The 72089-nt window shown below is 44.1% G+C and overlaps 2 protein-coding genes and 1 non-coding gene across 4 annotated transcripts in view; 2 read left to right on the forward strand and 1 right to left on the reverse strand.

The window, feature by feature from the left end:
• Positions 1-27651: 27651 nt before the first annotated feature.
• EIF4G2 (eukaryotic translation initiation factor 4 gamma 2) lies at positions 27652-43114 on the forward strand. Its single transcript, XM_084850144.1, has 20 exons — positions 27652-27857; positions 29180-29287; positions 31553-31618; positions 32102-32227; positions 33457-33559; positions 35236-35367; positions 35458-35524; positions 35616-35767; positions 36434-36544; positions 37243-37326; positions 37415-37513; positions 37693-37834; positions 38337-38497; positions 39838-39951; positions 40435-40560; positions 41372-41476; positions 41567-41782; positions 41900-42158; positions 42338-42542; positions 42766-43114. Exons 1-20 carry the CDS (start codon positions 27652-27654, stop codon positions 43013-43015), a joined length of 2832 nt encoding a protein of 943 aa, XP_084706270.1. The 3' UTR covers positions 43016-43114.
• Positions 39991-40193, forward strand: LOC146357697 (small nucleolar RNA SNORD97). The gene has a single exon (XR_014787080.1). It is a non-coding gene; the product is annotated as a small nucleolar RNA SNORD97 (small nucleolar RNA).
• Positions 43115-57822: 14708 nt separating the features above from the next.
• The window catches only part of LOC146357698 (uncharacterized), a 16316-nt gene continuing 2049 nt past the window's right edge, over positions 57823-72089 (reverse strand). The window contains exons 2-3 of one of the 2 annotated variants that reach the window (XM_084828319.1): positions 62930-62997; positions 57823-58124 (exon numbers count right to left, since the gene is read on the reverse strand). In XM_084828319.1, coding sequence (XP_084684445.1) covers positions 57968-58124; positions 62930-62997 — 225 coding nt within the window. In that variant the 3' untranslated portion in view covers positions 57823-57967. Of the gene's footprint in view, positions 58125-61727; positions 62084-62929; positions 62998-72089 lie in introns of those variants that run through there. The other variant, XM_084828328.1, reaches the window with a different exon arrangement.

The following is a 72089-nucleotide window of genomic DNA, read 5'->3' on the forward strand; positions in this document are numbered from 1 at the left end:
AGGGCCAGTGGTACACCTAGTCTCTATTTTCCTGCCTTACCTTTTTTCTGCTGAGATCAGATCCAATTATTGCTGTTTGATCCTGTGTTATTCAGCATTCCCATTCCAGTCCTAAGAGCATGTAACATTGTAGGATGTCTATAGAAGTTTAAGAGCTTTATCTCATTCAGTCTCGGCAATCCACAAAGCCAAAAATCACATGATTTCCATTTTAATGAGACAACCTTTTTGCCACATTGCAGAGGCTGACTGAATAAACTAACGAACAGCAGACAAGACAGTGGTTTTTAATGGAAAATATGCTGCCACTTGTCCTACTTACATCTGTGTGAACTCTGGTAAAAATAAATAAATAAATAAATAAATAAATACTCTCAAATTGTGGTTATCACCAGTACCAGGCAGGGCAATCTTATCTCGGAGCGCTCCAAGGTCCGAGGATTCTGACATTTCCAGTGCCCTGCCAGGCTGCTGCTCCGGGGCTGGTCTAAATTTTCTGCCATGTTGCGGGGGGGGAGTGGAGGGCTGGGAAGGCTTTGGATACTGCATATTCAGTGCCTCCCCTGTTCACCCACACCACTCCCCTGATCCACCCATTTCCCCCTTTTGTGATGTCAGAGAGGGAAGGGTCATGGAAAGATCCATGGGGGCAGGGAAGGGGATCCAAAATTGGAACTTCTTCTCTGAGCAACATCTCACCTCAGAGGGGAAATCCAATCTCTCCCATGGCCCCTGGGATGCTGTCCCAGGGGCCATAGGACTGCAGCATCAGGAACATAAGAAGCTGCCTTATGCTGAGTCAGCTGCCTTATGCTGAGTCAGACCATTGGTCCATCTGGCAGCAGCTCTGCAGGGTTGCAGGCAAGGATTTTTCCAGCCGTACCTGGAGATGTCAGGTATTGAACCTGGGATCTTCTGCATGCAAAGCAGGTGCTCCACCACTGGACCACAGCCTTTCCCCATAAAGAATTAGACAAAAGTACTTGAAAGGTTGTCACAGAGAGGAAGGCCAGGATCTCTTCTCAAGCATCCCAGAGTGCAGGACAAGGAATAATGGGCTCAAGTGACAGGAGGCCAGATTCCGGCTGAACATCAGGAAAAACTTCCTGACTGTAAGAGCAATACGACAATGGAACCCATTACCTCGGGAGGTGGTGGGCTCTCCCACGCTGGAGGCATCCAGGATGAAGCTGGACAGCCACTTGTCAGGGATGCTCTGACTTGGCTTCCTGCATTGAGCAGGGGGTTGGACTCGATGGCCTTATAGGCCCCTTCCAACCCTACTATTCTATGATTCTATGAAAAAGTAAAGGTAGCCATGTTGGCCATAAGAAAAAATCCCAAATACACGTTTATTTATATTTCTTTTTTTTTTTATTTATTTCATTTCTATACCACCCAATAGCCAAAGCTATCTGGGCAGTTCACAAAAATTAAAACCACAAGGTATAGCATAAAACAATATAAAATATGAAAGCTTAAACTACAATATAAAAGTACAACCAGAATAAAACCTAGCAGCAATATTTAAAATACAATTTTAAAACAGCAAAGGTAAAAGACTGGAATGCTAAAATGCTGGGAAAATAAAAAGGTCTTAACCTGGCGCCAAAAGGAGTACAACGTAGATGCCAGGTGAACCTCCCTAGGGAGCTCATTCTACAGCCAGGGTGCCACAGCAGAAACAACCCTCTTCCTGGTAGCCACCCGCTTCACTTCCTTTGGCAGAGGCTCCCAGAGATGGACCCCTGAAGATGATCTCAGGGTCTGGGCAGGTACATATGGGAGGGGGCCATCCTTCAGATCACCTGGCCCCAAGCCGTTTAGGGTTTTGAATGTTAATACCAGCACTTTGAATCGGACCTGGGCATAGACTGGCAGCCAGTGCAGCTGGAAAAGTATTGGTATAATGTGATCTCATTGACCAGTCCCCATTAATGATCTCGCTGCCCTGTTTTGGACCAGCTGAAGTTTCCAGACCGTTTTCAAGGCAGGCTCACATATAACGCCTTACAGTAAACCAGATAACAGTTTATCAGGGCATTGATAACTGTAGCAAAGCTATCTCTGTCCAGATAAGGGCGTAGTTAGTATATCAGTCTAAGCATAATAGAGTAATGACTTTATTAGGTCACCTCAAGGGTCACAAAATAGTGTGCAAGCTTTTAAGTTCTTCAGAACTCTTGCTTTTGAGCTATATATTGAGAAACATGATCAGTATTCTCAGTAAAAACTGTGCAAGTGTCATTCCTTCCTACCACCCCCAATTATACATACAAACAGTTGTCTGGGCAGAAAATAGATAACCACTCCATGCTCAGGAGTAAAGAAACCCCTTGTTTTGTAGCATCGTATACAACTTAAACTCACCACTTAAACTGCTTGTTGATTACTCTGCACACAACTGGCCATTTTAGTTAATGCAGATTTTCACTAAGCAGAAAACAACTGGAGGATGTATGCCAGATCCTTCAGATTAGATCAATGATGCAGGAAACCTCAGAACAATGTAAACTGAAGGGTTCAAGAGTGCAGCTACCGTATGTATCCACAGCATGACATGCCTAAAATAATTCCACAGACCAAAATACACCCCTGACAATGTTTTTATTACCACTTGGTCAACCCCAACACCTCGTGAACACTTGTAATCATACCAGAGCATCATGGATTTCTTTAGACTAAGCTGAACTTGAACACTAGTGGGCAAAAATAAGCCAACATGTGCCCAGGAGCCTGTGCTGCACTTCCCTGCTGCAAAGTGGCAGAGGGGGTGCAATTTGCAGCCGGGAAGCTACTGGTAATAGGAAGGGGAAGTGCTCAGTTTGCTCAGGAGTGTTTGGAGAGGGACTTTGATAAAAGCATTTTGGAAGTCCGAGTACACAGTGTCTCCCAGATTACTCCTATCCACGTGCTTGTTGTCACTCTCAAAGAACTCTAAAAAGTTAGTGAGATAGGACTTTCCTATGCAGAAGCAATGTTGATTCTTCTTCAGCAAGACTTGTCCTTCTATATGCTTGATAATTTTTTCTTTTAAAATGTTTTCTACCAATCTGTCCAGAACAGATGTTAAGCTAACTGGCCTGTGATTTCCTGGAGCCCCAGGGATCCCTTTTAAAAAAAATTAGGCTACTCTCCAGTCCTCTGATACAGTAGCCAATTCAATGGACATGTTACATATTTTTGCTAAAAGATGAGCAATTTCACATTTCAGTTCTGTAAGAACTCTAGGATGAATACACAGCAGTTTGTTTATTATCAATTTGTCAGTAAGACCTAATCTCTTCTCACCGCCATTTGCCTCAGTTCCTCGGACTCTCTTCTGAGGAACTGAAAATGACAGTTCAGGCAAATACATCTGCACAACATCTTCTGCAGTGAAGACAGATGCAAATAATTCATTTAGCTATTCTGCAATATCCTTACCCTCCTTTAGTACTCCTTTAACTCCCATGTCATCCAATGGTCCAACCACTTCCCTAGCTGGTTTCCTGCTTCTGATCTATTAAAGAATTTTTAATTGATAGTCCTAATGTTATTGGTGACACACTCCTCAAATCCTTTCTTGGGGTGGAATCCAATGGGGTACTTATGCCTCCGCTGATTCCCTTACCCTCTGCCAATTCCTGTCCATAAGCGGGATCCACTGCTTGCAGAATTAAGATTTCGTGCTTCCGGGGCAACCAGAAATGAGCAAAAATGCTTGTTTCTGGAATGGGGCAGGTTGGCAGAGCTTGGCTGACCTGTGCTAATCAAGACATGAGCATTTCCACTCGTTTCATGGCTTCCTCTGGGAAGCACTAAATCTCTGCTGGGCAAATGGTGGGACCTGGTCACACAACGGAATCAGCAGAGTGCAAGAGAACTGGTGGAGGCATAAGCACCCTGTTGGATTCTACCCAAGTGTCCCTTATTGTCTGCTTGCATTTCTTTGGAACAGATTTGTGTTCCTTTTCGTTCTCCTAACTTGGGCAAGACTACTGTTTTCTGAACGAAGCCTCCTTTTCTCTAGTAGCTTCCTTCAGTAGCGGTACTTAGTGGTACCTTTCCTGACCTGTAGTATACATTCTAGCTGAGCTTCTATTATTCTGGATTTGAGTAACCCACAAGCATTCTGGAGAGTTTTGACCCTCTTAACTTTCCTTTTCATCTTCCTTTTTACTAATTCCTTCTTTTGAAGTCAAATGGGAGTATGTTGGACCTTCTTGGCAAGTTTACATATATCAATTAAATTTGATACTACTGTGATTATTGTTTCCAATCAGTTCAACAACTGATAACACATATACTTTGAGAGCATGTGACAGGATCCAGATTGGACACTTTTACTCACTCAAATGGAAGACACTGAGTATTCATTCTTTTGGAGAACCAATAGTATTGGCAATAAGTTTGCCTTTTTAAAATAGATACATAAACTACCCTAAAGGTGTGGGAAAGCTGGGTGAAAATCTTGGCCCCTCTCACATCCTTTCTGTTTCCTTTATGGTCCACCCACAGTTTACAGAGGCAAAAAAGTATAAGCAGTTTGCTGATTGGGGAACTGGAGGCATCTATAACTGTTGACTGAGGCCCAGTGGTGTAGCAAAGCCGGGGCTCACAGGGACACAGCACCAGCACTTTTTTCTTAGCAGGGATGCTGACGTCATCTGCCACCCCAATAAGAATTCCCTGTTCCTTGTTATAATGTCAAGTATTTGGGGGTGGCTTGGTCTCGAATGGGCAAGTAAGACCCATTAGCTTTACAAAAGACCTGCTCCTGGTGATTAAAACTGCTGGAACGGGTTTGTTGATACAGATCAGCACAGCTGCCTGCATTTTTGGACTCTCCTTGGGACCATGGCTATGGGGACTGTCATGATGAGCGCCTGCACCTCAAAATTTACCACTACCCCACTGATGAACCAGAATTGCTGAACTGCAGGGAACTCAGGAAGTTCCCTGAACTGCAGGGAAGAATTCAGAACTGCTGAATTGCAGGGAAGATACCTCAACTGCTTTCAACTTTCCCAAATAAGATCTTTAGTGAGCATGCTCTTTAGAATAGGGGAGGCCATGAGGTTGTTGACAATATTTGAAAATCTATGCACACAGCCAAATGCGGAGATAAAAGGGGTAATTTCTATCATCTACAAGCTACTGGTGTCAGAGGCATAAGGGGACTCATGGGGCCTAAAGGTGGCTTGGGAAGCAGACCTTGGAACTGAGATGTCAGAGGTGAGTTGGGATGCAATTCGCAGACTAAAAACTTTTAAAAAACATAATGGCCCAGGTCAGAGAATCAATGCTAAAGCTTGTACACAGATGGCACTATACCCGGTGAGACTATACCATATCAACAATGGGAAATCTCCTTTATGCAGGAGAGAATACAAAATACGGGTCTCACTCATTCATTTTTGGTGGGAATGCCTGCAGGTTCAGGAATTTTGGCTAAAAGAATTCAGAGAGCTCTCAGATGAGGGTGAGAAATTTGCTCTGTTGAGGGCTCCCCCCCCCCATATTTAACCGATTCGTACCTCCTGGAGCTGAACGCGGACCCAAATTCAATTTGCCATCAGAAATCCATACATTTCCAAGCTTGCAATGTGTGTGCACATTTGAAAACTCTGCGAAGAAAACTGCATACATTTGTAAAGTATGCACAAATACACTTTAGTCAATGGGTGCATGCATTGAAAAATGTGTACATTTGACGAATGCACACTAAAAAAAAGGGCATTCATTTGAAAAAAAAAATGTGTAAAATGCATACACATTTTTGTAGGGGTGGGGGGGGAGCTCATGGAGAACCAGAAAGGAATGAGCCTGGCAGTGAAAAAACGACAAGCTTGACCAGATGAAGTTTGACAGATTTGCCCATCCCTGACTCAGGTATGACATAGCAAACCCTCTCACCAAATTCATTGCTGCCACTGGTATCTAAATTTAGTGACTGCATGAGCACTTTTTTTATAAAGAGCTCATTTCATTCACTCACATGGAGTTTGCAAAATACTAGAAAATTAAATCAGATTACCCAATCAAGGCATGCCAGAATGTAATCAGAGAAGTTGACTCACAATAGCAGGTGGGTCAACAGTATTACAAAGCGAGATAATTTCATAGAAATAGGGTTTCCTTTTTTGATGGATGTGAATAAAAGGTTAGGAACCACTGATATTCCAGAGTTCTTTCTGGAGTGGCAACATTCTGTACAAGCAATGAAAATAACATCTCAGCATGCTATGTATGAACCAAGCTGAACTAACTGCGCATTCATAATCAGAAAAAATGACTAATCGTACCCTTGTATGTTTTGTTTATTGATAAATTAAAATCAATAAAAATACATTTGAAGAAGAACAAAAATTGATGCATAATCTTTACAAAAAATAAAGAATAGCTTCAGGAAGGGGTAATTAATGAGTTCAGTTGTACTAGTGATTAACACCTTATTGTGAGATGCCATTGTTTCCTTGGGATTTTTAGAGCAGATATATTAAAGGAAAGTTTTTTTCCTCTCAGATCTAATGAGAATATCAGGATTTCAGTAGAGATGCTTCCAAATGAATGGCTCCTAGCACAAATAGATCATTGTTCTTCCACTGGATGCTACAAGCAGAATTGCAATTGACTTTCCATACTATTGGGGATTTTGCACTTTTTCTGTATGTTCATCCTGCTATGTTCCATATACACCAGTGGCCGTGACATAGCTGCTGCATGTAGGGAAGGGTCAATTCACCTGAGTGGCCATTTGAAAAATAGTTCTGAGCGATCCTTTAAAACAAATGTATTTAGCGCTTAATCATTATTCATTTAAGTGTGATTATCCATTACTATTCATAAAATATCAAAAAACAAAGTGTTAAACATTTGTTTTTCATTGTAAGTGTTTAATCGAGGAACACCTTGCTAAAAATGAAATTGATTTTTTTATTATTTTTAAACATTAGCATTATAGTGTTATAGGACTGTGACACTCATTTAAACAATATTTTGCTAATTGTTTAAAAAGTAGAACCAATAAAGCATTTTAGTGCTAACTAAAAGATTATTTTTTAAAAAAACTAACAAGGTTATAAAATGGTGTCCACCTCAAAGGTTATAATGAAAGTCTACTGAGCTCTGATAGATTAATTCACCTGCCCAATACATCACTGCCCATGACAAAATCATGCCTCTTAAAAGAGGCAGAAGAGTAGCACTAAGGCCCAGTGGAGACTGGTGGCTCCAAAGTCAGTGGGGCAGTGAATCCACTCCAGGTTTCAATCAGAACTCCTCCCTTTTAATGATTCTTTTTCTTTAAACCAAACTCGGACCAGACAGGCTTGAAACAGAGGATGCCTTCAAATAGTGGACTGCCCTCTGGCAGCTTTTCAAATGGAGGACTGTCCTCTGTAAAGTAGGACACATGGCCACCCTACAATACAATCAAATGCAGAAAGAGCAAAGCAGAACTGTCAAGGCCCTAACTAAAAATGCTCACCAGAATAACACAGTTCTCAAAACTTGCTTATACTCAGGCAAAGAGGGGGCAGCCAGGCTTCTCTGAAGAAACTGTTCCTCAATCTGGGTGCCACAACAGAAAAGATCCTTCCCCATGCCATGTCCCCACTGATCAAACTTCTGTCAGCAGGATGACAACAAGAAGGGCCTCAGGGTAGAAGGTCTTCCTGAGATACCCTGAGCTCAGGCCAGTTAGGGCTTTAAACACTCAAGCCAGCACCTTGAACTGAGGCTAGAAATTAAGTGGCAGCCAGCAAAGCTGATCTAGAACTAGCACAATAGGGTCTGCTGGGCACAGCATTCTAGACCAATTCAAGGGAAGCCTCACACAGAATGCATTACAGTATTCCAACTTGAACATAAGAACATAAGAGCCCTGCTGGATCAGGCCAAGAGTCCATCTAGTCTAGCATTCTGTTCACACAGCGGCCAACTACCATGGAAGTGATTAGGGCTGCCACATGAATGACTGTGTCTGACTTCTATAGGATGCAGTTGGTGAATCAGACAGAGTTGGTAAAAAGGCTCTCCTGGCCACTGGCATCACCTGCGCATCCAAAAGGAATGCCAGTTGCATGGCACATTACAAACCTATTGCTGCAGGGGGGATGCGAGCCCATCTCAAACAAGCTGAATGGCTCCTGTAAGATCATCAGCACCTCTGTCCAGTAACAGTATTTCTGTCTTCTCTGGATTAAGTTTCAGTTCTTCACACTCATCCATTCCAAAACAGCCCCCAAACACCACTTCAGAACTTCCATTGCTCCCCCAGGAAACGAGAGATTGATGGAAATGAGAGACAGAGCTGGGTGTCATCTGCATATTGATGACAACTGACAACCCAGCCTAGATCTCCAGATGGACTCACCCAGTGGTTTCATGTCAATGTTGACAGGCACAGAAGACAAGAAGGAACATTGTGGCACCCCATATTGCAAAGGCCAAGGGTTAGAGCAGCAGTCCCCCAGCACCATCTTCTGGGCCCTGCCTCCAACAAGGTCCAGAGCCATTGCAAATCCATGTACCTCATGGCCGAACAGCCCAGAAAGACAGCATGGTCAACGGTATCAAAAGCAGCTTAGGGATCTTGGAGACTCAAGAGAGTCACATTTCCCCTCTCTCTCTCCACCGGGCACAGGACACCCACCAGGGTGGCCAAGGGAGCTTCAGTCCCATATCTGGGTCTAAATCCAGATGGAAACAGAGCCAAAGAATCATTTAATCAAAGAAAACCTAGAATCAGCCAACTGTCACATGCTAAAGGCCTTTACCTGTCAAAAAAGGCAAATTTGAAACAGGGCAATAGTTATAAATCAGAGGAGTCAATCATTGGCTTCTTGACCACTCTGATTGCTTCCTTAAGAGGAGTCAATACCTTACTTTATCTCAAAGAGGCATTTTACAGACTTCTGAGACCCAAATTCTTAACACAGCTCTGGCATGCCTTATCAGCCATGATGGACATGGCTCCAAGAGACAGTTGGGCTCACCTCTCCAAAAATCGTGTCTGCATCCTCAGGTTCAACAAACTGGACAATGACTACATGGAGCCCTAATAACTACCAGAACAGGCTCTATCCTAACTATGGAGTCAGCCAGAGTGGATGTGAGCTATTTTATCTGTGAAGTATGTTGCAAATTGGTCACAGCAGGCAACCTAAACCACCATCACACCAGCCAGTATGAACAAAGCCCTTCAGAAAAGCTCCACTGGCCAACACTGAATGAACATAATAATGATGGAGAAGTAAGTGTTGTTTGCCACCAGCAGAGCCAAAGAATAGGCCCTAAAGTGGGCTTTAACCCCTGTTAGGTCAGATTTGGCCTGCGTCTTTATTTGTGTACTAGTCATCTTCCTTCCCATTTCATTTATCCCAATTCCTCGAAAACCAAGGGTGGGGAACCCTTTCTACAAAGGAGAAGAGGACAGCTAGAAGCAATGGAGTCAATCACCTGGATCACCTTCAAATGTTAGAGGGCAGCCAGGACATTGCTGAATCAGTGGACTTTCACCTTTGGGAAGTCTGAAAAAACATGCATTTGGGGAGCTGCTTCTTATTTTTTTATCATATATTTGCATGGTGCTAGTACTGCTAGTGCTACCCACTGCTCTGATCCTGTAGTGAGACTCAACCCACCAGTTCAAGACCCGTGGCCTAAACCATTATTCATGGTAGCTGGAAAATCCCCTGGTGATATCAAGAAACCATCTCGATCCAACATTCTCCAGGGATGGGCCATCACACTTGCGGAGGCCAGATGCTCCTTTCAATCTAAAACTAGGGTGTTTCCAGATCAGGCTTTCATCACGCCATTGCCCTGCCTCATCCATGGAATTTTACAGGGGGCCCAGACATCATCATCTTCCTCTCGTAACTCTCCTGTGTTTGGTCACCCCTTTTGCATGAAAACTGGATGGGCAGCTGATGTGCTTACCAACATTCCCAATGTTGGAGGAAGGACCAGATTAGGGAATAGCACAAAATGTATTATCCCCGTATTGGGCCCATCCTACCTCCATCACCACACCTTTCCCTGCCTAAGGGCATTTCTACATGAGGCTGTAATCTGGCACCTTGGCTTCTGCTTTCAGATTCTTTGCAGGATTAAGCTTGGCTCCTTTACATGTGCTTTGTACTGCCTTTCTGTATGTTTCATTATACAGCCAGTAGATGGTGCTGTGGTATAGTGGAATTGCACAGTTAGACAGGGCTTTATAATGTGTTTTCTGAGTAATAGCAGACTTTCCTCATTAGGAAAAAAAAATGATAATGGTTGCAAAGAGCAGGAGAGGCCTGGAGGATGACGGCATTGTGTAAAGGACCTGCAAACGACCATGAGTGAGCCATCATAAGCTCACAATAAAAAGCCTTGTGCAGAAAGGCTCTAAGACTTTATCCAAAATAGCACTGTCTCCCCACTCCCAGTTCTAATCCACCACCATCAGCATGTCTCAATAAACAGCAGGTATTCCTCCCCTCCTCATTCCCAACAGAACCTACTGGAAAACAATCCACAGTTCAAGGTGCCCAAGAAAAGCAGGACAATAGATACCTAAAATGTTTCATATACATAGCATCTCAGTACCATAAATACAGTAAATACAGTTATCAGCAATAAATGAAGAATCTGTAATTTCTTTCATTATTCTATTTCTAGCAAAATACTTGAGGGACCTTTTGCAGTTAGGAAATACAATACACTTGTCAAAGAACCCCTTTAGCATAAACATAACCACCCAATAAAATCTAAGTGTATCTCCCTCCCTCCCTCTCTGTCTGGTAGGGATTGTCTCCATTCTGTCGTGTACTTGCCAACGGATCTAGCCTAGTTAAAGGTTTGCTATTTGGGTATTTGTATTTGACCTGCAGAAGAGAGCACCTATAAAGTTGTCTTAATTGCAGTCACTAGTAGGCATCTTGTTGTTTCTCTAATCAAGCTAGGGCACTGCATTACAACAGCAATTAGCTCCATCTCCCCCACACACACATTTTATTGTTGTTATTCTGTTCAAGAGGGATCAAATCAGACTACGTGCTTGTTTAAATGTTTAAAGAGAATAAACACATTATGTATCTAGGTAACCAATTCCAAGACAGACTGGGAAAACGAAGTCCTGATAAATATAGTACAGCATAATTATAAACTTTCTTAAATAGAAAAAGAAGCCAGATGCATTTTATAAAACAAGCATTTAAGGGTAAAAGATGATATTATGAGAAGAAAGGAACTGCTGCCACTTGGTGCCTCTTTCCCTCCTCTTCCTCATAAGGTATAGGTTAACACAGCACATAAGATGACTTCATCACACTGTGCCTCTCCCCACTTCCACCCCCCATCACTGGCCACTGGCAGCGGAGGCGGGGAAATGCACCATACAGTCATGACAATAGCCCTGTGCAGGCATTCTTCTTATGTGTAACCTCTACACGCCAGGGGGATGGGGATGAGTGAGCTGGCTCTGCCCCTCCCTCACTGTTCTCATAGCCCTCCACACGTGGAGGGCAACTGTCTGCAGAGGAGAGCCTCTTCAAGCCATGAAGGATCTCTCTGAGATTTTAGAACCCTGACTCCATCATTCAGATGGGTGTAAGAATCTAGCCCTGTTCGTGCATTCACTTACCCTAGTGCATGAGGGGGACTGTACCACATAGTCCTGCCTCCGATGTTCACATGTACAGCACACACATCTGCAGGGTGTGGGTCTAGACCTACTGAACATCTGAACAGAACGTATGTCTAAATGTGTTCCTATCTGATTTGTACCAAGGCACCACAATCCTACTTAATCCAGGGTACAGATCATATCATGGGTACAGCCATACCTGGGTTGAACCGTGAATTGATTAATCCATGATATCCTGATTAGCAAACTAGCTCAAAGTGGGCTAGATGAAACAACAATCAGTTGGATCCACAGTTGGCTACAGGATTGTACTCAAAAAGTGCTTATCAATGGGATCTTCTTAAACTGGGAAGAGGTAACAAGCGGGGTACCACAGGACTCAGTCCTGGGCCCAGTGCTCTTCAAAATTTTTATTAATGACTTGGATGAGGAAGTGCAGGGAATGCTGATCAGCTTTGCAGATGACACAACACTGGGCAGGATAGCTAATACCTTGGAAGACAGAAACAAAATTCAAAGTGATCTTGATAAGCTAGAGTGCTGAGTAGAAGACAACAGAATGACATTTAATAGGGATAAATGCCAAGTTCTGCACCTAGGAAAAAGAAACCAAATGCACAGTTACAAGATGGGGGATACGTGGCTCAACAACACTACAAGCAAGAAGAATCTTGGAATTGTTATAAATCACAAGCTGAATATGAGCCAACCATGTGATGTGGCTGCAAAAAAGGCAAATGCTCTTTGGGGCTGCATTCATGGAAGCATAGCTTCCAAATCCCAGGAAGTACTAGTTCCCCTCTACTCAGCACTGGTTAGGCCTCATCTGGAGTACTGTGTCCAGTTCTGGATACCGCACTTTAAGAAGGATGCAGACAAACTGGAGAGGGTTCAGAGGAGGGCAACAAAGAGGATCAGGGGACTGGAAACAAAGCCCTATGAGGAGAGACTGAAAGAACTGGGCATGTTTAGCCTTGAGAAGAGAAGACTGAGGGGAGATATGATAGTGCTCTTCAAGTACTTGAAAGGCTGTCACAGAGAGGAAGGCCAGGCTCTTCTTGATCATCCCAGAGTGCAGGACATGGAATAATGGGCTCAAGTTACAGGAAGCCAGATTCCGGCTGAACATCAGGAAAAACTTTCTGACTGTTACAGGAATACGACAATGGAACCAATTACCTAGGGAGGTGGTGGGCTCTCCCACACTGGAGGCATTCAAGATGAGGCTGGACAGCCACCTCTCAGGGATGCTCTGACTTGGATTCCTGCATTGAGCAGGGGGTTGGACTCAATGGTCTTATAGGCTCCTTCTAACCCTACTATTCTATGATTCTATGATCCTATGTTACCATATGAAATGTGGCCCCTTGCAGGATGCCTGGAGCACCGAGGAGCTGCCATAGGAGATTCGGGGGGGGGGGGGGGATGAGGCAATTCTGAGTTAGTGGGGAAAAATTGGTGGCTTGATAAAATAAGGGGCACAGGAGTACCCCTTTAGTTAAGGTAAGTTGCTGCCCCCCCCTCCAAAGTTCTGCCATTATAAGTCTCAACATTCTATTGGTTATAGAAATGACAGCCATTGAGCTAAGAACTTGAAACCTGGCACCCATGATCTATTTTATTTATTTATTTAAAACATTTCTTGCCCCCCTTTCAGGGCAGAAGATGTCCCAAGGTGGCTCACATCAATAAAATACATAAAAACAGTTAAAATATTAAAAGCGATAAAAACCTAAACATAATAAATAGCAATAAAAGCCAAGAGTAAAACCAGAAACAACAACGGCAATAACAGCAACAACAGCAGTCAACAGCTACCCAATGAAGTGTACAATTTTGCAAAATGTCAGACCAATACACTAAAAATAGCCACAAATACAGCAAGTTAAAATGTTTTGAAAATTGACACATTTACTCTTTTTATTCCAATATGTGGCATGGCGCATCATATATTTCTTTCAAATTTTGGTGAAAACTACTGATGTACATGATGTAGGCTTGTCGAGCAGGCATTCCTTTCATTGGTTTGGTGAAGTTCAGACCAGCAGTTCAAAAGTGATTAAAAGTTTTCCTGCCTACTATAGCCTATGGCACCAACTGCTGACAAAGTTATGTCAGGCATGCACAGTTTCACTCTGAAGCTAGAATGCTGCAAGTACTCCAGTGTTTTCAGAGGGATTCTATCCTGCAGAGGAAATCTACTGTATTCTATGTTCAGTGCCTATTCCTTCTGTTATGGAATGTGACTTCACAAGGTCAGGCTACACATTACAACACAGTTCGGGACCCTAAAGTGGGGAGGGGCTTAGGCAGCTTTAACCCTTTACCCCACACACACTATGGTTCTATTCTAGATCAAGCCTCCCATGCTTCCTATTTAAATTACCAAAAAGGCATCCAATTGAAATGTAAATTGCAGGCAAAGGTTTAAAGCCCCCTACCCTCCACTGTACTCTCACTGTACTCTCACTGGCTGTGAGAGCTGGACTATAAGGAAGGCTGAGCGCCGAAGAATTGATGCTTTCGAACTGTGGTGCTGGAGAAGACTCTTACGAGTCCCCTGGACTGCAAGGAGGTCAAATCAGTCCATCCTAAAGGAAATCAACCCTGAGTGCTCATTGGAAGGACAGATACTGAAGCTGAAGCTCCAATATTTTGGCCACCTAATGCGAAGAGAAAACTCCCTGGAAAAGACCCTGATGCTGGGAAAGACTGAAGGCAAAAGGAGAAGGGGACGGCAGAGGATGAGATGGCTAGATAGCATCACGGATGCAATGAATATGAACTTGAGCATGCTCTGGGAGAGAGCGCAGGACAGGAAGGCCTGGCATGCTATGGTCCATGGGGTCACGAAGAGTCGGACACGACTGAACGACTGAACAACAACAACAACTCTCCCCTCTAGGGGCCTGATAGACATTAGGTTTCATGCATTTGCTTTTGAGTACAAAAGGGAAAAAAAACCCTAGCTATATCTTTGAAGTAACATGTAGTGTGATCCTCAGAGAATTTGGGAGGGGGGATGGAATGCACAGTTGGGGAAGCAGAAGGATCAGGGCCTCACACCACAAGCTGACAGCCAAATCCAGCTATGCAGTGTGCCAATTGGCTGCATCCTATGATGTCTCCAGGAAACCTCCCCTCCCCCAATCTCCAGAGCAGTTTTGCATCTTAAGGTTGTTGAGTGTTGTTGTTTTAATGAATGGGGTGATGAATGAATACATGCTTCTAGAAACCACTGGTTGAAATAATAAACGCTGAATGAATACACAAACACAAGAGCTCACATGTTGTATTTGAAGACAAAAAAGGTGGAACAGCCCAGCTGAAGCCCCGGAGAAAGAGAAGCCTGCTGGCTGAGCTAGCATTTCAGTGGCATGCAAGCCTGAGCTGAGCTCATTCCAGAGCTGAGGGATACACTGCGCTGTGAGTTCTCTTCTTCTATTACACCTGCTTTCACTCTGAGAAGAGTTATTGCAAAGTAACACAATTAACAAGGATTGGTTCAACCAGCCACATGAGCTCTCTGTGGCTGGGAACTACCTGGTTCCCCCTTCTCCTCATTAAGGAGATTGCTCAGTGTGCAATGGTGATCAGACAGGAATTTACTTTCATCACTTTTATTAAGTGACTGGCTCCTCTTTCCCCCTTTTGCCTATTATTTTTAGGAGACCATAGCAACTCTGGCAATTCTGTTATCAACTGATGGAGCCAGATGGACAGCACAACTGGGATGGATGGATGGATGGATGGATGGATGGATGGATGGAATCACTGTGTTTTAATAAATCAGATCTGCGGTATTTTCAGTTCATTTTTCATTGGAGACATGCTGCATGTAATTATTTTAATAAAATCAATAAGCACGTCAAAGCAATTAAATAAATTATATAGTAAGACCCAGAAGGAAGAAAGACTCCTATACTTAGATCTACTATGTTGTACTATACATGAGACTATTTATATCAGGGAATATATTAAGGGGAAAAAAGATTAGATAAAAAAGCTCCTGATGTGAGGCCTCAGCCAAGGGATTTTAGGTCTGAATTTGAAGATGTGAGGTTGAATGGAATAACATCTTCATGGGGTAGGCTTAAAAATATTAGTTCCTCCCCAAAGCAACACTCCAAGACAATACAAAGGGAGGTCTTTCACCCTAGGATAGTTTGACCATCTGAATCATCCTGCAAAGTGAAGTGATTAGAAGAATTATCAATTCACTGGATGCAGAGGTGTAGCCAGTGGAGGACGGTGGCTCCAATGTCAGTGGGGCGGTGAATCTGCTCTGGGTTTCTGTCAGAATCAGAACTCTAAAGAAGCTATCCAAAGTGCTCTGCACCCTTGATAGCTCCTTTAGAGTTCTGACTAGACCGGACTGAAACCTTGATCAGATTCCCCGCCCCATTGATGTCAGAGCCACCAGCCTCCGCTGGGTATGGCAACCGGTGCAGCAAAATGGTCATTTGTAATCGCTCTCTGCCACAGGCTCTGAAGTTTACCAGAGCCTTTCCATAGGTCAGAAATTGCCCACTCTGTCTATAAGAACCCCCCTAGAATCCCCCTCTCACTAGTGGCATGGGAACTGCTCCCCACACCATTGGGGTAATGTGAGAAGTCTCAAGGTACACTGTGACCAGAATTGCAACTAGGTAATTTTAGACCCTCCCCTTCATGGATCACTGCCTTGTTGTGGCGAAGGGGCTTGCGTAACTCAGTGAAGCCATAAGCTATGCCATGCAGGGCCACCCAAGACGGACAGGTCATGGCAGAGGGTTCTGACAAAATGTGGTCCACTGGAGAAGGAAATGGCAACCCACTCCAGTATTCTTGCCAAGAAAACCCCATGGAACATATCACAAGGCTAAAAGATATGACGCCGGAAGATGAGCCCCTCAGGTCGGAAGGTGTCCAATATGCTACTGGGGAAGAGCAGAGGGTATTTCCAAGTAGCGCCAGAAAGAGTGAAGCGGCTGGCCCAAAGCTGAAAGGACACTCAGCTGTGGATGTGTCTGGTGGTGAAAAGAAAATCCGATGCTGTAAAGAACAATATTGTTTAGGAACCTGGAATGTCAGATCAATGAATCAAGGTAAGCTGGAGGTGGTCAAACATGAGATGGCAAGATTGAACATCGACAGCTTGGGAATCAGCGAACTAAAATGGACAGGCATGGGCGAATTTAATTCAGGTGACCATCATATCTACTATTGTGGGCAAGAATCCCTTAGAAGAAATGGAGTAGCACTCATCGTCAACAAAAGGGTGGGAAAAGCAGTACTGGGGTACAATCTTAAAAATGGTAGAATGATCTCAGTACGAATCCAAGGCAAACCATTCAACATCACAGTAATTCAAGTCTATGCCCCAACCACTGAGGCCGAAGAAGCTGAGGTTTATCGGTTCTATGAAGACCTACAACACCTTCTAGAACTAACACCCAAAAAAGATGTCCTCTTCATCATAGGGGATTGGAATGCTAAAGTAGGAAGTCAAGAAATCACCGGGATAACAGGCAGGCATGGCCTTGGTGTACCAAATGAAGCAGGACAAAAGCTAATAGAGTTTTGCCAAGAGAACATGCTGATCATAGCAAACACTCTTTTCCAACAGCATAAGAGGCGACTCTACACATGGACGTCACCAGATGGTCAATATCGAAATCAGATTGATTATGTCCTTTGCAGCCAAAGATGGAGAAGCTCCATACAGTCAGTAAAAACAAGACCTGGAGCTGACTGTGGCTCAGATCATGAGCTGCTTCTTGCAAAATTTCGGCTTAAATTGAAGAACGTCGGGAAAACCACTAAACCGTTCAGGTATGACCTCAGTCATATCCCTTCTGAATATACAGTGGAGGTGAGGAATAGATTTCAGGGATTAGACCTGATAGAGTGCCTGAGGAACTATGGACGGAGGTCCGTAACATTGTTCAGGAGGCAGCAACAAAATCCGTCCCAAAGAAAAAGAAATGCAAGAAAGCCAAGTGGCTGTCTGATGAGGCTTTACAAGTAGCTCACGAAAGAAGGGAAGCGAAAAGCAAGGGAGAAAGGGGAAGATATACCCAACTGAATGCAGAGTTCCAGAGAATAGCAAGGAGAGACAAGAAGGCCTTCTTAAATGAACAATGCAAAGAAATCGAGGAAAACAACAGAATGGGAAAGACTAGAGATCTCTTCAAGAAAATTGGAGATCTCAAGGGAACGTTTTGTGCAAAGACGGGCATGATCAAGGACAAAGAAGGCAGGGACCTAACAGAAGCAGATGAGATTAAGAAGAGGTGGCAAGAATACACAGAAGAACTATACAGGAAAGATCTGAATGTCCCTGATAGCCATGATAGTGCGGTCACTGAACTTGAGCCGGACATCCTAGAGAGTGAAGTCAAGTGGGCCTTAGGAAGCATTAGTAACAACAAAGCTAGCGGAGATGACAGTATTCCAGCCGAGCTATTTAAAATCCTAAAAGATGATGCTGTTAAAGTGCTGCATTCAATATGCCAACAAATCTGGAACACTCAACAGTGGCCCCAAGACTGGAAAAGGTCAGTTTACATTCCAATTCCAAAGAAGGGCAACGCCAGAGAGTGTTCAAACTACCGCACAATTGCGCTCATTTCACATGCCAGCAAGGTGATGCTCAAAATCCTACAAGCTAGGCTTCAGCAGTATGCGAACCGAGAACTACCGGAAGTACAAGCTGGGTTTCAAAGAGGCAGAGGAACTGGAGATCAAATCGCCAACATTCGCTGCATCATGGAGAAAGCAAGAGAATTCCAGAAAAACGTCTATTTCTGCTTCATTGACTACGCTAAAGCCTTTGATTGTGTGGATCACAACAAACTGTGGCAAATTCTGAAAGAGATGGGAGTACCAGACCACCTTACCCGTCTCCTGAGAAACCTGTACGAGGGTCAAGAAGCAACAGTAAGAACCAGACATGGAACAACCAATTGGTTCAAAATTGGGAAAGGAGTACGACAAGGCTGCATATTGTCGCCCTGCTTATTTAACTTATATGCAGAGTACATCATGAGAAATGCCGGGTTGGATGAATCAGAGGTCGGAATTAAGATTGCCGGGAGAATTATCAACAACCTCCGATATGCAGACGATACCACCCTAATGGCAGAAAGCGAAGAGGATCTCAAGAGCCTCTTGTTGAGGGTGAAAGAGGAGAGTGCAAAAGCTGGTTTGAAACTCAACTTTAAAAAAACTAAGATCATGTCATCTGGCCCTATCACTTCCTGGCATATAGAAGGGGAAGAAATGGAAGCAGTGACAGATTTTACTTTCTTGGGCTCCAAGATCACCGCAGACGGTGACTGTAGCCATGAAATTAAAAGACGCTTGCTCCTTGGGAGGAAAGCTATGGCCAACCTAGACAGCATAGTAAGAAGCAGAGACATCACCTTGCCGACAAAGGTCCGTCTAATCAAAGCTATGGTTTTCCCAGTAGTAATGTATGGCTGTGAGAGCTGGACTATAAGGAAGGCTGAGCGCCGAAGAATTGATGCTTTCGAACTGTGGTGCTGGAGAAGACTCTTACGAGTCCCCTGGACTGCAAGGAGGTCAAATCAGTCCATCCTAAAGGAAATCAACCCTGAGTGCTCATTGGAAGGACAGATAATGAAGCTGAAGCTCCAATATTTTGGCCACCTAATGCGAAGAGAAAACTCCCTGGAAAAGACCCTGATGCTGGGAAAGACTGAAGGCCAAAGGAGAAGGGGACAGCAGAGGATGAGATGGCTAGATAGCATCACGGATGCAATGAATATGAACTTGAGCACGATCCGGGAGAGAGCGCAGGACAGGAAGGCCTGGCGTGCTATGGTCCATGGGGTCACGAAGAGTCGGACACGACTGAACGACTGAACAACAACAACACAATTTTAGACCCTGGACTTCATGCTCTCCCCCCACCCCATTTTAGACAGCCATGTGTGTTACTTCAAATATTAAAATGCACATCCGTAACGATGTACATGCTCAGCTGGCCAGGATGCTGCAGCAAAAGGTGGGCCCTGGCATATCCATGCCAGCCCATGTGCTTCTGGTGCTCTTCAGGTGGTCATTGGGGTGGGGGCTGCATCTCGGCCCCAATGTCCAGTCCTAGCTCTACCACTTATTGTGACTCTTTCCCACCCCAGCATTGTCCCTCTGGGCAGATACTGGTTGTCTGCAGCAGATTCCACATCATGCCTGCCTAATGCAAGAAGGGGGGGGCACCTCTGTTCTGCTACATGCTATCATGTCCCCTGCTGCCACTTTCCCTGGTCCCAGTATGTTTCTGAAATTACTGTACAGACAACTTGTTTCTACAAAGTGCTTAGCTTCTGTTGACCAGCCTTACTGACATCAGCTTAAAATCATTTATACTCATTGGTGTGACCGCAGTGGTTTCACAGAGAGCCAATGCTTCTTAACATCTAAAATCAGAGGTGTGGGCTTGCCATCTGCCTGCAGGTCAAGCTCTCTATATTTATGACCCCAGATGTATGGGTGGTGGGGGGGGATGGTTGAGTGGCTGCTCAATAGCAAATAAAATGCACTCTGAACACGCCCCAAGTAATTCTGGTTCCAGAAATTAGCCTAACTGTCTGGAACCACAATTTCCAGATTTCAAGCCTAGGAACCAGGTTAGCCCTGGCTCAAATTAAACTGTTGAATCCCTGATTAAACATAAATTCTGAAAATTGTATCCTAAGTCAATATATATTGATATTTTACTCTTAATAACACAACACTGATTGTTTAGAAGGAGAAAATACATGACCAACATTTAGAGTTGCCAACTTTTTTCTGCCCTTGCTCTTCTCTCCTGTCACCAGCTGTAGGACAGGAAGAAATTGAGCAGGTGAAGCTTTTCTTGGCATACAAATGCACTGATGACAAAAGCCTCGCCTGCTGGATTTCTGCTTGGTATGACGTAATTAAAGGCAGAGAAGCACAGCCAGAAAAAAAGTTGGCAATCCCACCACAGATTCATCTGTAGTTGCATGTCAGCTGTCCCATTACCATTCACAGGTGTTTGGAGAGGAAGCTTATACAATAGATATTTGAGAGAGAGAGGTACCAGAACTATTGAGAGTTGTAGATTTCGAAAGGGAGGTTGCTTGGTTTGCTTGTTGAATATTTTAAAATATTGATAAACACCATAATTTAGGAGAAGGAAAAAAAATCTTGCTAGTTTTATATGCCCTGCTGAGTCATTCTAGTAGCTATTGTGTAAGTAGTTGGGAATGTTAAATAACTGGCTTGTTTAATCACATGCTTTAATCATCTCTGGTTATTTTTTCCATGTTGTATATAGGCAACTAAAACATATATTGGTACATTCATTTTGGCTTATTATGTATTTACTTAGGAGCAAGTGGCCTTTTCAGATGGGTTACATTGTACGTAAAGTGAATTGAAGTGGGGCTACAGCAAGCTGGCATTTTTCCAAGCTGATAAATAAATTGTAGCCATTTCTACTGTCACCAGTGTTTAAATGAGGAAAGAACAGTCTTGGATAAAAAACTAAAGTCTGCTGTAGCAGAAAAAGGTTAGAACCCTCACTTCAGTAAATGTCGGTCTGTAAAAAGCATTCTTAAGGCACTGCATTTGCTATAACAATTTTTTTTACCTTCTCCCTATTCCTCCTTATGTTTCCCTTTGTATGATATTTTGCAGAATTTCTAAGCTTCATCAGTTTCTATAGAAACCCTGATGTCACTGATCAGCAACTAGATCTTTGGCATGCTGTTTTGAAGAAACGGATGGGGCTAGCCCTTGCCTTGTGAAAATCTCACAAGACCTCCTGTCTATCCCACGTTGTTTTTATTATGCTATAATATCTAGGAAAGCTTTCAAAAATCAAAATTGCCCATACAAATACAATAAGGGCTCAATCCTATGGGGATAGGCGGCTGCCTCCGAACTTGGAGGCAACCACCTATCCAATGCAGGGCAGGAGAAGCATGGAGGGATCATCTCCTCCGCACTTCAGCCGCCCTGCATTTGCGGCTAGACAGCTGATTTCGGCTGTCTAGCTGCGGAAAGGCAGAGTAGGGGAAGCGGCTGCTGGATGACACATGGGATGTGTCGTACCAGCATTTCCACCTTCCCTGCCCTGGAACACCCCCCAGAACGTCCTGTTTTTGCTGCGCCCCTCTTCAGAGCGCAGAGTGCGGGCCTGCGAGGCAGCGCAGAAGGGAGCGAAGGTCAGTTCTCCAGGAACCAACCTCGGAGCATGGGCTCTGAGGTCAGTTCCCGGAAACCGAAGTATCCTATGGCCGTCTAGCTGCTGACTAGCAGCCATAGGATTGTTCCCTCCATAAATCATATAAGAACATTGACCAAAGATCAATATTGTTATGCTCTCCCCACTTCTCCGAGCGGTGAGAAGTTCCCGGGACACAGCACTCACCCGGGTTCGATTTCCTTTGGAAAAAAAGCTTATGGTATTTTGTGATATTTGAGTTTATTTACCAATATACAATCTAAGCATAGATGGAAGCATGGCTTATGGACCCCAACAGACAGCCAAATCCACTGACACCAGATCCTCAGAGAGGCAGCCCCCAAAATGCTTACAGAACTGGAAGCTCAGCTGTCTGTGTGTGTGTGTGTGGGGGGGGGTCTTCCAAACTCAAATTACAGCTTCTATTGCTTGTTCGCACAGAGACCTGGTGATCGTGTGAATCAGACCAGAGAGACCTAATTACATCTACATCACCCTTAACTGGGAAGGAGGAGTTGCTCCCACTCCCTTCTCCTATCAGTTTTTCCTGTTCAGAAATCAGAACATCGCAGAATCAATAGTTTAACAATATGCTTCCATGGGGGCACATTACCTACATATCCTAGGCTATTAACATGCCTTTGTCAAGTCCAAAACTCTGTTCAGCTATTGCCTCAGGGCAACCCACAGTGATAGTCCTATTCTGACAGAAATTTCATAGTAAACCCGTAACATTACTATGGCTGCCAGACTATACAGTTGATTTCCTCCCTCTTCCCTGTATTGCTCCTGTAAGTTTGTTTTCCCTCCCCATCCACCTCCCTGAGACATCTGTTTCTAGCATAAGGGGAATCCATACTGGCAATTTGTAGGACAAGGGCTCAAATTTGGCCCACTGAGTGCCAGGTGCCCATCCTTCCTGTATGATTATCTCACTCAGCAGTCTTGCAATATTCATAAATAGAATGTTTAATGAATGCTATTTTGTCGTGTTGCTTCGTCCCTTGCTGTTCAGCATGCTCCAATCTGTTAATTCTTAATACATGTGCCTTCTTCCATGTGCTACATTAAACTTCTTTGTGCTCTTCACTGAGGCCTACATAGTTATTCATCCCTCAAGGCCCTAATCCTGTATGTGTCAATGAAGGATCACATTTACATGAGGGTTGCTTTCATGGTACAGACGTTGGTACCCACTTTAATCTAATTCACCTGATCTAATCTAATTCCAGTCTTCTCATGTATATAAGGTTGGGTTGATATTGCCAGAACTAGTGCATTCTTTGGCATTGTGTCAAGTATTTTGAATTAAATGTTTTTTTATAAAGGCAAATTCATTTATCCTGACTACCAAGTGTTCTTCTTTATTGTCTTCTAGAATATGTGGGGACCATTCTATAATGTCATCCCTCAGCCACGTTTTAGGAACTATGATAACTTTACTTATGAAAATGCCAATGAATTCCTCTGAAATTGAATATCTCCCAGCACATGGCACTTTGTTTTCTCCTGTTCTAAGCTGCATGCCAATCTTTATAATATTAATATGTGATGTACAACCCTAAGCATGTTTAGTCAATAGTAAGTCCCATTGTTTTTAGGATTGTAGCCTTCATGGTAACCTGTAGTGGATCTCGCTTTAGGACTGGGTATTTTTACTATGGGCAGCGAGGGCTTCCACACTGCCTTTTCCTTTTCTCTGATATTGGCACAATTTACTGAGAGTCCACATGACATTCCTGTCTTTCTGTTCTCCTTCCCCAAGTGTCATTCTGATATGTATGTACTGGCTTGTAGCAATAATTTGAGCATTTGTCACAACTGCAGAACAATTTTTCAAGTGTGAGATAGCACTAGTATTTCATCTGGTTTGGAGCTGCAATGTGCTTTATGATGAATAACCTCATGCCTTTCCATTACCTGGCCACCTCTCCACCATTTGCAGTTCCAAAAATGTGGTCCCTCTTCTTATTACAGTTAAAACTGTAATGTGTCTCGGTATGGTTTCTACTTTCTAGACCAAACTTTGGTGAAATCCTCCCTCCTTTGGCCTTGTAATTATAGACCGCAGCAGTGAAGAGGAACAAATTGTTAATGTTTACTTTAAAATAAAATATATACTATAGCTCTAGAAATAGAGCAGATATAGGAAGACAGGGAGATAAACTCTACAAAAGGACAGTTGACACATAGTTTACAGATGAGGTTCATGGAGAGTGACCATAGCTCAATGGTAGAGCACCTGCTTTGTATGAAAGAGGTCACAGATGCAATCCTTCTTCAGGTAGGGCTGAGAAAGCCTGAAACCATGGGGAGAGCTGTTGCCAGTCGATGTGGACCAAGGGTAGACAACTTATAGGCCAAAACATCTGGAGGGCCACAATTCCCATGATCCTTCACCATTGGCTATGCTGGCTGGGGCTGGTGGGCCACAAGTTGTAGGCTAAAACATTTGGAGGGCCACAAGTTGCCCACCCCATAGACAATAGTGAGCTAGATGGACCAGAGGTCTGACTCAGTAAAAAGCAGCTCCCTAAGTATCTCATGAGTTTCTTGATCCAGGGATGGCCAGCCTTTTTGCAAATGTGCCAAAATCAAATCCACCGTATGGGAATGTGCCACTCTGTTCTGTGCAGCTCTGAGTGCCTTGGTATGTCTTAGCCAATAATCTACTCAGCCAGGGAGCCAGCAGTAACACAGTGCAAGATATATGCAGAGGTGTAGACTTCACTCTGGCATAGCCAGTTCTACCAGCCCTGCCGTTTCTGTCAAACTGGTCCAAACCCTTCCACTGCCTGTGCCATTTGTGGCACACTTGCCACAGGTTGGTCACTTGTGCCTTAGCCAGAGCTTTAAGGGGGAAGGAGAGTCAAAAAGATGTAACTAGATCACAGGCTTTCATTCTTCCAACATATAACAGATAATGTTTAACGTATAGGGTGAAAAGTGGATAATTTTTTGTAAAGGAAGCATATGAAATTCAGGCTGGATAGGAGATTCTATTGTGTAGGTGTTCGCTCTTCATTGCTGAGTCATATGCAAAACACTTTATTTCTAGTGATCCAGAAGCTAATAAAATGATATCTCATTGTATTCAAGTGAACCATGTTCTTAGCACTTGCCCAAGATGCAAGTGGTTGTGCCCTCTGTGCCGATTGATAGTGTGACCATGACAATTACATGAATCCTGTGAGAGATTACATCACCTCTTTTCCCTGAGGAAGTAAAGAAGGGGCTGGCTAGGAAAAAGGACAACCCAAAGTTTTGTACATCCCTCTGTCCCAAGCAGTGGGACATTTCAGAGGCAGCATTTTCTTGTGAGTAGAAATGGTATCACTGTAATATGTTTACAAATATATAAATTGAGCATGACAGGACAGGCAATTACTCAGATAGACAAAGCTAGTCTTTAAAACAGCTTCTCCAGAAATAAGCAGCGTACCTCAGAGACTCCTTCTTGCTAGCCAACTGCAAAATCTCAGATTTCAGTCTCCTTTGCTGGCTGGCTCCATTCCAGTTCCCAACTATTTCTCTTCAGTTCCCACCCTAGCAAGTAGGGTATGGGCAACAGCTAGAAGAAACCAACCATCCTAGACCATCAGTGCTCACTGAAGCAAATATATTCTAGTAATCAAATATGTATGGCCATAGCAGTATCCTAAGACTACAGTCCTTAAGAACATAAGAAGAGCCATGCTGGATCAGACCAAGAGTCCATCTAGTCCAGCATTCTTTTCTCACAGTGGCCAACCAGCTGCCTGTGGGAAACCCACAAGTAGAACATGAGTACAATAGCAACCTCCCAGTCATGGTCCCCAGCAACTGGTGTTCTGCCGGATACTGGAAGTAGCATATAGCCATAAGGACTAGTAGCCAGTGCTAGCATTCTCCTCCATGAATTTGTCTAATCCCCTTTTAAAGCCATCCAAATTGGTGGCCATCACTACACTATACCCTCTTACCTGATTCTGAGTAGACATTGCACTGTTAGTATCCTTACAGACTAAACCCTGAGCAGCAGTGTTCTCCAAAATACTCTGCACTATGGTATGACATTAAACCTCTATGTTTTGCAATTTATTGATGTGTTATAAACATTTAAATTTATGTCCTCTGGAGTCATGTGAGCTGTGAAGTCACCCACTATTGCACAAGTGTGGTTTTGGAATGCATCATTGTGTAACTGTGGTTAGGATGGACAAAGCCATGTGCTGGATTAAACCGCCACCATGATTAAAGTTAACACTGAATGCCTACTGTCCCTTTTGGGTAAAAGGGCAGAGGGGGGGAATCACTTTTCTAGCAAGAAATTGTGAAGCACATACCACTATAATCCAGCCTATAATTTCTTCAATTTCATTGGTAGTCTTTCAAAATGTAATCATTCGGAGTGTGAAAACAAGATTGATATGTGTTCCTTTCTAAATGCTTATGTCGTGCGAGAGAGAAGTGCGCGCGAGTGCAGCTGTCTATAGCATGGCCTGTGGGGTTTTCAGCACCTTGCCTGTGAGCCCATATAGATGTGCCGAGTCTTGCTGAAATTAGTTTAAAAGTTTGTGCGTTATTAAGTGCATTTGCGATCAGAGCCAAGAACTACTAGCTCTCTTTTCTAGAACGTTGTTCTTCAGCACCACTCGATGAAATGGATTTAAATTACTACAGACGCGGGAGACGGGGGGAGTGAGGCATAGCAAGGATCGCTTTCAAATCTGGAAAGCTACAATCACTGCACTTTTTTTCTTTTTTAATGCCGTTCATCCATCCTTGGGAAGCAGCATCGGATCGCTGTGGTTTTCAGGCTACTCCACCTCGACTAGAGCAGGCCTCTAGCCACTTCACCCTCGTGCCCACTGCTTCCTAGCGTGGCAGCACCTTAATCCTGCAATTCTTGTCTGTCGGAACAAAGCCTGGGAACGGTTTCGCCAGAAAGCAAGTTCAGGAACCTTCCCTCCGCCACTGGAAACAGGATGTGCGGAGCGAGAGGCGCACACACAATTAGAGCATTCCCGCGACCGGGTGAAGTAAATGCTAGTCTGAAAGAAACGGGAGGCGGGGGGGGGGGGGGAGGTCAGCTCCCGTTGAAATTCGCTGGGCGCTGCCTCCCCGTTTCTGTCACTGGAGGAAACGCGGTGATGGGGAAGAGAGAGATCCAAGCCGCCCCAATTGACCTGCTACGCCACTTGCGCAGCCTACTCTCCCTGCTCGCTTTCAACGCAGGCCAGAGGATGTCCCCGTCTTTGTGAATGCGGTGCTGCACTGCGGCGCTGCTTCACGTCTACCAACCTTTCCCCCTCCCCCTCCTTCGCGCTGTGCCCACCCCCTTTGCTCCCTGTGATTGGCTAGCCTGCCGAAATCTCTGTCGGCGATTGGAAGCCGGCACGTTGAGGAGGGTTTGGCTGCACGCGGTGTAATAAAGTTAGTGGGGTAGTCTCAGTACGCGGTAGAAGCGGCGGCGAGTTGGTCCGATCTCTATGGAGGTGACGGAGGGAAGCGCTCGGTGGCTGCTGTGGTGATTCGGAGACCCGTCCTGCCATTCACGCTCTCCCCCCCTCCCTACCCCAGCCCCGATCCCCGGCTCCCTCTCCCCCTCCCTTCTTCGCCTCTCCCCAACTCTCGCCGCCGCCGGTCCTGAGGACGCTGACGAGGCTCTAGGGAAGGTGAGGGATGGTCGTCGTCGGCTAAGCTGACTGGCGGCGATGGCGGGGGCGCTAGCCCCGCCTGGAGCCGGAACCGTTTCGGGTCGGGATGGCGGGTGGAGAGCGAGGGAGGCTGACGGGGAAGCGGCTGCCGCTCCGCAAGATGGCCGCTACCTAAAATGGCCGCCATCTTGTCCTCGCTGCTGCACGTTCGCCGAGGCACAAAATGGCGGCCGTCGCCGGGACCCGGCTCGCTCTCAGCCGGCGTTTGGGGCGAGGGCGACGTGGGCAGACAGCCGCCGTTGTCTGAGTATCGAGGCTGTCGGGCGATCACGGGCGAGGTGGACGTGCTTCGATTCTCCTGCTGCCGTCTCCTTTGTACGCTGTAGATAAAGGGAAGAGGGGCTTCTGGCGACTCTTCGCCGCCGATCTCCCCTTATTCCGTGGGGCGGGGAGAGAGGAGCACTTCGTGTGTTATAAGGTTTTCTCGCCTTCATCCCACCCCGGCAAACCCCGAGTCGGCCATCTTCGGGCTTAGTTGGGTGGCCGACTGCCGGCTGGGCTGCCTAACAGCAGAGAACAAAGACCGGGCCTAGTCGCCGGGTGCTGCGGCTGAGCCTGGAATCGGGCGGTGCCCAGAGGCGTGGGAAGAGAGACAGAGGATGCGTTAGGGATGATGCTCGGGGCAGGCTAGTGCCTGTTCGGGGATCGCATGAATTGGGCTGGGCCGCTTCCGTAGTTGCTCTTCCGTTAAGCTGTCGCCATGCCGTCTCCCCTTCCCCTCGTATGTATTTCCAAGGATAGGCCGCAGCGGAGAAATAAGAACCACGTGTGTTGCCCATGAGGCTCTGCTCTGTGAAATTAAGGCTTCAGTCTTGCCTTTACTTGGGAACAAGTCCTATAGACGTAGATGAGGCTATGCAAGCAAACATGTATAGGATCGAGCAGCGAGGCTAACAGTAAATTCATGCCAAGGGAACCCTACCTGAGTGTGTGTGGATCGCTTCCGCCCTCTACTTGAGGAAGGACAGTATGTAGTCAGATGGCTATTCTGTGTTAGCCTAGTGTGCTTAAAGGTTGTTCAGCTCCTTCCGCTGAGTGCCTCCTTCTAATTCTAGCTTCAGAAGTCATGTTTACCAAACATTTTTATAAACATATGTTCTGTAGGCAGAAGGCTTGGTGTTGAATTCACACAAGGCTATTAGATCCCATTTTATAAAATCTAGTATAGCTATGCATATATGACCTTCTATGTGTGTCACTTACAATCAAAGTTTTTGATTGTGTGCAGTGGTTCTCTTACATTGAAGTCTTCTGAATTAATGTTACGTGTAGGGTATAGGTAGGAAAGAAACTGGTGCCAAGGTAGCCAGTAATAAAACTCAAGGATAGCCTTTCCCAACCTGGTGCCCTCCAGTTGTGTTGGATTGTTGTTCAGTCGTTAATTCATATCCGACTGTTCGTGACCCCATGGACCATAGCACGCCAGACCTTCCTGTCCTCTGCTCTCTCCCGGAGTGTTGGATTACAACTCCCAGAATCCCCCAAGCCAGCATACCTGGAAGGTTCTGAGCAGTGTAGTCAGGAGGGCACCAGGTTGGGGAAGGCTACCATAGGAAATCACAGAGAGGCAATGGACTCAAAATGTTTACCAGTGGAGTCTTGGTATTCAAACACTTACCGTACAAACTCTTCATTGCTTCCTAGGTGTTGTTTTTCCCTATCCTGTCAATTTATTATTCTTTTGAAGATTCTTCATTGTCAAGCCGCCAAAGTGGAGAGTGCGATTGCAGAAGGGGGTGCTTCTCGTTTCAGGTATGTAAAGCTGGATTTTAATGAAGTAGATAGAAAGATGAAACAGCTTACTCTAAAATTTGAGACATTTATGCCAGTCGCTTACATGACTACTCTGATCTGCGTTTAGGGACAAAGAGGGCAAAATCAAATGTATTATACGTAGCAAGTAATGGTGCTGTTCTGGTACAACAACTTCTGTAAGTGCAATTGCATCATGCAAGGCCTTGCAAGGACATGTCAGTCGTAGGGAGAGGAGAATGGCAACAAGCTTGTTTGTCAATCACCTACCCCTCCCTATCCATATACTGCTGGAACCACAAAACATAAGCTGTGGCTTTAAGATCGGAATACCAAAGGTCAAGTGAACAAAGTAAGAGTTCTAAGCAATACATGGATAGAAGACACATTGACGTGAAAGGGCACAAGCAGATATTGCTCTACCCAAGCTGTTTAGCGGGATGTTGACTTGTTTGTGCGAGTGCTGGCTGCACTCGGAATTGGGTTCTAAATCTGCTTACACACTTGAGGAGTACAGAATGTTTGAGTAAACTCTCATCCTGTTTTAATAGTGTATAAAACAGGTGGGCAACACATGGTCCTCCAGATGTTTTGGCCTACAACTTGCATCTTCCCTCACCATTGGCCATGGTGATGGGAATTGAAGGCTAGAACATCTGGAGGGCCACAGGTTGCCCAACACTAGGAGAAAAGGGTGCAAATGCAAATTCAGGGGGAGTGCAACCCTGTTAATTCTGCTCGATCTCTCATCGGCTTTTGATACCATTGACCATGGTATCCTCCTGGATCGACTCCGTGGGATGGGTATTGGAGGCATTGTGGTTCCGGTCCTACCTGCGGGGCCAATTTCAGAGAGTAACATTGGGTGACTATTCCTTGGCCCCTTGGCAATTGAGCTAGGGGATGCTGCAGGGTACCATCCTGTCCCCAGTGTTGTTTAACATCTATATGAAGCCGCTGGGAGCGGTCATTAGGGGATTTGGAGCTAAATGCCATCAGTATGCTGATGACACGCAGCTCTATCTCCCTGTGACATCTGAATCAGGAGAGGTTGTGCAAGTCCTGAATCAGTGCCTAGACTCAGTGATGGGCTGGATGAGGGCCAATAAACTGAAGCTGAATCCTGGCAAGATGGAAGCCCGGTGGGTGAGTGGTTCCCGGGTCCAGGAGATAGGCTCACTGCCTATTCTGGATGGGGTTGCACTCCCTCTGAAAGATCAGGTCCGTAGTCTAGGGGTACTCCTAGATCCATCATTGTTGCTGGAGGCCCAAGTGGTCGCAGCACTCAGAGTGCCTTTTGCCAGCTTCGGCTGGTTCGCCAGCTACGGCCTCTCCTGGACAGGGATAGCTTGACCATGGTGGTACAGGCATTAGTAATCTCAGGACTGGATTACTGCAATGCGCTCTGTGTGGGGCTGCCCTTAAGGCTGGTCCGGAAGCTAGAGCTAGTGCAGAATGCAGCAGCTCGGCTGTTGTCGGGAGCTGCCCCTTTTCAGCATGTAACTCCTTTGTTGAGGGAACTGCACTGGCTGCCTATTCGCTACCGGGCCAGGTTTTAAGGTATTAGTACTAGTGTACAAAGCCCTAAACAACTTGGGACCAGAATACCTGAGAGAGGCCTCCTTCCCTACCAACCTGTCCGGTCATTGAGGTCATCAGAGGGCATGTTCCTGGTGGTTCCACATGGACCTATGGCCCGGTTGGAGTCCACCAGGAGAAGAGCATTCGGTGTGGTGGCCCCCTTCCTGTGGAATTCCTTGCCTTTAGAGGTCAGGCAGGTGCCAACATTGTGTTCTTTCCGGCACCTCCTGAAGACGTTCTTTCAAGAGGCCTTCCTTGCATGACCAGCCGTGGGTTATTGAATTCCACTTAGTTGGGATTTGTCTTTTTAAAAATGTTTTAACTTTTTTAACTCTTTTAACCATTGTTTTATCCTTACGTTGTTCGTTGCTCTGAAATATTCTGATGAGGAGCAGTATATAAATATTGTAAATAAATTGTAAATAAATAAATAAGTGGGACCACAAAGGCACCAGCCTACCAAAAAACACATCTGTAAAACACATATGGAAGAGAGATATGAACCAACTATCTCGGTTGATAGTTTCCCTGTCTTAATGCCTAGAGATGATTTTTACTTGTCTCAGGTGAGCAGGCATGTAACTCTTTACAAAGTGGTTTCGGCTAATGTAATGCAAACTTCTGTTCTTTCTACAGTGAATCTCTCTTACTAACTTTAAGCATTGGGGATTTTGTTTCTAATAGTGCTTCTTCGGGCGGAGGAGGAGGTAGGGGTGCACCTCAGCACTATCCCAAGACTGCCGGCAACAGGTATATCTGCTTATTGCTTGGAATACTTGGCTCTGACTTCATGGAATGAACAGGGAACTACATTTGGGGATGTTGCAGAGGAAATGAGATTAGTATGTAGTTTCGAATACATAGGCTTTAATTTTTCATAATGGGTGTGTGGCAAATTGGAATTTTTGGAATTGGAATGAAACTAATGAACGGTAGCAAATGCTAGATAAAGCTATCCAGGAACTGTTTAAATAATACCTAGGCTCCATGTCTTGTTGATTCAGTAAACATGTTAAGATATTAATGAAATTTATGCTGCTAAAGAAGATTGTGGTGTTAACGAAGCAACAAAAAACGTTGAGTGGGTGGAATTGGATGTAATCTTGAAAGGTTTTAGTTCAGACATGGTGACAAGAATGATTTTTACATTTTCAGTTCAACTTGAGTATCTTGAATTTATATGGGAACATGTTGTAGGTTCTAATGTCTGATTCTTGTGTTTGCCAAATTTAGCGAGTTCCTGGGGAAAACCCCAGGGCAAAACGCTCAGAAATGGATTCCTTCACGAAGCACTAGACGAGATGACGACTCCGCAAATGACAAAGAACGACACGATGCAATCTTCAGGAAAGTGAGAGGGTAAGTTCTGCAGTAATAGAACGTCCTGATTGGAAAATCTTTATAAGACTAAGCTGTGTCTAAAAGCCTATCGGCCGGGAATTGGCTGGCTGGCTCAGATCTAGTATGTGAAATGCACCTCCCCTCGCGCTACTTTTTGGCCATTCTTCCCCCTCCCTTTCCCCGTAAAGTTGATAAGTCACAATGCTGCAGTGACAGAAGGCAAAACTAGCAGAATTCCCTGTCTGACACTAAATCAGCCTGCTCAAGTTGTGATCCAGCTGATGCTCTCCACCAACTCATGGTCACATTGAGTTGACCATGTGGCCTTCCAGGATGCTTGATAATCACTCTGGTTTGTAGTTTGAGGCAGGAAGCAAAAATAGAAAGTTGATTGAGTTTGTTGCAGTAGGCTGTGTTCAACTTGGTGCATTGCAAGGTTGTGTTGGCGAAGTGTAGGCCATAGGTGTAAAAACACTTGGCTGCCTCATGGACAGTCCCCAAACCTCCCTTACCTGCTCACTTCCTGACTGCCGATGGTATACAGTGCCAGACTTAGCATGATTTTGTTGGTCTTGCCTTCTCCCTGGCTCCTCCATTCGTCAGCTCCATTCTCTGCCACCCATTGTTTACTGAGATTCCTGCTTTTCATGCCATCGCCTACTTCTTTTGGCCACCTTTTTTCTTGACTTAGTTCTCATCCTTCTCTACTCTTCCCCCCCCCCCCCAGTAGCATAGAGCTGCTCATTTTAAATGTTGCGAGCTTTTATGAGAGGCCCCTCATTTAGCCTCTGCTTTACTTTCTTCCTTGTTCGTTGTTCTTCAACTGTCCTTCCTACAAATTCCCTTTTTGTCTTTAGTTTGTCTTTGCACCCTTGCTTCAGCATCCTTGGCTTTCCTGTGTTCTGAGGTCTCCTCAGCATGTCCCTTCTGAGGTTTGAATACCAGCCAAATGAACACATTTTCTAGTGTCCTCCCAGAAGTTGTACAGAAATCAGTTTAGTTCCTGAGAAACATTTGGTGACATCTTAGCCAATTGGCTTCAGCTCTACAGCTCAATACAGTGTAGATTAAAATCAGAATATGCTTATAACGTTTTCTAAGAGAAAAGTTGCATTATGTTGGGACACTTCTATTAGAGAAAGTTGGTACTGGCTGTGGATTCATAAATTTAAAAACTGAGCGTTGCAATAAACAAATTGAATCTTGGAAGAGAAAAGTTTACAGTTTTCTTGTTTTGTTTTCTTTAGCATATTAAATAAGCTTACTCCTGAAAAGTTTGACAAGCTATGCCTTGAGCTCCTCAATGTGGGTGTAGAGTCTAAGCTCATCCTAAAGGGGATCATACTGCTGGTAAGGGAAAATGTACCTATTTGAAAAAATGCTAATTTAATTAAGAATCTTTATTCTAAAGTATAATGCCAAATATAACTGGTGTGTTGTATGGGTGGGGGTGCGTGGGAACAAGCTTGAACTAGCCATGTATATAGTGTTCCTCAAGAACATAAGAGCCATGCTGGATCAGAATAAGGATCCCTCTAGTCTAGCATTCTGTTCACATAGTGGCCAGCCAGCTGCCCATGGGAAATCCACAAGCAGGACATAAGCACAACAACACCCTCCTGCTCAAGTTCCCCAGCAACTGGTGTACCTGGCATGCTGCCTCTGATACAGGAGGTAGCCAGCCATCAGGACTAGTAGCCATTGACAGCCTTCTTCAGGAATTTGCCTAACCCCCTTTTAAAGCCATTCAGATTGGTGGCCATCACTATGTCTTGTGGCAGCAAATTCAATGGATTGACTATGCACTGTGTGAAGTACTTCCTTTTATCGGTCCTGAATCGCCTGCTAATCAGCGTCATGAGATGACCCTGGGTTCTAGTATTATGAGAGGGAGAAAATGCCCCCAAGATGTGTTGGCCTACAACTCCCATCATCCACAGCCAGCATGGACAGTTTTAGCAGTGTTGTGCTGGCTAGGGATGATGGGAGTTGTAGTCTGCCACATCTCAGGGGCGCAAGGTTGGGAAAGGCTGATACAAGGTAAGAATAAAAGCTTGGCATGTTTTTGTTCCATAATAACTGAAATTTCTTAAAATGTTGGATCTGTTACTATACAGTCGGGTATGGGGGAGGATGTTACCATTTTCTTTGACTGCAAGTAAAATTGCACAAATGTATTATATTTGCTTAATAATCTAATCATACTACGGTAGTATTGTGATGGGGTTGTACCACTGCATCTTAGCAAACATTGTTGCACTGACATGGGCTGAGTGAAGGCCAACAGGTGCTAATGTGGCCGTATGGGTTGGTGTGCTTGTAGTTCCTACTATTCAGACAATTGCTAACCAGATTCCAAGTTTGTTTGTGTAGAACTCTTACTTGGAGCTGCAGCCTATCTTTAGAAAATCTGTATTCCTCAGTAGAAGTATTGGGCTGGGAGTTAGTGGTGTCTGGATGGCAGAGATGATGTGCAGTTCTTTACTTAACCCCTGTCCTTTTTAATGGCTGGTATTGTCCATTTTCTAATGGCCATCAATGCTAGGTGCATTTTTAAGGTTGTTGCATAATACTGTATTAGATGAAGGAGGAGCAAGACAGGGAATCTTAAGTAGGCGGCATCATACAGGCATCTCTGGTGCCACAGAACTGTCACCAGATGAGGAGCAACAGGACAGATCTGCCAATTGTAGGCTGATGCTAAAGCAGTCTTGTAACCAACAGATTAAAAGCCAGCTACTCAGCATGGGCTCCCAGGGAAATGTGTGTGCTTCAGCCATATCAGTGCAAGTTAGTCAAGAGTGCTGGAATTTAGTCCGTAGTTTGTGTTTGTATTGGTGATGGCTTTTATTAGCTTAAGCTCATGGAGCACCTGTAACATTGGAAAGAACAGGGAGAGGCTTCTGGGTGGCTATAAACTGTAGCACATCAAGCAAGCACTAATTAAGCAATATGGAATTTACTACTAAAGAGCTAGATTTGTACTCTGGTTCTTCCAAGTAACGGATGAAAGTTTTCCTCTTTAGATCGTAGACAAAGCCCTTGAAGAGCCAAAATATAGCTCGCTATATGCTCAACTATGTCTGCGACTGGCAGAAGATGCACCCAACTTTGATGGCCCATCAACAGAGTGTCATCCAGGACAGAAGCAAAGCACAGTGAGTGCAAACATATCTCAAGCTATGGCTAATACGAGAATTGGTATTCTGGAATTACAGGGTGTCAAACTGTTGCCTTTTTACTCCTAGACATTCAGACGCCTCTTAATTTCTAAACTTCAGGATGAATTTGAAAACCGTACCAGAAATGTTGATAGTAAGACTTTATTTTTAAAAAATATTTCTTGTTTAGATTTTGTGTCTGTCATAAAAGCAGAGCAACATGTATATCCATTTTCTTTTTTTAGTCTATGATAAGCATGACGGCCCCCTCCTCCCCGAGGAGGAGGAACAGAGAGCCATTGCTAAGATCAAGATGCTGGGAAACATCAAATTCATTGGAGAACTTGGCAAGCTTGATCTTATTCATGAATCTATCCTTCATAAGTGCATCAAAACAGTAAGTGGTGATGATTTTCAATCATATTCAGGTTCCTTCAGAGAGTGGTGTAATAACTGGCCAGATTTTAGTTTGATTCAGAATAACGTACTGTAAATGGAACCTGGTGAGATACAGTGCATGTGCTTCCTGGATGAGAGATTTCCTGTAGTGGACATCTTCAGACTGAGCGCTTTCCACGTTGGCCCACATGCTAAGAAAAACCTGCAGGTCTGCCATAGAACCTCAGTGAGCTACAGAAAAATGTGGATCGTGTTCTTGGGTGCACACCTGAGTTCGTGCAAGGCACTTCTGGGTCTTTGGGGCCTCACCATTATCTCATGTGAACCAAGTATGATGCAGAACACATTGTCATATGATTGGGGGGGGGGGGCAGAGAGGTTGCCAAGGAAGGCCCAAATTGCTTTTCAGGGAAGCTTGCAAGCTATGGCTGATCTTCTCTTTGAAGAAATCCTAATCTTCCAAGTAACCTTAGAGTTTCCCAGAATATAGCTTGAAGGCAGCTGTTCTAGAATATCTCAGGGATATCTAGGTATTCAGCTATAACCTAGTTAATTTTTTTAAGGATTCATAATATACAGTAGTGGCATTCTATATGAAAAGAAGTTGGAAATGGCAGCAAGATGTTTTGCTAATAGATGGATTTCTTTGCTTCAAAATGTTCAGCTTTTGGAAAAGAAGAAGAGAGTCCAACTCAAGGATATGGGAGAGGATTTGGAGTGCCTCTGTCAGATAATGAGGACAGTAGGACCTAGACTAGACCATGCAAAAGCCAAGGTAAGCGCTGTCAGAACATCATAGATTTAAACAGTATATCTGTTTAAGAGGCATTCTTTCTTTCTTTTTTACATGCAAACATTGGTATCCCTCTGCCTGTCCTAGGATAACCTAAGGTGTCCTCAGCAACCTGTAGCCCTCTGTCTAATTTGAAAAGCCCTCTGTATGCAAACAGTTCAGACCTCTTGCAAGAGCGATGTGTCCATTTCCTGAAAGCCAGCTGGGTAGGAAAGGAGGAGGAGAGAGAAAAGGAGGTGGCAGAAAGAGAAAAGGGGGTTGACCCACCCACTTTTGACTCTGGTCCTGCCTACTGTTGACTTTGGCCCTACCCACCACCAGCATCTGGTCCCTGGCGGATAACCCGTGAGGGAAAATAGCCCTCAACAGAAAAAAGGTTGCCTGTCCTATCTCTGTCCTAAGGTGTGTTTGGGGGTTGGTGATTTTTTTTAATTCAAGAGAAAAAAACTATCACTTAAAATAGCTTTTTTAGTAGTAGCTGGCTACTTTATAGCAGGACTTAATTAGCAAGAAAAAAGGAGAACTTGAACATAGGTCAGTCCTGTTTAGACTTGCAGATGGAAATGTCCAAATGAAATTCTTGTACAATGTTATGTAAGGAGACTTCCTTGCTTCTGATGCTTTTGTGTGCTCTTAAGTTGCCAACTTCACTGAACATGGCAAATTTCTTTTCTAAACAGTCCTTAATGGATCAGTACTTTGCCCGTATGCGCTCCTTGATGATGAGTAAGGAATTGCCGGCAAGGATTCGTTTCCTGCTGCAGGTAAGAGTATAGATTTACTTACTCTGGCAGGTCAGGTATGCTGGCATATGTAGCTAAACTTAATACTCCTGTTGCTTTATGCTTAAAGGATACTGTGGAGTTGAGAGAACACCGTTGGGTTCCTCGCAAAGCTTTTCTTGACAATGGACCAAAGACTATCAATCAAATCCGTCAAGATGCAGTGAAAGTAAGTACTTACCTAAACATACATTTAGCCATATGGCTCAGTAACAGTCATGCTGCATGTGTAGTAAAGAATGTGTCCTTGAATTATGCCTTTGGAGTTAATGTATGTAAAACTTGTTAAGCTGAGTAGAATTAAAATCTGCTTCAACTCAATGTGCTATTGAACATTTTGTTTTTAAGGATCTGGGAGTTTTTATTCCTCCTCCTATGTCTCAAGGGATGAGAAGCGACTTCTTTCTGGAGGGACCGTTTATGCCACCCAGGATAAAATTTGACAGGGATCCACTTGGAGGGCTTGCTGATATGTTTGGACAAATGCCTGGTAATTTCCGTTTATTATTTATTGATTGATAACTTAGTTATTAGCAATATTTATATATCTCCTCTCATGTGAAAAAATCTTGAAGCAGTTTACAGAAGACTAAAAACAAAATGCACACATATGTGTGTATGCACGCATATGTACGTACATATCATGAGGTTGTTTCAAATATAGTTTGTGGCTGCGGAAAGTCAAAATAAACAGATTTTCAATAAATGCCTAAACAAGCCAGTGTTGAGGCCTGACATGCCTCAGGGGGGAGATCATTCCACAGGGCGGACACCACTGCAGAGAAGGCCTGCCTCCATGTTGCCACCAAACAGAAATCTGTAGGCTGCAGCATGGATAACTGGGCCTCTCCTGCAGATGGTTGTGGCCTGGGAGGTTGGTACAAGGGGAGAAAAAGTTGGTACAAGGGGTGTAGTTTAGGCCATGACAATGTTTACAGGCACTTAAAATACCTTGATTAAGAATCTCTGGGATGTGTTTTGTTTTTTTACAGGTAGCGGAATTGGTACTGGTCCAGGAGTTATTCAAGATAGATTTTCACCCACCATGGGGCGACATCGGTCAAATCAACTTTTCAATGGCCATGGGGGACATCTCATGGCTCCTACTCAATCCCAGTTTGGAGAACTAGGCAAATCCTTTTTGAAAAATCCGGTAAATGATTTTGCTGGAAGCAGAAATACTAGTCTGACGCCTGGAAATTCTTTTTTGCAGGATGACAAAAATAATTCAGTGTGTTTATAAGCGATTGATGTTAACCAAGCTGCAGAAAAGAGTATCTAACAGTTGATCCCTTCTGTTCCCCAGAACTTGAGTAATGGCTAAAGGGATAGGACATCCAGGCCTTCGTTTTCCACCATTCATAAGAATATTTTAAAAATTGCTGTCATTCCTCTAAAGTAACTATTTTTTCTTATGTATCAGTGCTACTGTAAAATGGTGATTAAGACTGAGCCATGAACCAAAAAGTCAACAGGTCAAATTTCACCTTTTGCCATTAAATTCTTTGGGTGTCCTTGAGCAAACCATTGCAATAGAGCAGGGGGTCGCAACCATTTTTGGGTTGGTGGGCACATTGGGAATTTTGAGTGTGTGTTATGGACGCTTTCACAACATTGCTTCCAGGGTAGGGGATCGCTCATTCACAAAATGGCTGCCATGGTGAACATGGCCAGTCACAAAACTAATTTCCCAGAAAACAAACTGTTGCAGCTAAATATCCACCTAAGTACAAGAAGGGCCTGAAATCCAAAGTACAAATCCACTCTTTTGAACCCACAGTTTCTGCTCCAACAGGTATTTCACAGAAGGCAAACTGAGAAGGCAAAAAAAAATTGAGTACACAGCATAGGTGGGGTCAGAGTTCCAATGTCAAAGCACAACATAATCCCCATTTTACAGAAGGCGAATGTGATGCTCAGAGAAACACAGCATGGGCAAAACATCTGACCCCTACAGGACACTCCCTACCATCCCCAGCTTACATTTTTCTTTCTTCTGCGTGGCTGGGCACACTCCAAAATGAAGTGCTGGGCTGCAGCCACTCACCATTTTTATTTTCTAAGTATGCCACTTGGCCCCACATGGGCCCCATTTTTGGAAATGAAGATGGCCCTGGAGGGTGGTGCTTTGCAGCATGCCTTCCTCCTGGTTATTTCATTTTTTTAACGAGGAAGACCAAGTAGCCTGGCTTGTGCCACGGGAGGTGTCCACAGGTACGTCAGTGCCCATAAGCATGAGGTTTGGGAACTTAGCAACAGATAAATCTTCAAGATTTATACTTTACCTTCTAATAAAATGATCTCCAAAGCAGCTTGTTTACCATACATTAGTTAAATAACATTGAATTGTTATAACCTCTTGATTGTGGTGGATAATAATAGACCTTAACAAGAGTTGTAAGGAATACTGAGATGTATGTGAAGTGCTTTAGACACTTAACACTATATATCAGAGCAAGTACTGAGATGTGGTTTCACTCTCCTTGAAAACAGGGGCAAAGCCAACTATACCATAATCAGAATCAGGGACTTCTATCCCAGCAACAAGGACAGTCCAAGGATATGCCGCCACGGTTTTCTAAGAAAGGACAGCTTAATGCAGATGAGGTATACACTTGAGTCTGAACAGACTTGGTTTTAAACAGAATGCCCGATGATTATAACAAGACGCGTTATTACGAGGACCAATGCTGGAACTCCTTTCCTACCTTCTTTCAACTCGTCACTTTTTCTCTCAAGTCCTTTTTTCTTCTCCTCCTCCTTCCCTCCCCCCTTTCTTTTCTCCCCCTCCCTTTAAATTCTTGGAGTTTCCAGTGTCCTGTGAGCAAGATTATGAGATATGAGGGCAGTATCCTGATCATAAAGAAGGAGCAGTTGAAGTAGTTTTGCAAGTTTCAGATCCTGGTTGGGGGTGTAAAGAAGGTCATGATAAAATGGCATTTTCCTCATAACTAATTTCCCTACTTAGTCACACTGTTGCTGAGGCTTATTCTTGTAGATAAAGTAGAACCCCACCCTGTCTAAGTGTAACTCACTGTTACAGCAGCAAAAGCCTGCTACAGAATTGTAACATCTTAATTCTTTTCACAGATTAGCCTGAGGCCTGCTCAATGTTTCCTAATAAACAAAAACCAAGTGCCAAAGCTTCAGCCCCAGATAACTATGATTCCTCCCAGTGCACAGCCACCGCGTACTCAGACACCACCTTTGGGACAGGTAAATATTTAGTGAGCAACTGCTTAATTGGAAGCTCCCAATGGATTACAATTGTGGTTAAATGTTCTTGTTGGATTTTAGATTGCATGTTAAGGAAGAAGCAGCATTTGGAGGGAACACATAATTCTGTAGCCCACTCCGTCTCCTTTGGGATTGAGGACATTTGCATGCAGCATATTCTCTTAAGAGAATTGCAGTACTTGTGTTCAGCAAGTCATTCTCTTCTGTTCAGCAGAACAAATGCTTATGGCAAAACCCTGGAACTCTGCATACATGTTTGGGAATAAGTCTAGGTAAACTTAGTGGTCAGTGTTCATATAGTCGAGCAGTTTAGTTTTCCACCATAAAGTGGTTGCCTTCAAGCATCTCTGTGGAACTTCTGGACAGTATCTGATTGGACACAAGTGCTAATGTAAACTCACCACACTAGTGTAAGAGACTTGTAGCGCAATGCCCATAGCGTTAGTTGGCATAACAGGATTCCCCAGAAAGCCTGTCGTGCCAGCTGACATTATTGGCATTATGCTAGAGGCCCTTAATTTACATCAGCACTAGTGTCAAATTGGATGCTTCCCTCTATCCTTGGTGCTTCTGGAAGTAAAACCCTTTTGGGGGGTGTTCCAACCTACTGTTGTCAGAATGACACCTTACTGGTTGGTCCTCAGCCTTCTTAAAGAGTTATTTTCCTAAAGTATAATGCAGAGCTTGAAACCAGCAACTATAATTCTAGATTATTCAGGTTACTCAGAGTAAACAATTCTGTGCCATTTGTTGAATCTTCTCATGAGGATTTTATTTATCTCTCTTCAAGCCACCTCAGCTTGGTCTCAAGACAAATCCACCACTTATCCAGGAGAAGCCTGCAAAGACGAGTAAAAAGCCGCCACCTTCTAAGGAAGAGTTGCTCAAGTTAACAGTAAGTTCCGTTAATCACTCTTAAGACAACATATTGAGATTGCTGTGAATAGTTTGGGTGGAAAAAGCATGATGTTTCCCCATTTTTCAGGAAGCTGTAGTGACTGAATATCTGAACAATGGAAATGCCAATGACGCTGTCAACAGCGTGAGAGAAATGAGGGCACCAAAACATTTCCTTTCTGAGATGCTGAGCAAAATAATACTTCAGTCACTGGATCGGTCAGATGAAGATAAAGAAAAAGCAAGTGCGCTGATCAATCTACTTAAGCAGGAAGGGATAGCTACTAGTGACAACTTTATGCAGGTACTACATACAGATTTGCAATCTTCATTTGTCTTGCACTGTTGCATTGCCCAAACTGCATATGGGCATCTAATAAAGGAGCATAATGAATGCTAGTTACTACTTTTTCTTTTTCAGGCATTCCTAAACGTGTTGGACCAGTGTCCTAAACTGGAGGTTGACATCCCTCTGGTAAAATCCTATCTAGCACAGTTCGCAGCCCGTGCCATAATTTCAGAACTAGTGAGCATCTCAGAACTAGCTCAACCATTGGAAAGTGGCACCCATTTCCCCCTCTTCTTGCTTTGCCTTCAGCAGTTAGCTAAGCTACAGGACCGTGAATGGCTAACTGAACTCTTCCAACAGAGCAAAGTCAACATGCAGAAGATGCTACCAGGTAAGGGAACAGACTACTGATAACTTTTTAAAAACACTATAATTGGCTCTAATATATAGAAAGTTGTGAAATGCAGCTAAATACTATGGACGTCCAACCTCAAATGTTGTAATCCTGCTTAGCTTACCAACGCTGCTTGACATGCCTGAATGTTTTGAAAACTTTTTTGTGTGTTACAGAGATTGACCAGAATAAGGACCGTATGCTGGAGATCTTAGAAGGGAAAGGACTTAGCTTCTTGTTTCCACTTTTAAAACTGGAAAAGGAGCTATTAAAGCAAATAAAGTTGGACCCATCCCCTCAAGCGATCTATAAATGGATTAAAGACCACATTTCAGCGAAACTTCATGTAGATAAGGGATTTGTTAATATTTTGATGACCAGGTGAGATAAGCAACTTACTAAAAAAGTTCTGTTGGGAAGCATAAATGCTCGAAGTGTACCATGTAGTAGTAACTGTTCATATAAAGGTGGGATTCTCACATCTTGTCATGCTTTCATTATGCATTTGACCCTGGATATCTGAACGAATCCTTTACTGTTTCTCTGGCCTAGGTCTTGTTTGCCTCCTCTTTACAGACTGTTGTTTAACCTCCAGTTCTTTCAGTTTCTTGCAGTATATTTCTAGTGAAGTAAACCCACCTAATGATGATCCAGATTCTTCATCTGCTCCTTCTAAAGAGCAGTTAGAGCAAGAAAAACAGCTGCTTCTTTCTTTTAAGCCGGTAATGCAGAAGTTCCTTCATGACCATGTTGATCTGCAAGTGAGTGCTCTGTATGCACTCCAAGTGCACTGCTGCAACAGCAACTTTCCAAAAGGTAGGGATACAATTGCTCCCTTCTCCATGCAAGCCTGATCTTGTCATGTGGGGGTAGAAGATAGCCAGTCTCATAATAGGAGATGAGTTTTTCATAATTTTCTGTCTAAACATTGACTCATTTATGTTAGGCTTGTACGTACAGATTGGAGGCATTATGAGAGTTAGGAACGTGTCATTTGTGTGTTCTGATAACAATTGTAACAAGGTGTTTACTGAAAAATACAGATGAATAGAGGGTGTCTTTTACCACTGATGCCAAGAAAACACTCAGAATAAGATCACTGTGCTTCATCCATGTTCTATAGCAAACCTTTAAAAATTACAAACACATGAGATACAGAAAAATATTTCTATATAAAAATAGCAATGTGCTGTCTATGTTTTAGGCATGTTACTGCGCTTCTTTGTTCATTTCTATGATATGGAAATCATTGAAGAAGAAGCTTTTCTGGCATGGAAAGAAGATATTACTCAAGAGTTTCCAGGGAAGGGTAAAGCTTTGTTCCAGGTAAATTACTTCCTTGCTGTCTCTTTTTTTTGTTCAGTCGTTCAGTCGTGTCCGACTCTTCATGACCCCATGGACCATAGCACACCAGGCCTTCCTGTCCTGTGCTCTCTCCCGGAGCGTGCTCAAGTCCATATGCATTGCATCAGTGATAACAAGTTCTGTAGTCTGAACTTTTTTGAAGTAATCGTGTTTCTGTAAAGCTTCAAAACAAGACCATTAGAATGCATCTCAAATTCCAAGATTAACGGTTCATATTTAAAGTGTACAAAATTCTGAAATTACTGTCTTTGTAGTATGTGATGGTTTGATACATGGAGGGCAAGTGAATATGAAGTATAGCCCTTGTCAGTCTTCCGACTCTGCTAACATTGTACTCACCTAATTGCAGGTAAACCAGTGGTTGACCTGGCTGGAAACTGCTGAGGAAGAAGAATCTGAAGAAGAAGCTGACTAAACCAGCCAAAGCCTTAAATTGTGCAAACATACTGTTGCTATGATGTAACTGCATTTGACCTAACCACTGCGAAAACTCATTCCGCTGTAATGTTTTCACAATATTTGAAGCAGCAAGTAGGTCAGTAGGACTTGCTTCTGCGTAAGGGTTTTTGTAGAACGTCTTAATCATAGTCTACCATAAAAATATTTTAGAGTATCTTTAATGTTTAGATAACAGTGTATTAGCAGCATGCAATAATTACATCATAAGTTCAGAAGCAGTCTGTGTAAGGATCTTCTTTGATGCCAGTTACCATAGACTGTTTGTTAGAAATCTGAATAGCAACACTGAATACTGTAGAAATGCACTTTGCTCAGTGTAATACTTGAGTTGTTGCAATATTTGATTATCCATTTGGTTGTTACAGAGAATTCTTAACTGTAATCGATGGTGGTTGCCGTAATAGTATATTGCCTGTATTTCTACCTCTAGTAATGGGCTTTATGTGCTAGATTTTAATATCTTTGAGCCTGGGCAAGTGCACAAGTCTTTTAAAAAAAGAAACATGGTTTACTTGCACAAAAATGATCAGTTGGAAGAGGTGGATAAATGCCCTTGGAAGTGGTCTTTGTGGGTGTGAAACAAAATGGTGAGAAACTGAATTGGTCCCTATTATAGTATTGAAATTAAGTCTACTTAATTTATCAAGACATGTTCATGCCCTGATTTTATATACTTGTATCTATCAATAAACATTGTGATACTTGAATGTCTGTTGAAATGGCTGCTCTTTACATTTTCTTTGTCCGCAAAAGAAAACAGATATTGAAGCAGGGGGGGGGTTATGTGTGGTTCCCCTCTGCCCCTGCTGGTTGAGGGCCGTAGTTTGTCGTGACATAAGTCATGCTTCGAAATCACAATTGCCTTTTGAGATGTGTTGAGATTCAGGGCTCTAGCGAAAGTGGCAGTGGTTTCTATGTATTGACTTCCCGAAGTCTAGGACATGGAAGAGAACTAACTAGTACAATTGAAGGAGCTTCAGTGATCAGGCAGATACATTCTTTAGCAAGGACAGGCATTTTGTAGGTATCCAGGTACTTTGGACTGCAACTCCTATAAGGTCCAGCCAGCATGGCTAATAGTTGGGGATCATGGGAGTTGTAGTACAAAACATCTGGAGGGTGCCAGATTGACATCCACCCCCCACTTTCCTGGCTTCCCTAGTCATGGAAGCTGCCTCTAAATTGCAAACCCCAGGCAGCAACAGTATTAAGCTTACAAGGGAGCAATCCTATGACAACTAGACACTGTCTAGAGGGCCATAGGATTTTTCGGTTTCTGGGAACTGAGGTTGGAGCCATGGAGACCGTGCTCCATGCCCCCTCATAGTTAGTACTCAGGTCAGAAACAGAGTGTGGAAAGGGCAAAAAGGGGGTGGTCCTGGGGAGGGAGGAGACCAAGGAAGCCTCTTTACAAGGCTTTGTATGTGCTGTGCAGCCTCGCTCCCCCAGCTCTGAAGTCTCCAACTAGGTGCACTAAATGGCACGTCTAGCCAAAAATGCAGGGCACCTGGAGGAGAGGATTGGCTCTGTGCTGCATTCTCCCTGCATAGGATAGTTGCTCGTCTCAAGTTCAGAGGCTGATGCTTGTCTCCATAGGAACCATGCATAAAAGTCATAACTTGAAATACACTGGGAATTTAAAGCATCTGTGACTACCCCAGAAACACCTACAGCTAGAGCAGGCAAACACCGAAAACAGCAACTTGTATGCTGCAGTATTGAAAAAACTCAGCGGAGTTCAGGACAGGCTGTGAAGATGTGTCACTTTTTTCATTTGGACTGCTATGTAATATTCTGGTTGCCCTATTGCAAAAAAGTCAGCTGGAAAAGCTACAGACAGGGCAGCTCAAATTATTAAGGAGTTGGTGACAGTTCTAATACAGAAAAAGATAAGGGAGGGGCATATGATGGCACTTCTTACAATTATGAACTATGGAGAAACTTCTCTTACAATACCAGAAGTCTGGGTCATCCACTGAAACTAACAAACGGAAGTACTACTTCATGAATTTGCTCCCACATGATGTGCCCACTAGCATAAAGTGTTCTTAAAAATAAAAGTATTCGACCTACATGAATTATGTATCCATAGCTGCTAGCCATGACTGAATAGCTATATACAGGTAGTACCTCTCCCAACCGCTACCTTCTGAGGACAAACGGGAAGGTATAATTGCCTTCATGCCCTGTCTCGAGTCTCCAGAGCCACCTGGCTGACTTGGCAGACGCTGGACTAGATTGATCCAGCGAGACTGCTTCTTTTGAGGAAGAAAAGGCATGTCAATAGTATCTGCAGGAGTAATTTCAAAATATACCCACAGTGTTCAGTAGCATAGTGAATTGCACATACCTGCATAGTTTTCATAAACGGTAATTAAAGCTTGACTTTAAGGATGACAAAGCAGTATTTTTCAATGTCTTGTTCATGTCCAACAAAGTTGTTGCACTTGCACTCTGTAAACCCCAGGCTCACAGGTATGAAAGTGGGATGGGGGACGGGGACACACACACGGCAATTAGTCTTTACCTCCCTTGAATTCAGTGTTGCTATCTTGCAAGTATTCTGGAGAAAACACTACAGATGTCCTTGGCTTCTGATCTTCAGTTTCCCAAAGCTGTGAGATAAAGTCCCCTGTTGGTTCTATTAGTGCTCAAGAGAAATTGATGTATATGCTACTCTTCTAGCAGACACAGCCATTTTCAGTACTTGCATGTCCCTTTTTACATGTTCTCCAGTTGATAACAATATCTGTAATAAATATTAACTCAAGCTTCCAGTACCTTTCCACCTCCTGCCTCTTCTGCTGTAAAGAACATGGTGTAATACACAATCCTGTACGTTGGTCTTTGAAATGACAAGGTAATCTGTATACTGTACTGGCAATATACTGCATTGGTGGTTATGATTTGTCTTTTATATAAAAGTACATATCCATATATACACTTTTTTTCCCTTTTTTATGTTAAGACGTGGTTTGGATTTTTGTAATGGCCGTTAGCTATAAAATAAAAATGACAATATAAACAGTTTTGGTCAGATCCCTTGAGAGACCTGACAATTCTTTGAACCACACATTGGAGAAGGTCACTTGTAGTTGTACGCACTTTGTCTGAATGGAGCAAAGTGTGTTTGCATAGGGCGCCTTTCCCTCACCACTGAGTACGAGAACCAGCTACTTGATTTAACTTTGAATCAAATGAGCATTTTGTTTGTTCAATTGCCTACTGCAAACACCTTTCCTAATGCTAAACATAAAGTCTTCTCTCCAAAGTCTGTACTCACTTCCCCCAAACAAAGTTGTCCCGCTCTCTTCCTTAACTAGCACAAGTACTCTTTGTAGAAACGAAGAGGTAATGGTTGGGCATGGAATGTCTGCATATTTTATATCCTGCTGTGTACTTGGCACTGTCCAGTGGTCCAGAAACCAGGGTGTGCCCAACAGGAACCAGGGTGTTTTTAAGTGAATAGAAGCCCAAGGGTCTGGGCTGTGAGGCACCTCCCACTTCTTGGAGGAGCATAGGACACTTATTCTTGTCCGAAGTGAAAGTAGCACTTGTGTATCCCCCACAAGGCTGTTAGTCATTCTTCATTGCTCAGAAGTACAGGGGAGAGCTGAGTATCTGATTTGGGGGGGGGGGGGGGACAGCTATAAATTACTGTCAGAGGCCCATCAATCACTCCTATGCCACTCCCCCATAAACAATCCCAAGTCAACTCCCAACTTTAGACTGATCTGTCCCACCAGAGGGTGGAAATAGGCAAGCCCTAGTTATCCATTCAGGGCCTTCCTAATGCCAGTTTCTCTCCTGTCCCAGCAGTGCCTGGAAGCAGGTTGTTTGCTGGCTCAGTTCCTAAGCACACATGAAGGAAGGAGAAAGCAGCAGCCTAAACAGGGAAAAGGCGCTTACCTCAACAGGTTCCTAAGCCACCTCAGGTTTGGTCCCTCAACTGCTTTTACTCCCTAGGGCAGGGGTACAGGACCTCTTCCAGGCTGAATTCCATTTTGAGGACATTCAAAATGGGCCAAAGACAAAAAGGACAGGGCCCCAAGTATCAAGCATACCCATATTTTAGTTGAAAGCTCTTACTGCCAGTAAGCCATAGGAGAGGCATTTCAACTGCTTAGAGTGGGGAAGAACCACAAAATCTGGGAAACCACCCAACGATTGGTCACTGGGGGGAAGGGGGTAGGGCGGGACAGGACATTGCCCTCAGGGGAACCCCTGAGAGCCCCATTTGGCCCCGGGCCTGAGGTAGGTTCTGCAAGTTGTGTGTCCCTGTTTTTCTACAATAGCAGCCTCCTTCCACCTTTGCTCTTGTAACTCTCCTGGGGACTGAGTTCCTATGTTTGGGGAAAGGGGTTCCTCTCTCCCATTCTCCCCTGCTTCAGTGTCTCTGGACGCAAGTATTAAGTTCCTTACTTTAAAAAAAGGCACAGTTTACTCACTTCTCTTAGGCCCAAGTTGGGGACTGTTTGCTTAGGCTCAAGCAGACACAGAAATGAAATGGATCACAGAGCATTCATTACTTTTTTAATCTGCCTATTAAGAAAGGTATTCTGGGTGGATTTTGTAAAGCTAAAAGAATAAAATGCAATACAAAAGCAAACCACAGGAAAAACCATGTCAGATAAATAAAAATAGCCATTATTTATTCATTAGTTTAACATTTCTTGGCCGCCTTTCAGGGCAGAAGTCCTCCCAAGGCGGCTCAGAGCAATAAAAAACAAAAACCGTTAAAATATTAAAAGCGATAAAAACAGAAACACAATAAAATAGCGGTAAAAGCAACAATATACACCGACAACAAAACCAGCAAAAACAACAACAATAACAACAGCAATCATATCAAGAGAAGGCCACAGTAAAAAACGTTTTCAAGACCACCTAAAAAGCCTGCAGTGATGGAGCATGGCGGACCTCCAATGGCAACTTGTTCCAAAGGTGTGGGGCCACTGCAGAGAAGGCCCGCTCACATTTGGTCACCCACCTAACTGTTCTCACCGGGGGGCAGATGAGAAGAGCTTCTCTTTCTGATCTTAAAGTGCGGGCAGGCTGATATGGATGAAGGAAATCCTTCAAGTAACTTGGTCCCAAACGGTTTAAGGCTTTAAAGGACAAAACCAGCACTTTAAATTGGGCTCAGAAACACATTGGTAACCAGTGCAGCTGATGCAGTATAGGCATTATGTGATCAAATTGCCTCACCCACACCAATACTTGGGCTGCCACATTCTGCACCAGCTGAAGTTTCCAAACCAACCTCTAAGGCAGGCCCACGTACAGCGCATTGCAGTAGTCCAGCCTGGACGTGATTAGTGCATGGATAACTGAGGCAAGGTCCTTCCTCTCCAGATAGGGCCGCAGCTAGAGTACCAGCCTAAACTGGTAAAATGCACTCCTGGACACCGCAGCCACCTGGGCTTCCCCAGTTAGCTCCAGGAGGACTCCCAGGGGGAGTCTTTGGTCTTTCAGGGGGAGTGCAACCCCGTCTAAGAACAGTTGTAAACCTCCATCTGAAGTAGTTGGTTTCCCAATGCACAGTACCTCCATCTGTATAATATAAAATGCCTGGTAAATTGAGAGTGGAGCCTTACCACTCCAACATAATGAAGACCTACAATTTAACGTCATTTCCTATTACTACATTTGAAAATTACCTTTCACTTGCTGGCTGTTCTTATGGTAGCAGACAGCTGAGCTCCCCAAGTGGACTTGGGGAAGTGTTACACGCAAGCACAGGCCTGAGTTTCCATGTCACAGTAAACCATGAGTGTGTAACTTGTAGCCCTCCAGATTTTTTTGGCCAAATTCTCCCATCCATCATCCCTCACCGTTGGCCATGGCTGATGGGAGTTGTGGGCCAAAAACATCTGTCCATAGTTTGTTTAGTGTGATGTGCAAACCAGGACCTCTTGTTTATCTCTCCCCAGACACTAGCCAGAGCTATAACATGGTTTGTTTTGCTGCTCTCGCTTGCAGTGGAAGCAGTCAGGCAGTGCACAAGCATGCTGTTCATAAATGATAAGCTAGGGTTCAGGGACACATACACACACACACACACCCCACACACACATACATATACATTCACTATTGTCTAACCACATGCACAATATACTGCTTTGGCTAGGTATCATAGACTCTGAAGAGAACAGCTTTTAAAGGTGCTGGTTTTAAACTTTGAAACCCTGAAGGGTTTAGGGCCAGGTTACTGAAGGAGCATCTCCTCCCATATTTACCTATCTGGACACTAAGGTCATCATCTCAGGCCCTTCTGCAGGTGTCCCTCCAAATGAGGCATAGTGGGTGGCTACAAAAAGAGGACCTTTCCAATGGTGGTACCCCATCTGGTGAACGCCCTCCCCCGAAAGCCTCACCTGGTGTCCACATTGTCTTTTCAGTGCTAAGTGAAGACCTTTTTATTTTAGGAAATGTTTTTAGTGCTTTTAGAACTTCACACAGTTTTATCCATGCTGCTGGTTTTATTATGCGCTGTCGCTGGTTTTATCTTGGTTCTTCAATTTGTACACTGAGAACGGAGGTTATTGGGTAGTTTTAAAATATAAGCAATCAAAGTTAAAAAACCAGTTCTCAACAGCCCTACACAGATGAAATAATTGCACAACTACCTAATGAGGAGTCCTTCAGATTACCAAACTTTCCACTCCTTTGCCCACTATCCCTGGAGCTTTTTTATTATTATTCCAAGGCAGTATCAATGACAAGAGGGGGCTTTGTCCCTCCCATTTTTATATTCCATCAAGGCAACAGTGGCCACTACTCTGCTATGGACGTGATTCCCACAGATGACTCCCGGCCATGCCCTTCTGGTCTTAGCTATACTTGGAAGTGTGTCCTTCTGATTCTAGAGGAGGATTCTGGCTCTTCTGACGCTGCTGACGTTGTCCCCGAGAGCCCTCTCTCTCCCTCCTCGACCAACCAGGTCTAAGCCTCTAAGAGGCTATCAACAATCTCTTGCTTGTCAAATCAGGTGCAGGAGGCCTCTTCCCTCCACCTCCTTCAGAGGCTGGTTATCAGTTGGTGGAGTCGGCAGAGCTCTCAGATTCCAGGGAGAAGCAAGATGAAGATGCCTTACAGCATCTCTTCCCTCCCTTGGCTTTTGCTAACTTCCTTCCTAGGGTGCTAGACACCAGAGAGAACAAGCCTATGGTCTATAGGATGGCTCAGAAAACCCCTTCTGAGGTTGGAGACAGCGCTCGAACCTCAGAAGGAGGGGGGAGATCCGACCCCAACCCTTCACAGCAGGCACAGAGAGAACCTCACCGGCTGCCCCTCCAAAGTTGGAAAATCAACCTTGGGGAGGGGAGAAAGGAGAATTATGGGGGGCGGGGCAGGGGGAGACTGGAGAGGCCAGGATAAATTTATCCTGAGCCTTCTCCAGGCTCCTTCCCTCCCACTCTGAAGCGTCCTCGCTAGATGAGCTGTTAAGTCTGTCTAGCAAAAACTCAATGATGGGATGACCGAGGGGGGGGAGGGGCAAGATTGTCTTCACCACCCCTCCCACCCTGCCAGCTTCAGCCCAGCAGAGCAGAGGAATCTTCGAAGCCTCTGAGTTTGGGGGTTTCTGAGCAGCGAGGGCACAGTCCATAGAACTGCGCCCTTACTTTCCTTCTGCTTGGAGGACTCCCAGGTCCTAGATGCCTCTGTGTTGTTTTTGTTATGCCTCAAATGCCTAGACTCAGAGCTGTAATCTCTGGTTTTCAAACACATTTTTACTGAATCGTGGGACAGCCAAGATAAAGTACCTCCACCTAGCAAAGAGCTGCTAAATGTTTACCCTTATGGTTCTGGCTGCTTCCTGAGGTAGAGTGGGTGACTGCCTGGCTTCTAGAGGCAAATGCTTGCCTCTAGACGGTAATGCCTTACCCTAGGATCAGACAGGGCTCAAGGCAAAGCCATTGAATGGAATACCCTGGCCACTAATGACATAATTATTCTCTGTTTTCTACAGCCTCAGCCTGGCTGACCGCTCTCTTTTCTGAGAGCCTTTGAGATATCACAGCTGCCTCCCTTGAGGACACTTCATCCCTCTCTCTGATGGGCTCCTTGATGCTATCTGCTACACAGGTAGGCACACAGCTTGGTAGTGGTGGCAGTATGGAGATTTCTTTGGCTGCAACTGCAGTGAGCCTGCGGCAACCAAAGCTGTCCTTTCATCCCCCAGGCTGAGAAGAGACAGGCCCCTCGGCAAACAAGGTGAAAAGGCCTCCATGGAAGCAGACAAGATGAAAAGGAAGCTCCTTCCATTTATTGGAAAGGTGCACTGTCAGTCTTCTGAGTATGACAGCTTGTCGTTTGACAGATTGGTCCGTTATTCTTTCTGTTGCCAGGCTCACTAGCAGACTCGGGCTCCTCGAAGACCCATCAATCCCCATTAGCCATCCTTGAGCTACATTTCCACATCTCAGAAGACTTCCTAATTTCCCCCTCCCTTTTCAGAGGAAGACATTCCAAAAGACCCAACTGATTCCCTATTCTGGCCATCCTCTCTGCACCTAGACAGGAAGTTGGCATCACCATTTCCCCCAGTTTGGGACTTGACCTCCTCAGAGCTGTGTGTCCAGGAAATGATCCCTTTTGAATACTACCTAGAATTCTGGAAGTGCCTTGAGTCACATTCTTAGTGTCCCCATCCTGGGTAGCAGCAAATATGCATGCTTGAAGCTATTCACAGACTGTTTCAAATTAGAGCTATAGATTCTGTATCCAACTGTCAAAAAGGAAAAGAGGTCTACTCTTTCTGTTTTCAGATTCTCAAGTCAAACAGAGAAGCCAGAGCAAAAGAAACAAAAGGGTTTCTTAGGATCTGCTGCATCAAGATGGAGGTTGTGAGCTCCATTCTTCTGGCTGTGGCGCTGGGCAAATACCTATCTGTGCATTGTCTTCCAATCAGCTCATCATATCTTTCTGTAATTTACTTATAGGGGATGGCACTGTCAACAGCATGCTGTGCCCTTTTAGCTGGACACATCATCCAAAATTTTCACTAAGGTCCTAGGGATGGTTATTATGGACAGGCTAAGAATCATACAAGCTCATCTTTACCTGGACAAGACCTTGGTCACGACTGCCTCTTTTGGTACGGGCAATAGCATCTCTGTATAGCAGAGCTCTGTCGGCATTGGGATTAATCCCACTTGGTGCCTACATCCTATAGGAATGATCATCAACACAGTGTGGGAAAAACTCTCTCTGGAGCAGACCAGGAACCTGGGTAGCATATGAATTGAAGTGATGAGGGGGACCCTTGCAACACTCCTTTTTTTCCTCTCTTGGCTGCATGCTCATGTTCTGGGTACAGTATAATGGGGCTGGTGTCACCTCAGATTCCTCCAAATTGCCTGTCACCCTCATATAGTGGAGGCAGATGGCTCCAATGTCAGTGGGGCTGTGAATCCACACCTTGGATAGCTCTGTTAGATTTCTGACTGGATCTGACTGAAACCCAAAGTGGATTCACTGCCCCACTGATGTCAGAGCCACCAGCCTCCACTGCCCTCATAATCTCCTCAAAATGCGGGTAGGGAGTATTGCCCAGTCCCAGCCTCATGGCAGTTGAGAGCCTTCCTTCTGTGGTGATACAGAACACAGTGGCTTGGAGGTTTTCACCCCTCTGGACTCCAACCTCAGGATCTAAATTCATAGAATCCTAGTATGGGAAGGGATCTTGGAGATCATCCAGTCCAACCCCCTGCTCCATGCAGACTCTACAATGCAAGATGCAGCCACAGCCGTCTAGCCTCTGCTTAAATACCACCAGTAAAGGAGAACACCCCCCCCCCCCGGCCAGGCAATCTGCTCCACAGCTGAACAGCTCTCACTGTTAGGAAGTTGCTCCTAATCTGCTTCCCTGAAATTTCCACCGGTTGGTTCTAGTCCTGTCCTCTGGAGCAACAGAGAACAAGTCTTCTATAGGACAGCATTTCAGATAGTATCTGAACACCACTGTCATGTCTGCCCTTAACCTTCTCCAGGCTAAACATATGCAGCTCCCCTTCCCCATCCTGCTTGCTTTTCTCTGGACACGCTAATCTGTCAATTAGTGGGCTTTGCCTGTGTTTCCAGGAGTGCTAGGAGGTACTTTTTTAATACCATTTCTTGATTTTCTGGGTCATGCATGTTCACCTCCCCATCCAGGCTGAAAACATATAGAATAAGTGGCTGTTCTGCCGGAATAGTAGTGGCACATTACACACACACACCGTAATTGGTGTATAGGATTGCTCTGTTAGTTTACAACCAGTGGAGGTTGGTGACTCCAATTTTGGTGGGGTCATGAATCCATTCCAGGATTCAGTCAGAACCAGCCACAACTATAAAGAAGCTATCCAAGGTGCTCATAGGTTCAGCACCTTGGATAATTCCTTTGGAGTTCTGGCTGATTCTGACTGAACTCTGGAATGGATCACAGCCCCACCAAAATTGAAGCCACCAGCATCCACTGTTTACAACTTTCTCTAGAGGATGAATTGTTGAGAATTGAAATACATATTCAAAAGTTCTTTGTGTACTTAAAAAAAAAAACATTTCTGGTCTAACAGTGTACCCTGAGGAGAAACATGAGTTTTGGAGAGTAGTAAACTGTTTTCAAGTGTCACTGCTTTAGCCTGCCCATTACTCTCTGAACAAGTGAATTTTGACTATGAGGAAAATCTAATCAGAAAATGCTCTGAAGTTACTTTTAGCTTCCAATCTGTATGGTGCCTTCCCCAACCTGGTCCCCTCCAGATGTGTTGGACCACAATGGAGGGCACCAATTTGGGGAAGGCTGCTGAATGGAAATAATGTAGTGATGGCCTACATTTCAGACGCGTAGTAAGAGCAAACAAAAAAAGAGGCATATATAAATCGTTCAGCCCATTGTATAGTTGCTGAGATGCAGAAGGGAACTGGCTGCTTGTGGGTCCTTTGGTGATCCTTTTCAGGTGAACTGGCAGGGTTTGAGTATTGTTCAGATTCTCTGATCTATAGTACGGCCCCGTTGTGGAAGTTTTATGGTCTGCTGGCTGGCTATGCTTTCTTACCAATGTAGTATCAGCTCCAGGTTTGGGGGAGGCCCTCAGGCCAAGAGATGTTCAAAGGGTCTCTTCTCAGAGTTGTCCCACATCTCATAACTCTTGCTGCTGCCTCTTTGCTCGGCCTCCCCCTCTGCTCTAGCCCCAGTTCTCACCTCCAGCCAGAGGGAGAGGGCAAGATGTGCTGCTAGTCCACTGCTCCTTCTTGTTCCTGTTACTACTCTCATTCTTGGAATGGGTAGGTGAACAAGCAGTGGCAACAAAACAGGGATAGCAGGGTCAGAGGGCTTTGGGAGTTGGCCGATGCCCAACCATGCTGACCCCTGACCCCAGCCCTGAACCAATGTTTCTGGGGAAAGTTTGAGTGCATCTGCCTAAGAAAGTAAAGCTACAGAAGCATTTATATTTACATTTATTTGCAAAGCATTCTTACTGCTAGAAAGGGTGAAGGAATCTACGCCCAGGTCTGGTGGGATGTGCTTTAAGCCCCACCACTGAGTGGGATAGGCTCAGCCACTATGATCAATGTTCTGCTTGGGGGTGAATAATAAAAAGCAGACATAGTTAAAATGAAATCATAGGGATTGCAAGTGTTGGCCATCTCCACCATAAACAATAAATAAAACTCACCTTACTAGTTTAAACTGAAAGTACGTGAACCTTTCAGGGACTTCTAAGGACTGAAGGAACTGTTTCTTGTTCCTTCAGTAAGGCTCTAGCTTTCAAGCCAGTCACACACTGCAACCCTAAGCATGTTTACTCAGAAATAGGGATGGGTGAACCCCCCAATGTCCAGTCTGGAGGGGGGTCTGCCATGGGGAAATCTGGGCCACTTAGGGCCCCATGGATTTCCCTGGAGCCCTGGCGCATCCACCATAGTTTGACAGGTGGACTTCGGGCTGTCTAAAAGGCACAACAGGCTAATAGCAGCCACCATTATCTTATTGTGGGAAAATTACAGCCGTAAGTTGCGTAGTGTACGGCATTTGCAGCGCAAAGCACTTCCTTCTATGTAAGTTGCAGCCTTTGATGTGGAATGTATTGTTGCACACATGCATCCCACTTCTGAGCAGTGAGAAGTTTCAGGGGTTCACTAACTCAGGGTTGTTTCCTGAGAAGAAGGTCATTGGAGACTTAAAGAGATTTTGTGATGTAAGATTTATTTACATGTATATTAGGGATGTGTGAACTCACCCCCATCCGGGTTCTCTGGACACCTGCCCAGCCCCTGCCCCTGCTCGCTGGTCCCTGGATCGTGCTCGAGCCCCACCCATGCTCGGCGAGCAGCCTGCACTCACCCCAGCAGCCTCATTGAGCTCTGCAGTCACCATTTCTAAAAAAAAAATAGAATGGCGATCGCAAAAATGTACACATTTTTGTATGCAAGAAAATGCGCATTTTGCAAATGCGCATATTCTGATGTGTGAGATGTGCATTTTGCGAAGGCACACATTAGCGTGTGTATGAAAATGTGCTTTGTTTGTAAAATATGCATTTTTGCGCATACGGAAATATGCGCATTCGCAAAATGCGCATTTTCGTGGGTGCACAAATTTGCTCCCCATCAGGTTTCTATGGGAACTCATAGTCCCCTAAAGTTTCTGCAGAAACCAGGTCAACTCTCTACCTCCTTTTCAGATCCAGTTCCAGGACAGACTGAGCCTTTCTACATGAGACATTTATTGCGTGCATGTGATTCCTCACTCACAGTAGTTTGCAGGTGCTTTACATGACGTCATCATCCTCCAGGGCCTCTCCCATGCTTTGCAACCATTATAAGCGGGGGCGGGGGGAGGGTCCTAACGAGGAAAGTCTGGTGTTTCTTTGAATGGTGGTATGAAGCCCTAGTGTATTTGGGCAATTCCACTATACCACAGCACCACCTATTGGTTGTGTAATGGAACATCTAGAAAGGCAGAGAAAGAAAAACCCCAGAAAAAAAACATGTGAAAAAGAGCTGATCTTAATCCCACAAAGAATCCAGACGCAGAAGCCTCAGTAAAGTGGCGAGTTAAAAGTGTCATGTAGAAAAGTCCACTGACTGCTACACACACTTAGCTTGCTACTACTGTTCTCCCCCCAGGCTCAAATGAACACATGTCTGGGGGGCGGTGAAGAGTAAGTCCCCTTCCAGAACAATCTATCTAGGGCCATCTCTGAGGACAGCCACCACTCAGGTAATCTCCGTAACAATGGGGAATCTGCCAGGCTAAATTCTAGCCATTGCTTTTCACAACCCCAGATTCACAAGGTGTGTGTGTGTGGCGGAGGTATCCTTGAGAGATCATTCAGTCTAACCTGCCCCTCAAACGTCATTACTGGTGATATTGGTGGTTTGTGTTTGCTTGTTTTGCATCCTGGCCCTTCAAATTGGCTGTTTTAAGTCCTTAAAACACTTACGATTGAATCCAGATTTAGTCAGAGTAGGCCCACCAAAATCAGTGGGAGTTAAGTTGGTCATGACTAAGTTAAGTCCCATATATTTCAGTGGGTCCACTCTTAAATGTGACTAAATCTGGATCCAACCCTTAATCTGGACTAAATTCCATTGACTTCAGTGGGATTAAGACCTGATGCAGATGATCATCCCTGCTCATGGTGAATGAAGAATTCACACGTATATTTACAAGCTAGTAGTAAAAGAGTGGCTGGTGTATAGGGTTATTTCGGATGACCCATTTACTTTAAATGGGAGGTGAGGAATGTGACTGACTATGAGCAGAATAGTTGTGTGAACTGACCCTTATTTCCCAACAGACACATGTTTAGGATCAAGCCACAAACCAAAGGTGCCACTGCATGCACATTACTCAAGTTTTGCCGGTTGATATGCAGACACAAATATTTAGGGCCAAGTACCCAATTTTCCTGAATTAAAATATCTTGCATTTTGTCTTCCACCTGTGTACGTGGCTGTATTAACTTGTATTTTTATTTCTTCTCCACTCACTCTTCATGATCCCCATCAACTGGAAACCAGAAATACTCGATTATTTTCTTTCCTCTTCTAGCTGGCATTTTCTCCTGCAGCTGAACAGGGCAAAGTCCACACATCTGAGTATGCCCAGGGTTTGAACTGGGTGCAGTAACTCTATACAAAACCCTGCAGAGAAATAAAGAAAGCATCCACATCAAGTTATGCAAATTCCCACTTAAAGGTGTATCTGACCAAAGTTCCTTTACTGCACTGCACTGCATTTCATTTCATTTTTATCACTGAGTCGCCTTTTTGTGCATATACAGTACTACACACGCACAGCGATTAGCACAGGAATAATCGGGGCAAGAAAGCAGAAGAATATGATGCTTCAAACAGCTGGCTAGGTCTACTCCGTACAAACAGATTTCGGCTGCCTTTACACTAAAGAAAACCCCCACAGTCCTCCCATTCTGGAGCCTTTCCACATTTATTGTGGGCTCCCAGACAGCAACCACATGATTGCTGAGAGGGGAAGCTTTTAATTTTCAAAGTTCCATAAAATGCAATGAAACAGCGCCATCTAGTGGCTGTTTTAATCGCGTTACATTCCAGGTTTTAAAAAAAGTTCATTCGTTCTGGATCTATTTGAGACGGAATAACCAGGAAATACCTCTGGATGTGCCCTGGAGGTTAACGACATCATGAAAAGGACCCGCAAACTTCTGAGAGTGAGCAATCTCAACAGCAGGATAAAAGCTCCATGAGAAGGAGCCCTTACTCACACATAAATGCTCCAGCCTGCTGCTTCAGACTAATCACAATCACTTGTTGTTTCCCCAGTGTACTCACTGAAAGCAGCAGGCAAAGGATGATGATTCTTGTGATATCTGCCCCTACGTCAGCAGAAACATTACTGGTAAGTCAGTACCTCTTTAATGAGGCACCGACTGCCCCAGTCGTCAAACCTGATGGAGCCCTAATCAAACTCAGTTGAAGGGATTCTGGGACCAATGCAGACTATAACAGCTGTTCCTAGTGGCTCTGGCTCAGCTGTGCATTCACATCATCGTATCAGCTAAGCAGTGATGGTCCCGACTAGTTGTGTAGGATGAACAGGGAGGGGGGCGGCAGGGGAAAACTGGATTTCATCTCTGTCATGCCTCTCTACCAAACAGTTGATCATCAATGACTGGTGCTTGAGCACCCTGTTCTAGCAACCTTCATGACTTTTCTTAGTGGTAGTGGGCTCTCCCACACTGGAGGCATTCAAGATGAAGCTGGACAGCCATCCGTCAGGGATGTTTTGACTTGGACTCCTGCACTGAGTGGGAGTTGGACTTGATGGTCTTAGAGGCCCCTTCGAACCCTGCTCTTCTATGATTCTAGTGTTCTTATCTGGTTTCTACAAGATTAAAAGTGAGTATATTCGCGTCACCTATTTCCATAGAGTAACTTTTAAAAGAATCTATATAACCTTGCAGCAGATGGAGAACAGCCTAATAGGTTGAAAGGGATCCCCAACTTGTTGTCGATGCCATCTCCAACATAACTTGATATGATTCTTCTATTTCTAAGTTACTGCCAAACAGTGGGTGAGCAGTCCAAACTAGGGAAGTTCTAGCAATGCCGTTTCTACATGCAGCGTTATTGTTATGAAGCTGGGAGAATGGACTTTGTCTTTAATAATAATAATAAAAATTTTAAAGATCTGTTATGTCTGAGAGCATTGTTATTTTTATTCAGTTTACCAAGCAACTATGACAACAAAAATGCATTTGGGATAACTGGAGTAAGTGGTGGGGAGGGTAGAATGAGAGGGGAAAATATAATGTCACATTTTTTACTACGTTTAGCCTTTGTTTCCACTTGCAGAAAGCTAAACAATAGTGAGCAGTGTTGGGCAGAAGGGAGATCAAGATCTGTTGATAGATCTCCGAGTGATTTGCATTAGATCGGTAAAATTTCTGACTCCTAATTCTCTAATGATAGCAACAACTGAAAAGCCTCCCCCCACCCTAATTTCCAAATTAGGCTGTTGGAAAAAGAACACTTGGGGTGGGGTGGGGAAACCAGGGGGGGGTATCCACCAGTGATTTACTCCAAGCTGGCTGCATGTTGAGATCGTTAGGGATACATGATGCCGTGGCCATCCAGCAGCCACCCTGGAGATTATCTGGGAAAAAACAGATTTCCCAAGGCTGCTTAAAGTCCGATTCTTTTCCTTAAGTCGGGTTCTCCCCAGTATAGTTGCTGTGTGCCCCAACCCCCTCACTGACTTCAGGTATGCTAGCCCTGCCCAGGGGTGTGCCTTTCACCGTGACCCCGGTCCAGGGGTGTTTCCTGTGTGTTTTCCGTCCCAGCACAAACCAATTAGTGTCTACTCAGAAGTAACTCCCATTGTGGTCTATGAGGCTTCTCCCCTGAATGCCCACATCAGAACTTTCAGAGATCCCCCTCAATAGAAAGGGCACAGTTAAAGCCCAAATTCCCTAAGTGCTATAAAGTGTGATTCCGAGGCTCCAATTCTCTGTTGTTTGGTTTATTGCCTTAGGAAGTAACTACTTCGACCCTTCCTTATAGAGATCCTGTGCAGCATCGGGTTACAATGGGGGTTGGTTTCTTGTCTTTGTGTTTACTGCTCTCTTTCCCACAACAAACTCATTACTGTATCCTCAGAAGTAACTCCCATTGTGCTAAATGAGGCTTGCCCTCTGAATGCCCACGTCAGAATTTAGAGAGATTCCCCTGAATTGAATACAGAGTTTAAAGCACTGATTCTCTGAAGCCTGTAAAGCGCTTTACCGAACCTGCAATTCTCCATGGCTTGGTTTATTGCCTTAGGCAATACTACTTCACACCCTCATTATAGAGATCCTACAATTAGAAAGGGGGCTGGTTTCTTATCCCTGTGTTCTTCTCCCTACCCACCTTTTCCATCACAAGCATATGTGTGTCTACTTGGAAGTAACTCCCATTGCGCTCAGCGAGGCTTGCATGGACCAAAGTGCAGCAAAGCTGATTCCTTTTTTAAAAATCCAGTACTCCTCCATTTGCTTCTCCTTCTGTTGTCATGGAGACACGATCCCAGACTGAATTTTTGTGTGAAAGGGCTAGTGACGTTGGTTCTGGTACCTATCACAAATTCCTGGGCTGAGCATGTGCTTGGATGCCCCCTGTTCATTAATCCTTAGCATATGTCTAAGGATTAAGGACTCCTTAGACATACGGAGTATATGGGGGTTGGACTCAATGGTCTTACAGTCCCCTTCCAACCCTACTATTCTATGATTCTATGTCCACCCATCTGAGCCACTATTTTGCACCTGGCTCCAACTGGTAGATTCTGTAAGCCTGGAGTCTGATTTTACTTACTTATTTGTTTGTTTGTTTGTTTTTATCCCGCTCCTCAGCCAAAAAAGGCTCCCGGAGCAGCTTACAATCAATGAACAAAGAAGACAGTCCCTGCCCGCAAACTTACAATCTAAAAAAGACACAACGCACAAGGAAAAGGCAATGGGGAGGGGAGAAAAAAGACTTAGGTGGACTGTCAGCAGAGCTGGTGGGATGGCCCTATTCCCCCCTCTCATCTCCCAAAGGAGGGGCAGTCCAACTGGAGCAGGCCCTGATGTTCCCTTTGCCTGCTCCCTCGCTCCTTCTTCTTTCCACAGGGCCATGGATGGCAGTTAGCCCTGTGGGGAGGAGGAGACTCTATACTGATCACCCCAATATAGAGTGTAAACCATTGGGCCTGTTCAAGATACCTGAGAAGACATTGTTCTTGCTTTTCAAGCAGTAGGGTAAGTTTTTATTTATTTCTAAGATTTATGAGTCAACCTGTAGCTAATAGCTCTCAGGGTGACCTACAGTGAAGATACAGTTCCAGCTGTTATTGATAGCTATTATTCCGTTTACAAGGGGCTTTGCAGAGATGATAAACAAGACACGTTCCTGCTCTAGGGAGCTTAGTGTCAAGATTCAGGCAGGGAGGGCAAACAACAGAGGAAGGCAAGAGGAGAGAACCACAGGGATAAATGTGAAGAAATACAACTACATGATCGTAGCCTTCGTTTTGAATTCATCTGAGGTTCAATCTGAAAGGTTGAGGAAAATCTTCTCAGTGAGAGTGGGATTTCAGGAAGCATCTGAAGGAAGAGAGGGGTGAAACATGAACACATAAGTATTGTGGGAGAAACTTTCAGGCATGGGGGACATTGGTGCCCTGCTGGTGGGAATGAGACCCTGAGCTAAAGTAAGTTCCTGTGACAATGACAAATATATAGATATAAGAGCAGCCCTGTTATATCAGATCAAAGGTCTGTCTAGTTCAACACCTGTGGGTTGGTTCTGTTTCCAACAGTGGTCAACTAGATGCCTCTGAGATGTTCACAAGCAGGGCAGTAAAGGCAATAGCCCTCTTCTTGTTGCTACCTAGTAACTGGGATGCAGAGGTATACTGCCTCTGAACTTGGAAATAATATACAGCCGTCATGGCTACTAGCCATTGATAGCCTTCTCCTCAATGGATTTGTCTGCTCTCCCTTTAAAGCCATTCGAGCTGCTGGCCATCACTATATCCTGCAGTAGCAAATTCCATAGCTCTCGATCAATTTCTCCTTCAAAGTTTTAACTAAAAGCGCTTGACTAGATAGGATTTAAAGGATTCCTGGTAGTAGTAGAAGAAAAAAACCATTTGAAGTGCTGGACTCTTACTCAGCTCGAGATTTCTGTGTATGGAAATTTCTAGAACCTGTTTGCTACTACCTGGTAGGGACAGGAAGAATGGAAGGAGATGGTAGACAGTTCATTTTTCCAGAGGATACATGAAAGGCAAAAGTGAAGAGGAATGTCTTTCCATTGGCATCTTTCCTGTCTTGAACTAGTGAGAATGCCAGTAAATATATTAAATTTATTAACTGTCAAAGCCTCTGTGCTAGTAATTCATTGTGAAGAGTGAAGCTAAGAGATGGCAGAGATTATAAAAAGCCTACCTGTCAGTGTTCTTGGCTTTTTCTTCATTGTCAGCACTTGGAATTGAAAAACAGACCTGCTCTCCTTCCTGAAACAGATGCAAAAGCAAGAAATCAAGACAGCTTTATACAAAGAACTATTTTCCCAAGAGGCTTGTCTACATCACAGTTCAAACTGGTGACTAACCTCATTTATTTCAACAGGCCTGCTCTAAGTCTACTAAGTCTACTACATCTGGATCCAGACCATTGGTTCTTGTCAAAATTGTAAGTAGAAGCAACTCAGAGTCTGTCCCACGCCACTTTAATCAGTTTTTAAAATGAGATGTATGTCTCTAACTGATTTGACATGCTAAGCTCACACAAAATGGCCCCTATAACTTTATTTTCTTTATGTATTTAATCATTTTTAAAGCCTACCTTTCAGGGATATGCCCTCCCAAGGCAGGTTTATTTTATCAATAAAATGCAAGACTAAAAAAATTATAAAAATTAAAACAGTAAATCAGCAAGTAAACAACATTAAAATAGCAGCAGCAGATAAAACCGTTATTAAAATTGAGTAGTATAGACTCACCCGAAGACAGACTGGCACAACAACAACATCTTTAGGACTCTGCTAAAGACTAATAAAGAGGTGGGGGAGATATGTATTTTTCTGAGTAAGGTATTTCAAAGATAAGGGGCCACAACAGAGAAGTCTCTGGTACTTGCCAACTTACAGAGAGCAGGGCCTCGGATGACAATTTTAAATCTCTGACAGATAACATATGAGTGCTTTTCTTCTTCCTCTCCTACATCACGCAGGGAGAAGGTAATGGGCTAGGAGAGACTTGCTACCATAAGCTGATCCTGAAAAACTGAAGAGAAGTAGTGGCCTCTACTGACTTCCTTTTACCAAGGAAGGACCATGTGCCAATGAAGTTCAATGGAGTAGAGGATAGGTTGTTTAGTGAATATGTGGTACCACTTTTGATTCTGGTGTAATTTTTCTACAGCATTGTGACCTATGTAGTTTTGAACCAACAGAACTACGTTTTTATAGTTTGCAATTTCCTTAGCATGGCATCTGCATGAGGTGTTGTGCAAAAAGTGCAGGACAATTTCGCAGAGAAATATGCAGTTACAGGGGGAAAAATCAATCCTTTCTCCCCACTGCTCGGGAGCAAGTCCCACTGAGTGGCAGCATAGGATGGCAGCCTGAGTATGTTAGCAGTAGCCATACAGGGAGAGTTTGCACATCACGCTAAGCCACCATGTGAATAAGCCACCATAGGTTGGTTGTTCGCTTCCTAACCTGACAGTAGGGATGTCAGAGAATTCCGCCACGGATCTTGGTGAGGCTGAATGCCAGTGCATTCGGCCCCCCGAAATCTGTGGCGGAATGGCCTGCCACCCCCCGCCCCCCTGCGGATCCCCCCCGGGACGAGACTTACCTGGGGCGGATATTCCAGACGGTGGCGGCTCCAGCAGCAGCTGCGGTGGCAGCGGTGGCTGGTCTTCCAACCGGCTGCCACCGCCGCCATTTGCAGTCTCATCTTTTTTTCTTTTTTTTTTACATAGACATGATAGGCTACGTAAAGACTTACGTAGCCTATCACGTCTGGGTTAAAAAAAAAAAACGCGTATGCAAATGGCGGCAGCTACAGTAGCCGCCATTTGTGTTCCTTATTTTTGGCCATCTTAGTCTACGTAAATATTTACATAAACTATTACGGGGAAAATAAGGGGGAACGCAAATAGCGTAGTGGGCGCTATTTGCGTTCCTTTTTGAGTCGCCGTTTTAGCCTACGTAAATATTTACGTAGGCTAAAACAGCGACTCAAAAAGGAACACAAATGGTGCCCACTACGCTATTTGCATTCCCCCTTATTTTCGCCATAATAGTCTACGTAAATATTTACATAGACTAAGATGGCCAAAAATAAGGAATGCAAATGGCGGCCGCCGTAGCCACCGCCATTTGCGTAGGCGTTTGTTTGGGTTTTTTTAACCCAGACGTGATAGGCTACGTATGTCTTTACATAGCCTATCACAGTTGAAAAAAGGGACGCAAACGGCGGCGGCTACGGCAGCTGCCATTTGCATCCCTGCTACCTAGTGGCCGGATGTCTGGCTGCTGGCGGAGCCGGCCGGCAGCTCTGCGGAATCCCTGCGGGGCGGAGCCGGCCGGGCAGGACTCCGGGGGGAGGGACGGAGCGCCTCCCCCCCCCCACCGCGAAGCAGATCCGCGAAACAGTCAGTAACTTTCGTACAGCGCTACCTGACAGATGATCAGGCTTGCTGTAGCTTGTTTCCCCCCTCATTCCCCCTTAGTCCTCCTGCCGGCTCCTGCATGTATCACAGGCACCTTTACAGCAGAAGTCCTTGTTTCCTAGGACCCCACCTCGGTTTTTGCTGCTCTGACCACCTGGCTCTGTAGCCATTCCTGATGGATTCTCAGGGTGGTTTGTTTGTGAAAATTAAGCCACCCTGCAGAAACCGTGCCAGGTTCGAACAATACAACAACCCACCATGGGTGATCAGTCATGCTAGGTTGTTGTGTTGTGTGAACCAGGTCATGGTAACAGCAGTATTATTCAGGAATAGGGCAAAGACTAACTAAAAAAGACAAGCAGGACAAAGGGAAAGAAGTGCAGCTATGATACCTTATGAGGCCAACTGGATATCATAAACTTTTCAACTTTATTAGGTCATCCTTAAGAACATTTGCTCCTTTCCAAAACAGTGCAATTTGAACCACACCAAAATTAATTCTAATTCCAAGGTGTTCTCAGTGTAGACAAACAACATCAGCTACTGATATGTAAAACATCCCTCCCCCCACCCCAATTATAGCATCTTTTCTTTTTATACTATCTAATCACACAACACACCTACAATATTTATTCCCATCTTTTTAATAATCCTACAAATTAAAAAATCCGTCAGAACTAACATTTATCAGTTTATCACACCAATGCTTGAAAAAACTATTAATACTAGCAGTGTGCACAGACCACAAGATTTGGTTCTGACTCTGAATTGGAACTTCAGAAAACAGCCCAATTTGGCTTGAATGATTCAGAGGCTGCACACTTCGACTCAGGTCTGAATCCGAATCTCAGTTTGGAAATCCAAGTCTTCATGCCTTCTGTTGACTATCATTCGAAATACACAAATGCCTGTAACTTTTCCTCTGTTTGTCAGAAATGGATGCAAATTTTAGGCACAGTAGCTTCTTATGAGGGGATTATGCCTCCCAATTTTCAGACAAATAGGTGTTGGGTGTGTGTGCAATGAACCTTGACATTTTGATTTTAAAAGAAGGAACAGCCAATAACTTTTTTATTTCTTGGCAAAATTGGATGAAATTTGCCTGGATACCTGCCCCTCCTGGAGGGATTCAGTTTGCTAAGTTTCAGGTGAATAGGTGCTGGGATAATTGTGCAAGAGCAGCTTTTACAGTTTGGGGGTTTCAAAAAAATGATGCACATATCCCCCTCCATTTATGTGGGCAATCATTGTGAAAATTAAACACAGCATAGCAGTGGCCCTAGTTAAAAATCCAGCAAAATTTCAGAAGGATAGGTGCAGCATTTTTTTGAAGGGAGTGTAAAGGGAGTGTTCAATTGGTGTGGGGGTTGTGTGGAAGTAATTCACTTCCCATTACCTCCCTCCATGGGGTTTTTGGGAATTTTTATGAAAAAGGTATACATTATAGAGGTGTCTGTAGAGAAGAAGTGTGTGAAAGTTCAAAATTGCAGAAGGCTAAGGATTTATGATGAATAAAAAACAGTTTAAGACTTGTTTGCTTTCTGTTCAATTGGCACCAAAGTCAGAGAAAGTGCAATAGGGCAGGGGTGGGTGATGGTTGTGGAGCATACAGTGTCAGAGGCTAAAGGACTTGAACATCCAGCATTGTCCAAGCAAGCACCCAATGCTACACCCTCCCAGGTCCCACAAACTCCATCAAATCTCTTTTAACATTCCTGCTCCTGGGAGAGAGAACAAGAAAAGAGCACTGAACACTGAATCAGTCCTGCGATATCTTACTTCAACAATCACTTCCAATGCACTGGGATTGGAGAGCCTTGATAAAACCATTCACTGTTATTAGAACCTAGCGGTGCCATCACAAAACGACACCCCATCCTCACCTTCTCCCCTCTTCCCACCCCAGTGTTGTCCTTTTATGAAGAGCTTGGTGAAAAATGAATCAGTTGTTGATTCTGTGTCCCTGTGTGTCCCTCTGAATCCTGAATCTTCAGGAGAGTTCAGATTTGGATCTGGTCCACTTTGAAGGAGACCTGCTTTGATTCAGACATCTCCAAAATCTGTCCGAATCAGCTTGATTTTGTTCTGGATCTGGAATGCAGCCAACTCCAATACATGGCCCTATTTAATATTATTCATGGTATCAATACAATATATCTTCTCTAATCTTCAAATAATAAGTTTAAGGCTTTTCAAACATAGACCAACATTTAATTTCCCAAGTTATTATAGTAGGAGGTTCTAATTTCTATTAGTATTTTAGCTGCCGCAGTTAAATGGAAAACTACCCCTACAGCTTGTTTGGTTTCCATCTGTTTCACAGGACAATCCAATGGGGGCAGAAGAGGAAGGAAGGGAGGTGAAGGGACTGTGAAATTCAAAGTCCTACTGGGCTAGTGCCAGCAGGGCAGAAGATTGGGAGGGGCAGGTTGGGGGAACTGGAGGCCTTAAGATCCAGTGAACCAAGCCTCCCCTGACATGCTCCCTTTATCTCTCTCCATACTCAGAGCAACAGCTGCAGATCTTTCTTTGGCTGCCAGGAGAAGGCTTCTGTGGGTGGACCATGCATCTCTGTGGAGAGGGAGATCCACAAAATCCCATGCTCCTGGGATGTTCTCCAGGGATCATAGGAAGACTGAGAAAATATCATCTTTAGGCATAAAATGCCATCTTGCTACAGTGATTTTCTATTAAATTAATACATGGTGGTAATTTCATACCTATGTTCCAAGAATATTCACCTACCTCATCACTTCTTTCTTAATTTAAATCTTTATTCCAATTTGAACACTAGCTATTTTTGATGGTACACCACCCAACACCTGATATATTTTAAACAATTTCCTTTATTAAGGGTGGTGAATGGGTTTGTAACATCTGCCCAGAGGAGTAAGACGCTTGAACAGAGGTTTGCTGTGACAATTTTGCAAGGCACTTTGAGGACAAAATAGCTCAGATATGCATGGAATTAGATGCCATGGTGAGGGCTAGTCCAGAAGAGGCACTAAGAGCATTCAGAAATTGGATCAATTTCAATTATTGTGGCTTAAGAATGCGGACAAGTTGCTTGAAGAGGTTCAGACAACAACTTGCCCTCTTGACCTTGCCCATCATGGCTTATAAGAGCAAGCCAAAGGGTATTGAGCAAGTGTGTCCTAGAAGTGGCGAATGTCTCGCTTCAGGAGTGGGAAATGCTACTGCTCTTAAATTAGATTCAATACCACCGAGAGGAAAATTTTGAAATAAAGAAATTGGGAACTATAAACTTCTTCACTAAAGATATTCTTCTAAGCTATGATATATTATGCTGTTTACAAAATTGAAAATCTGATTTCATTTCATTAACTGCAGGCATATAATTTAATTCTACTAATTTATCAACATCAGAACAGAGAACTATTGCAAGGTATCTCACAGATTTATCAGACCACTGATGTCCAAATAATTACTAATTGCATATCTTTGATTGGTTTTCTAAATGAATCCCAAGTAAACATCCTCTGTCTAACTTTTAAGGTGTCAAATCAGATTTTTTTCAAAGCCTGTAATAGTTAAGCAAGAATAACTGCTGTTTGCAAGTTGCGTTGGAGATCTAAAAATATCCACTTGAAAGAGTGCCCTCCTTGCTCACGTAAATCATACACTCTTTTGTCTAGTTGCAATTCCATTATAATATACTCTTCATAACAGATTAGGGCCTGCCAAGAGACAAATAGAACCTCCTCCCAGGAATTTAAAAATATACTTAAAGTGAGTCTGAAATATGTAATTTCATTTAACAATTCCAATTGTAAAGTGTCATTAATTACCCTAATTCTAATTCCTGTTAATTTAACCTTGGGTTTTACATCCTGAGCAAATTAACCAGTCAGATTGCCAAAGCTGATTCAGTTATGACAGCATACACATGCGTATTTGGGAAATATATTCACACCTTGGCTGCCTCTTTACAAATGCAGTTGAACCCCACAGCAGAAGATAGATGGATCTAGCCGATGAAGGACAAAGAGTAGGCATGAATACAACCCACACAAATGGATGTGCCTGTTTTTCTTCCATGTCTCATCTGACATGATGCAAGGCTATTCCATCCAACGAAAACAACACTTAATACAAAATACCTCTGGCATTTTGTCACATAGAGTTAGGAATGTACTGTTAAATTGTCTGAGGTAAATATCTCTATTGGCCCAACAGCCTCCATTATTAAGGTGGCATGTTAGGGGTCTGTTCTCAGTTGCTCAACAGTAGGGCGAGGTCTGTTTTCTTGCCTTTTGTTTCTGATTATTATTCCAAACATAGGGTGAAATCCAATTACTGTCCCTCCACCGACGGAAGGAGTCTGTCAGCAGAAGGGAGGCATTCTTCCTATACCTTAATTGTGTGCTTTTGGTCTGCTATACTGAACAGTGTTTTATTCTGTAAAAGTTCACATAGGGCTTCATCACACAAGGCTAAAAATCCTGCAATTTACCAGGACTTCTGCTTCCAGAATCTTTGTGGTTTTAGATCAGGTCCTTTCCACATGGCTTTTAAAAAAAACTAAATTTCTATGTGTTTCATTACAAAGCCACTAGGCGGCGCTGTTGTTTTATTTGCAATGAAAGCAACTTTAAACACTATACCCTCATTTATATCGACTCCATGGTGGGAGGAGGGAAAATGCTGGACTTTCATCGTCATGGAAAACAACACAATAGAGCTCACAAAGAGCGGGAAGTTCCCTGGAGAAGGGCTGCGTCGTGTACGGGACCCACAAACTTCTGTGTGTAAGCAATCTCCATAGCAGGATAAAAGACGCATGTGAAGGAGCACAGTTTCCATCTGGTGACACATGGAACAAAATATCAGTGCTTCCTCCACTATAATCCCAATGGAAGGCAATTCCATATTGCTTACCACAAATCTCTGGAGGATTCCATCTTCATGTCTTAATGCAATTATGTGTTCATTGCTTTCAGTGATGCACAAGATGTAACTCTTCAATTTCACCTGGCACGAAGGGGGAGAAGAAATGTGGCTGGCATGGTTGAAGGCATTATGTTTGGGAGGGGTGGGTCTTATACAAAACAAAAGCTGTGAAAAATAGGAAACCAAAAAGGTGTTTTATACTAAATATGAAGCCAAACATAGGGAAAAGTAGGACAGAAAAATAAGTGGAGGCTTATCCTGGTAGGACTGAATTACGAAAAAAAAATCGCAGAGAAGCCACGATTCTTTGAACATAACACCTTGATTTTTTTTTTAAGGCGAAGCGGGCAGTAGGAGGGAGTAAAACTTAGTCTCATTTGAAGGGGTAGAACAACCCCCTGCTCAGTGCAGGAAGCCTGATTCCCAGGTGGTCGCCCATCCAACTACTGACCAGGACTGACCCTGCTTAGCTTCCGAGATCAGACAAGCACGCACACATCCAGCCCTTTGCTTGTTGCTGAGGAAACATTGAGTGCTGAGGAAGCTATGCGATCAGTAGGCGGAAGATGACATGGGGCTGTCGAGAGCTGTGATTGGACAGGAGGGAAATACAAACACTGCCGTATATGGATAGGCGGGCGGGGGGACTACGACCAGATATGGTAGCGAAGGCAGAAAATCAGAGCACATTAAGGGGAAATACCGGGATATCACGGTACTGAAAGCTGTAGCACGGAAGTGGGAAATTCCAGTTCCAATTCGAGGCAGATACTGTGTAGTATGAAAGACTGGCGGTGAAACCTCATTGGAAGCAAAAAAACCCGTAAGTGTAGATCGGCCCATAATAAATAAATAATTTCCAGGGTATTTATACCTGGATACAGACAAAGGCACATTTGGCAACAGTAGATTGGACACAAAAGGTCAGAGAAAATCATTCATTGGCTACTCATCAGGTTCAAGCTTGTCTCACACCATCTACATAATCATGCTTACTTGTCCAGAACTTTTGGCTATGTGCAGTTTCACTTTTAGCTAATGAAGTTTCTTTCACAGGATCATGGTGGCAGGGAGGTGAGGGGTGCGGGTTAAACCTTTTCTCCATGCCATTTTCACACTGAACCCCAAAGTGCTATTTGTTCCAATTTAAAGAATAAAATAAAATCAGATCAAATAGCAGAGGGGGGGGGGAATTTAATGAAAAGTGCCCCAGGGGAAAGGGCTAAACTCCCCTCCTTTCCTGTGCCACAGTCTCGATCCAGATCGGTGGGTCTTGTGGCTGCCCTTCGTAGACAAAGAGCCAGTCTATGCACATTTTTTAATCATATGCTTGAAGTTGCATCTTGTCTAACCCACAGTTCCAAGCAGCACACCAGGCCAGGTCCCAGCACCAGGCCAAGATGCTCTCAGTTCAAACCCTGGGGCCTTTGACAGAATCATGAACAGTATACTTTCGCCCATAAAACATCAAAGCGGCACGTACAGCTTTATTTTGCCTTTCTGATTTTTCCTCTTCTTGGGAATGTAAGAGGTCTGCCAAGACATTATATTTCTTCATCCACATCTCACACTGTTTCTCCTTCTCTTCTTTGTCACGTTCTAGCAGATGCTTCCCCCTTTCGGCCTCATAATGAAGCAAGGTTGCTTTCTCTAAAGCCTCTTCAGCAGGTTCAGTTCTGCATCTTTGAGAAATTTCACTGTAAAATCCACAGGGTTTTTGAGAATTTTTAAAGAAAGTTTGAGAATATTTAAACCAGTTTGAGAATATTTAAAGAAAGAACCTATCAAAACCAGCAACAGGCACCATGCTGCAAATTTATTGTGACATTTTGCTTTCTTGAAGGTTCAGATCCAAGAACCTTGTTGACCTCTTTCCATCCACATTCACATTTTAGGACTTAAAAGCAGAAGACACACATGATGGAAACATTTCTCAATGAAGAAGCTCTTCTTTTCAATTATCAGAAAACCTGCTGGTTAAAGGCCAGAGTTAAGGCTCTCTCATGTTGGCTCA

The sequence above is a fragment of the Heloderma suspectum genome, chromosome 1 (genome assembly GCF_057233095.1).
Source record: "Heloderma suspectum isolate Gila_16-S chromosome 1, 16-S_ref, whole genome shotgun sequence".
Classification (NCBI taxonomy): domain Eukaryota; kingdom Metazoa; phylum Chordata; class Lepidosauria; order Squamata; family Helodermatidae; genus Heloderma; species Heloderma suspectum.

What these genes read in the sequence shown, in the direction of transcription:
- EIF4G2 (XM_084850144.1), top strand. Translation starts at nt 27,652, where the DNA reads ATGGCCGCCATCTTGTCCTCGCTGCTGCACGTTCGCCGAGGCACAAAA. An exon ending in ATCTTCAGGAAAGTGAGAGG is followed by an intron (nt 32,228 to 33,456) that starts GTAAGTTCTGCA and finishes TGTTTTCTTTAG; the next exon opens with CATATTAAATAAGCTTACTC. An exon ending in CAGGACAGAAGCAAAGCACA is followed by an intron (nt 35,368 to 35,457) that starts GTGAGTGCAAAC and finishes TTTTACTCCTAG; the next exon opens with ACATTCAGACGCCTCTTAAT.